The 72089-nt window shown below is 46.5% G+C and overlaps 1 protein-coding gene across 1 annotated transcript; it reads left to right on the forward strand.

The window, feature by feature from the left end:
- The first annotated feature begins 25922 nt into the window (after window positions 1-25922).
- ALOX5AP (arachidonate 5-lipoxygenase activating protein) lies at window positions 25923-56805 on the forward strand. Its single transcript, XM_082859382.1, has 5 exons — window positions 25923-26367; window positions 33318-33417; window positions 47593-47663; window positions 51246-51327; window positions 56453-56805. Exons 1-5 carry the CDS (start codon window positions 26298-26300, stop codon window positions 56613-56615), a joined length of 486 nt encoding a protein of 161 aa, XP_082715508.1. The 5' UTR covers window positions 25923-26297; the 3' UTR covers window positions 56616-56805.
- The last annotated feature ends 15284 nt before the right edge of the window (window positions 56806-72089 follow it).

Below are 72089 nucleotides of genomic sequence, written 5' to 3' on the forward strand. Positions count from 1 at the left end.
TTATTTTTTACTTTGTTATTATTCTCTTTTTTCTTCTGCCACCCCATGCGGCTTGCGGGATCCTGGTTCCTGAGTCGGGGATGGGGGTGAAGCTCCTGCAGTGGAGCTCAGAGTCCAAACCACTGGACTAGCAGAAAACCTCAGATCCCAGGGAATATTCATCAGAGTGAGGTCTCATGGAGGTCCTCATCTCAGCACCAAGACCCAGCTCTTCCCAGAAGAAGAAGAGAAAAAGAAAGGGTCTGAGAAAATATTTGAAGAGGTTATAGTCGAAAACTTCCCTAACATGGGAAAGGAAATAGTCATCCAAGTCCAGGAAGCACAGAGAGTCCCATACAGGATAAACCCTAGCAAAATCACACCAAGACACATATTAATCAAACTAACAAAAATTAACTCCTAAGAAAAAATATTAAAAGCAGCAAGGGAAAAACAAAAAATAACATGCAAAGGAATCCCCTTAAGGTTATCAGCTGATTATTCAGCAGAAATTCTGCAGGCCAGAAGGGAGTGGCAGGCTATACTTAAAGTGATGAAAGAGAAAAACCTACAACCAAGATTACTCTACCCAGCAAGGATCTCATTCAGATTCGAAGAAGTCAAAAGCTTTTCAGACAAGCAAAAGTTAAGAGAATTCAGCACCACCAAACCAGCTTTACAACAAATGCTAAAGAAACTTCTCCAGGAGGGAAACACATGAGAAGAAAAAGACCCACAAAAACATCCAAAACAATTAAGAAAATGGTAATAGGAACATACATATCAATAATAACCTTGAATGTAAATGGATTAAATGCCCCAACCAAAAGACACAGACTGGCTGAATGGATGCAAAAACAAGACCCATATATATGCTGTCTACAAGAGACCCACTTCAGACCTAGGGACACATACAGACTGAAAGTGAAGGGATGGAAAAAGATATTCCATGCAAATGGAAATCATAAGAAAACTGGAGTAGCAATACTCATATCAGATAAAAGAGATTTTAAAATAAAGACTGTTACAAGGGATAAGGAGGGACACCACATAATGATCAAAGGATTAATCCAAGAGGAAGATATAACAATTATAAATGTTTATGCACCCAACATAGGAGCACCTCAATGCATAAGGCAAATGCTAACAACCATAAAGGAGAAATTGACAGTAACATAATAGTAATAGGGAACTTTAACACCCCACTTTCACCAATGGACAGATCATCCAAACAGAAAATAAATAAGGAAACACAAGCTTTAAATGACACAATAGACCAAATAGATCTAATTAATATTTATAGAACATTCCACCCAAAAGTGGCAGAATACACTTTCTTCTCAAGTGCACACAGAACATTCTCCAGGAGAGATCACATCTTGGGTCACAAATCAAGCCTCGGAAACTTTAAGAAAATTGAAATCGTATCAAGCATCTTTTCTGACCACAACGCTATGAGATTGGAAATTGCTTACAGGAAAAAAACTGTAAAAAACACAAATACATGGAGGCTAAACAGTGTGCTACTAAATAACAAAGAGATCACTGAAGAAATCAAAGAAGAAATAAAAAAATACATGGAAACAAATGACAATGAAAACATGATGACCCAACACCTATGGGACGCAGCAAAAGCCTTTCTAAGAGAGAAGTTTATAGAAATTCAGTGTCACCTCAAGAAACAAGAAACATCTCAAACAATCTAACCCTACACTTAAAACAACTAGAGAAAGAAGAACAAAGAAAACCCAAAGTCAATAGAAGGAAAGAAATAAAGATCAGAGCAGAAATAAATGAAATAGAAATGAAGAAAACAATCGCAAAAATCAATAAAACTAAAAGTTGGTTCTTTGAGAAGATAAACAAAATTGATAAACCTTTAGCCAGACTCATCAAGAAAACAAGGGAGAGGATGCAAATCAATAAAATTAGAAATGAAAAAGGAGAAATCACAACTGAAACTGCAGAAACACAAAGGATTATAAGACTACTACAAACAACTATATGCCAATAAAATGGACAACCATCAAGAAATGGACAAATTCTCAGAAAGGTACAATTTTCCAGGACTGAACCAGGAAGAATTAGAAAATATAAACAGACCTATCACAAGTAATGAAATTGAAACCGTAATTAAAAATCTTCCAAGAAACAAAAGTCCAGGACCAGATGGCTTCACAGGCGAATTCTATCAAACATTTAGAGAAGAGCTAACACCGATCCTTCTCAAACTCTTCCAAAAAATTGCAGAGGAAGAAACACTCCCAAATTCATTCTACAAAGCCACCATCAGCCTGATACCAAAACCAGAAGAAGATATCACAAAAAAAGAAAATTATAGACCAGTATCACTGATGAACATTGACGCAAAAATCCTCAACAGAATACTAGCAAACAGAATCCAACAACACATTAAAAGGATCATACACCATGATCAAGTGGGATTTATCCCAGGGATGCAAGGATTCTTCAATATATGCAAATCAATCAATGTGATACACCATATTAACAAATTAAAGAATAAAAACCATATGATCATCTCAATAGATGCAGAAAAAGCTTTTGGCAAAATTCAACACCCATTTATGATAAAAACTCTCCAGAAAATGGGCATAGAGGGAACCTACCTCAACATAATAAAGGCCATATATGACAAACCCACAGCAAGCATCATACTCAATGGTGAAAAACTGAAAGCATTTCCACTAAGATCAGGAACGAGACAGGGATGTTCACACTCACCACTCTTATTCTACATAGTTTTGGAAGTCCTAGCCATGGCAGTCAGAGAAGAAAAAGAAATAAAAGGAATACAAATTGGAAAAGAAGAAGTAAAACTGTCACTATTTGCCGATGACATGGTACTATACATAGAATGTCCTAAAGATGCCACCAGAAAACTGCTAGAACTAATCAATTAATTTGGTAAGGTTTCAGGATACAAAATTAATGCACAGAAATCTCTGTCATTCCTATAATCAACACTGAAAAATCAAAAAGAGAAATTAAGGAAACACTCCCATTTACCATTACAACAAAAAGAATAAAATACCTAGGAATAAGCCTATCTAAGGAGACAAAAGACCTGTATGCAGAAAACTATAAAACACTGATGAAAGAAATCAAAGATGACATAAACAGATGGAGAAATATACCATGTTCTTGGATTGGAAGAATTAATATTGTGAAAATGACTGTACTACCCAAAGCAATCTACAGATTCAATGCAATCCCTATCAAACTACCAGTGGCATTCTTCACAGAATTAGAACAAAAAATTTTACAATTTGTATGGAAACACAAAAGACCCCGAATAGCCAAAGCAATTTTGAGAAAGGAAAATGGAGTTGGAGGAATCAGGCTCCTCAACTTCAAACTATACTGCAAAGCTACAGTAATCAAGACAGTATGGTACTGGCACAAAAACAAATATTGATCAATGATACTGCATTGAATGCCCAGTGATAAACTCGTGCACATATGGGCACCTAATTTATGACAAAGGAGGCAAGAACATACAATGGAGAAAAAACAGCCTCTTCAATGAGTGGCGCTGGGAAAACTGGACAGCTACACATAAAGAATGAAATTAGAACACTCCCTAACACCATACACAAAAATAAACTCCAAATGGATTAAAGATTTAAATGTAAGACCAAGCACTATAAAACTCTTAGAGGAAAACACAGGAAAAACACTCTTTGACATAAACCACTGCAAGATCTTTTTTGACCCACCTCCTAGAGTAACAGAAATAAAACCAAAAATAAACAAATGGGTCTTAATTAAACTTCAAAGCTTTTGCACAGCAAAGGAAACCATAAACAAAACAAAAAGACAACCCTCAGAATGGGAGAAAATATTTGCAAATGAAGCAACAGACAAAGGATTAATCTCCAAAATATACATACAGCTCATGGGGCTCAATATCAAACAGACAAACAAACCAGTTAAAAAATGGGCAGATGACCTAAACAGACATTTCACCAAGGAAGACATACAGATGGCCAAGAGGCACATGAAAAGATGCTCAACGTCACTAATTATCAGAGAAATGCAAATCAAAACTACAATGAGGTATCACCTCACGCAGGTCAGAATGGCCATTATCAAAAAATCTAGAAACACTAAGCGCTGGAAAGGGTGTGGTGAAAAGGGAACCCACCAGCACTGTTGGTGGGAATGTAAATTGATGCAACCACTATGGAGAACAGTATGGAGGTTCCTTAAAAAACTAAAAATAGAACCACCATATGATCCAGCAATCCCACTACTGGGCATATACCCTGAGAAAACCATAATTCAAAGAGAGACATGTACCACAATGTTCATTGCAGCATTATTTACCATAGCCAGGACATGGAACCAACCTAAATGCCCATTGACAGATGAATGGATAAAGAAGATGTGGCACATATATACAGTGGAATATTACTCAGCCATAAAAAGAAACGAAGCTGAGTTATTTGTAGTGAGGTGGATGGACCTAGAGCCTGTCATACAGAGTGAAGTAAGTCAGAAAGAGAAAAAGAAATACCGTGTGCTAACGCATATATATGGAATCTAAAAAAAGAAATTGGTACTGATGAACCTAGTTGCAGGGCAGGAATAAAGATGTAGACATAGAGAATGGACTTGAGGACATGGGGTGGGAGGGGGAAGCTGGGGCGAAGTGAGAATAGCATGGACATATATACACTACCGAATGTAAAATAGCTAGCTAGTGGGAAGCAGCCGCATAGCACAGGGAGATCAGCTCGATGCTTTGTCACCACCTAGAGGGGTGGGATAGGGAGGGTGGGAGGGAGACGCAAGAGGGAGGAGATATGGGGACATATGTATGCACGTGGTTGATTCACTTTGTTGTACAACGGGAACTAACAAATACAGTACTGTGAAGCAATTATACTCCAATAAAGATCTATTTTAAAAAATGAGCATTCATGAAGTTTGCTTTAGCAGTCGTAGGTCCCAGGGTTCCAGGACAGCAGTGAAGGAAAATATTCCACCTTATTACTAGACCCATGTGCCAAACAATGGGACTAGCCAGGTGTTCTCATTCATGGATCAAAAACTACGGTAATGATAAGAATAGTCCTGATTCCTGGGAATTAATAGCTGAGCCGGTCTTCATTTTTTCCCTTCTTTTTGGAAGACTGGCAGGTGCTAGATTCCTTGGAGTCCCTAGTGTTGAATCGCTGGTGTACCTGTCCCCTCCAGGCCGGCCACCGTGGTCCAGAGAGGGGACAGCCAGCACTGGGCAGTCCAAGGTGAGGACTGGCCCATTTCCTTTCTGAGGGAAGCACACTGCCGAGACTTTTCACCTAGAGAATTTCAATGCATCCTTGTTCCTATTTCCTTTCTTGGCTCTCAATTCCCTGCATAGAAAGAGGGAGAGATTGGCAAGGATGTTTTGTTCTGGGGATCAGGGGATGGTGTCCAGATCTTGCTGGACAAAAAAGACACAGCTTTTAAATCTCTGGTGTAGTTTGTGGTGGTTCCTGCGCTCTCAGCAGCTCCTGTAGCAGAAGCGAGGGTCCTGCCCCTCACACGTTTGCAGAGGACCATCTCCTGAATCACTCTCAGAATTTGCTGCTGCTGCCGGGCTACCAGCTGCGTTGTAGTCATCTGTGTGCTCATTTGTCTCCTCCGCTGGATTACAAAGGTCTTAAAAGGAGAAACTCTCTTGTTCATCTTTGAATCCCCGCAGTAGGTGCGTGAACGAGTGAATGAATGAATGCATGAATAGGCACTATCACAAGAAAGCTGAGAAGAAAGTGGAAGGATTGGTCCATAAAATCTTTATAAAATCTTATTTTAAAATACTTTCAGTAATATTCTAATGCACTGAGTTGACAGAATAGAGATTTTTAAATGTGGCGGCATTTTGTCCAGTCATTTGTGAGAAGTTATCAATGTTTTGCTGGGCTGAAAACTCGGTGGAAGCAAGAACCATGTCTGTTCCCAGCAGCTAGCACGTAGTAGACCCATAGTAGGATATTAAATGAAATAGTCTCTTCCCAGTCTGGCAGGGAGAAAGACACATTCAATTCAATTTATTTTTTTATAAAATGTATTTACTTACTTTTTATTTTTGGCTGCGTTGGGTCTTCGTTGCTGCGCGCGGGCTTTCTCTAGTTGCGGCGAGCGGGGGCTACTCTTCGTTGTGGTGCGTGGGCTTCTCATTGCGGTGGCTTCTCTTGTTGCGGAGCACGGGCTCTAGGCGCGCGGGCTTCAGTAGTTGTGGCACGCGTGCTCAGTAGTTGTGGCGCTCGGGCTTAGTTGCTCCGCAGCATGTGGGATCTTCCCGGACCAGGGCTCGAACCCATGCCCCTGCACTGGCAGGCAGATTCTTAACCACTGCGCCACCAGGGAAGTCCTCAATTTAATCAATTTTTTTATAGAGCATCTTCTTCAAGTATTTTGCCAAGGACTGGGTGAAAATGTGAATGTCAGGGATTTTCTCCTTAGGAGTTTTCAGTCTTTTGGAGGTAGATACATTTGCACCCAACTATAATACAAGGCAGAGAGTGATAAGTGCTGCAACGGAAGTAAAAGTGCTAAGTGAACCAGGAGTTTATTAAAGCTTACGGGATCTGAGATGCCTTCATGGAAGGGTGAGCTCTGGCAGAAATGGGAAGATTTGGACAGCTAGGGGTGGGAGGAGGGTCATTTTGAGTGGCTACCACGCAGGGTGCACAGGATGGGAGGGTGAGGGTCACGATGGAAAATCACGGTAGCCAGCCTCCAAGCTGGTGCCCAGTGATCCTTGCCTTGGGGCATTCATGCTCTTTCACAGTCCTTCCAACACTGTAAGAAGGTTGCTCTGTGCAACCAACTAAATATAGTGGAAGTGATGGTTTGTGGCTTCTAAGACTAGGTCATAGAAAATGTTTCCACTTCCCTTACTGGATTTTGGATTGCCTGCTCTGGGGAAGCCAGCCATCCTGTCATGGGACACTCACGCAGCGTAGGGAGAGACCCACGTTGGGGAGGAACTCAGGTCTCCTGCCAACAGCCAGCACCCACTTCCTGTCCCCATGAGCGAGCCCCCTTGGAAGTGGATCTCGCAGTCCGAGATCCAGCTTTCAGACGACTTCAGCCCCTGCTGACAGCTTGACTGAAACCTCCTGAGAGACCCAAGCCAGCGCTGCCCAGCTAGGACATGCCTGGATTTCTGACTCACAGAGAGGGAGAGATAGTAAATGTTTTCTTTGGTGCTTTAAGCCACTCATTTGGGGGGTACCTTTTTATGCAGCAAAAGATACAGAAATGAAGGCTAGGGGAATCGTTCGGGAAAAGCCTTGAGTTTCAAGGCTTTGCCATGGTGTTGTGTGCAGTGGGAGCAATGTTTTTTGTTTGTTTGTTTGTTTTGCTTTGTTTTTTAAAAAAACACACAAAGGGGACTTCCCTGGTGGTCCGGTGGTTAAGACTCCGCGCTTCTCATGCAGGGGGCCCAGGTTTGATCCCTGGTTGGGGAGCTGAGATCCCACATACCACAACTAAGCCCATGCGCTGCAGCTACTGGGCCCACGGACTCTAAAGCTTGCGTGCCACAACGAAGACCCAGCACAGCCAAAATAATAAATAAAAAAAAAAATTTAAAAATAATGAAAAGAAAACAAACACAAAGAATGATGATTCTGATGATTGATGTGCACAGTGTCGGCTGTCAAAAGGAGTGACCGGAGGTGGGAAGGTAATTTCAGAGGCCACTGCTGTAGTCCAGACAAGTCGTAATGACAGTCTGAACGCAGACACTGTTAGGGGGATGGAAAGAGACACCTCAGGGGCAGGTCCACGAGACCCTCGACATGGGGAGGAGTGTGAAGGAGCAGAGGAGGGTGACTCCTTGGTTGGGAGCCTGGGGACGCGGGAGGGCCAGGATCTCATTTACCCCAAGAGGAAACAGGAGTGAGCACCTGTGTGGAAGCCTGGCGGGTAGGAGAGAAGCAGTGTAGACGTCCAGCAGCGGGGACTGGCTACCGGGCTCGTTCACAGACCAGACTGGTTGAGAAACTTCCCCCGGAAGGATGGGGCTTTCCACGTCAGAACGTCTCTTCCTCGAGGCCAAGTGTTCCCCGGTGACAGTGCCGTGGAGATTTTTAGCGTGTGACCTTTCCCAGCCTGAAGAGCAGCATCGCCTTCCTGGAACTTGTTCTCCAGCAGACAGTCAGTGACCCTCAGAGGAGGGAGCTGCCGGGGCTTGACCGGCCAGAGTCTGTGGCAGCGCCAGTGTGTGTGGGAAAGAGGAGGCCAGACCCCGAGTTTTACAGAAAGCCTCCGTCTCCCTCCCTTGTAGGGTACCAAGTTCAATGCAAATCAGAGGCTGAAAAATAAAAAGGCCTGTCCATAAACCCCAAATGGAAGGGAGCTTCTCAGGGAATTGCCTCACAGGACAGTGACGTCAAGCCTGGAGGTAATACTTGGCAAGATAATGTTAGCAAACCACCAGGACATAAACATTGCCTTTAAAGATTCTAGAACAGGCCTGAACCAAAGCACTGTGGGATTCGTAACATGCTTTCTTGCAACAAATAGAGTCTGATTTGGAGCAAAGCAAGAAAGCACCGAGGGAAACTTGAGAAGCAGTGAAGAGTGTCTCAGACGGGGTCTGCAGTCCCCGGCCACAGCCGGGGGTGGGAGGATACACCCGGAGTTGTGAGAGTCCTCTGCAAGGGACCGTGTGTTAAAACCGTGTGTTTTTATGTTTGTGGTCATCTGAACAGATGGAGATAAGCCTATTCTGTGCTCTCCAGTGACCCCCTCAGTTAGGAGTATTACTTCGCCACCTCAGGACCCATATCCATAAATGGGTTTATAATCATTTTGATGCCAAGTGGCATTTTTAAAAGTAGTTGCAGATTAATGGAAAAGACGAGATGGATTTCATACGAAACAAAGTATTTGCGTCAAGTGAAGGACAAGAGACATCTCAGTGCCTGGCATGAGTGAAGACATGGCAGCAGGTCACACCAAGAAGCCAAGGAAGTTGCCTGACAGGCAGGGCCACCTCTGTGGTTTGGCGGAATTAGGGTTCAGCAAAACAATAACATCTGTCGCTCTGAACTGACGTGGTTCCCTGGAATTTTAGGGTTTGGAAGCTTTTTGCATTTAATTTGCAGCTGGTCAGGTGGCAGAAAATGCAGGTGAAATGTGCTCGGAGGACAGTCCCCTCAGGGCCCTGAGCTCCACGTGCCCAGTTCTCCCTGGCTTTCTGGGAGAATCCCTGAGAAATACCGCAATCACTGTTCCTGCTGAGCTGCAGTCTGATGAGCACAATTTCTTTTACTTTCTAAAGCAAAGTTTTTCTAGGAGATGTGTGGCTCCACCCAAAGAAGAAAGAGCCACTATTGTGGGGAATATAATCAACAAAATCACCGCCAGCACCATCATCATCGTCAACGCATTTATCAATGCTTGGCATCTGCCCTCGGAACTGCAGTGGGTATTACTGATAGCACGTGGTGTCGTTCAGTGGGAACTGCATGGATGCTTTGGGATCAGAACACAAGGTCTGATTGCTAATGCTGTGAAAGCCCCACATACGTCCACCCCAGATGGTGAGGGGCAGATGCACAGCTGTGGAATTTTGTTCCTGGAGCCCCAGCTGGGCCGGGCATGGGGTAAAGGGGCCAGAGGACGAGACTATATGTGTTGGGTGGTAATAAATGGGCAAAGGCAGTGGCCTTCCATAAGAAGGTCCTATACTGCTGTGAAAACTGCTTCGAGGTGAAACCATACCCCTGCAGTATGTAGCGGCTGGAAACTAGGATGGGGACACCAACACAACGAGACCTCAAATGGAGTCAAGGCACCAGGTATAACCCCTCCTCTCCCCTTAGCAGACCCAACTCATCCATTACTTTGGGCCTCTTAGAACTTCAAAGATTTAGGTACGTTTTTCCACACACTCAGTTTCCTGGCTGTGAGTTTCCAAAGCTCGTCCCATGATGCCTGGAATACCGGAAAGCCTACCTCCCCTTGTCCCTTGAGTGTCCCCTCAGGAAGAGGCGCATGTGATCTATTTCCACCCTGTACACAGAGCTCCGTCTTTTCAGTAGTCTTGCCACCCACCCGCACAAGAAAATCCAACTAAACTATGGGATCAATGCAATTAACTTGACTGTGCTTGTGAAGGTTTAAGGACTCATGAAAGGAGGTCACACTGTATACCACACTGCCTCTGTCCTCTCTTCATTTCACCTTTATTATCTTTATTTTTGCTCTGGTTCTTCCTTCCTGAATCAACGACGGATTACATTTGGTAGCGTTAATAAAAACCTGACCACAGCGCTTAACCAAATAGGGTAATTTGTTTTTCGGAGGTGTTGTTTGCATGATGTAAATTCCACACGTTTTAAGTGCACAGTTCAATGAGTTTTCACAAGTGTAAGGTAGCTATCTAAAACCACCTCCTCAGAATAGAAAACATTTGTATCACCCGAGAAAATGACCTCATGTCCCTTCCTTGTCAATCTGGGTCCCCTGTCCCCAGGCAAAAACAGTTTGGATTTTTGTCACCATAACTAAGTTTTGCCTGTCTCTAGCACCTCATATGAATAGAGTAATACCGAATGCATTCTTCTGTGCTGGCTTCATTTGTTCAAAGTAACATTCATGAGATTCATCCCTGTTGTTGAATGTATCAGTTTTTCCTTTTTATTGCCAAGTAGTATTCTGTTGAATAAATACACTACTATTTGTTTATCCATTCACTTGGTAAATATCTGGACTTTTTTTTTTTCAATTTTTGCTTATTACAAATAAGGTGGTTAAAAATATTCTTGTACAAGTCTTTTATTTATATCTTTTTATTTTTCTGGGGTGAATAACCAGAGGTAAAGTTGTTGGGTAATAAAGGCATGCGTATTTAAGTTATCAGAAACTGTCCAGCAGTTTTTCAAAGTGGCCGCACTAATTTACACTAATTTACACTCCCAATAACAATGTTCAAGAATTCCAGTTGCTCCATGTACGCCCTGACATTCAGTGTTGCCAGTTAAAAACATTTTAACCCTTCTAGTGGATGTGAAATTTCACTGGGGTTGTAATTACATTTCTCTGATGACTAATGACGTTGAGCATCTTTTCAAGTGCTTGTCGGCCATTTCTAGCTTCTTCCATGACATGTTCATTAAAGTCGTTTGCTCAGTCTTTAAAAATATTGAGTTATCATTTTCTTTATTTTTTTAATTTTTAAAATTTACAGCAGTGTATATACTCTGGATACAAGCCCTTTGTCAGATAAATGTATTGTGAATATTTTCTCCCAGTTTGTGGTTTGCCTTTTCATATTCTTCATGTCTTTTGCTGAGTGGAAACGTGAAATTTTGATGAAGTTCAGTAAATCAGGTTTTAATTTTACGGTCAGTGTGGATCTATTTCTGGGCTCTTTATTTTGTTCTGTTGATCTATTTGTCTGCTCTTAAGCCAGTTTCCACTTTCTTGATTCAGATAAGGTTATTATCTTGTTCCCAGAGATAGATGGACCAGGGTGAAGCTGTGCCGGGGAGTTGTGTGTTCAGAGCAGCCTCTCTCCAGCTTCCGGCTCCATCATCTTCAGCAAGTGGATTTTTGTTTTCCAGTAGCAAGATGACTACTTCTTTGGCATCACATGCTAGCTCCTAGTGGGAAGAAGGGGACAGACAGGCTAAAGGCCAGCTGAGTTTGTCCTTTTTTTATCAGAAGAAGAAGAAGACAAAAAATCCAAACCATCATAAAGACCTTCTTGAGGTCCCATCTATAATTCTGTTTGCATCTCATTGGTCAGAACTGACCACATGGCCACCTCCTAGTGGCAGTGGAGACTGGGAAGATGAATGCTTTCACGCTCTGCACTGGTTGCATTTGTGAACCAGGGACCGCAGCAAAGAGGGAGGGATTATACCTACTAGTTTGGGCACATCAGAGCCCCCCTTGGAGCTGGAGGTGGGTCGATCTCCCGTACACAGTGAGGCTGCTACAGTGTGGGGAAGAGTTAGACAGCCTCCATCACCCTTCCTGTTCCCACATGTATTCTGGGGATAAAACTGAGGAGTGAGGACAAAGAGAAACTTCCAGAATATATATTTTATTGTGTTTCATGTCTTCAGTTAATTGTGCATCAGCTTCTCAACCTGGCAAGGGATACACAGGAGGGCATAAGACTCATGAGGAGAGTTTTTCAAATGACACGACCTCCTATCCACAAGGCCACCCTCATCTGCAACAGAAACAGCAATCCCTTATTCAGATCATTAATTAAATTAGGAAAATTTGAATCTTTGAATATACCTGCCTCTTTAACACCTTCAATCAATCGACATCTTAGAAACTCAAAGCCAAGCAAAGGTTTGGGTCCAGAGACATCGATAAGCACACCATACTTCTGTTCAGAACCTGCTGTGTTCACTCAGTGACAGAGTGAAGGGCTCTTGCAGGATGACTGTCTCTCCACGTCTCACAGCAGGCATTGCTCACGTTTCCAGTGTGAATACTGTACCTTTTCTTATCTGTAGTACTTGGAAATCCATCCACACCTCCTGCTGTTGAGTCATTGGTTTAGTCTTTAGTTATCCCATCCTGGTTCCTAGAAGAGATTGGGTTGAGTGGCAGTAACCAGGCAAGAGCAAAGTAAGCCTCGACCAAAACAAGTTTCCATTTGGTGGGAGGAACTGAGGCCCGAGCACCTCCTGTCACGGAAGACTGCGGATTGGGAAGAATCAGTTTGAGCTGTACTACCACGCTGAGGGCTCTGTTGGTTTCCTGGAGCTGCCATAACGAAGTACCATAGACTGGGAGGCTTTACACAATAGAAGTTTGTTCTCTCACCATTCTGGAGGCCACAGAAGTCAGAAATCAAGGTGTCGGCAGAGCTGCGCTCTCTCTGAAGGTTCCAGGGGGGCGTCTGTTCATGGTTTTCTCTGAGCTTCTGGTGTTGCCAGGAATCCTTGGCGTTCCTTGGCCTGTACACGTATCGCTCCAATGTCTGCCTCTGTTGCCACACGGCACTCTCCCTCCTGTGTCTCTTTTCCTCTTCCTTTAAGGACACCAGTCTTACTGAGTAAGGGCTTACACTACTCCAGGATGAGCTCATCTCAACTTAATTATGTCCGTAATGATCCTATTCGCAATAAGATTACATCCTGAGATTTCAGGGCTTAGGACTGGGACCCATCTTTTGAGGGGGATACAATCTGCCTGGGAACAGCTGCTAACACATGTCCCAGAGTTTGTAAGGAGAACCAGGACCAAGATGCCTGAATTACTATTTTGTAAGGTCCAGGAACAAAGCCACGTTAACTGGAAGAACATGTTTTCTTCATGTCAAACTAGACTGGATTACTTCCTAGGTAATAATAGAGGCCGTTAGCAGCATCGCTCATTGCTGGGGAGTTCAGACTGGAATCAAACACCCCCATCTCATCACTCCCGTACTAGAGACCAGCTTCAGTTGGAGAGGAAGAAGCGGACCCACAAAGACACAGAGTGAAGGCAGAGAGTGTCCTGAGGAAGTGAGGGTCCCTCTCCTGGGTGTGCCCAAGGCTGACTTCCTTGCAGCCACGCGTGGGCATGTGAGCCCACAAGCTTCCTTTTTGCTTTTCATTTTCACCAACCCTGCATCCCAACGGTTGGACAGAGGAGAAGCTCCGTGTGTATCTGATCAAAACCTGAGGTGCTAGATTTTCCAAGACACACAGAGGGACACCTTCTGGGGATGGGAGTGGAGAATGTGGGTGCTAGTGGTGGTGGGACGGCTAACTACCGAAAGAGGGGAAGGGGCTAGGACACCAGGCTGCAGGGGTGCAGTAGGAGACCAATTACGGAGAGTGACACAGAGGTAGGGAAACAGGAAGTGTCCACGCGGAATACTGTCCTTCTGCAGACCTGAGTCTCTGAGGCCTGGTACGAGGAAGTGAGTGAGACCACACTGCAACTTCTGGTCTCCCACATTCATTGCTCCTAACCCCACAAGTAGAAAACTGTACCTCCCCCCGTCCTTTTCTGGGGTGTGTTTGGTCTGGGGAAGCTGGTGAGGCAAGAGGCACCTAGAAAAGGGACAGAAATCACTTCCCGTCACAAGGGAACGTGGAGGTGTCACAGCTCTGGCAGAGGCGAAGCTCGGGGGATAGCTCTGCAGTTCCCAGATCCCCCATCCCACCTCTCCTCCACCCTCCTCCACTCCATTTCGCTTCCTGCCCCCCAGTGAAAAGGGGGAGTCCTGACACATCTGGACAATCCTCCGAGAGCTATGTAGCACTCGCTTCACTGTGAACCCGGCACTGTACAACTCCAGGAAGTCAACAGAGATAACAATGATAGCATTTAACCACAGCTCTCATGGTGTCCACGGGAGCATCTGAAAACCTGAATCTGGGAAATTTTTAGGCACCTTGGGAAGTGCTGGGAAAATCGGCTGTCTTTGAGGTGCTGGCACAAGGGGGTGTGTATTGGGGGCACCTTCTACACGTCCCCTACAAATCTGCCTGGGTCCTCTGACCTCATGCAGGGCTTTTAAGAGCTGACACGCGCAGAAACAGTGTTGGCAACCAGAGTGGTCCCAGAATCTCCATCCAACTCAACCTACTTCCAAACCAGGTTTCTTCTCAAGTTTTGTTCCGTAAATCTGAATCATGGGGCCACCCTCCTAGCAACCTGAGAGTCTGAGGGGTTCTTACCTGCCTTGCGTTAATTAGCTGTGATCTCCCTGAGCGGTACCTCTGCGCCCTGGCTCGTTATAAGTGGATGCTGAATAAGCGTTAGGGTAAGTGGTGGATTTACTAACCTGAGGACAAAAGACCTGAGCTGAGTGTTCAGATTCACAAAGAGCTTAGGACATCGCTCCGTCCCTTTGGAGGGAGAAGCCAGGCGGTCCTTTCTGCTCTCCTGAGGAAGACACTTGGATACAGTCACTGTATTCCCTCCTCATGAGTGGCCTCTCCAGGACCAAGGGCGAAGGGGGTGGAGGAAGTGGGGGGGGAGACTCGAGGAGTAAGTGTGGGTACCACCATGTATGGACACTGGTGGGATCGCTCAGCATGAGTGGTCCATTTCCCTAGGCCTCATTCATTCTTTCCTGCCCTCCCCGCATTCCCAGGCTCCTCCTGAGAGAGGCAGGGTGCTGGCAAGGGGCCTGGCGGGAGGACTGCCAGCTGCCCTGGGTCGGAGGAGCTCGTGGGACCCAGCACTTCGTGGGCAGCCTGCGGACGGCTCTCACGATGCTTTGGGCGGGAGGATGGTAGACTTGGGGAGCATTGGTAGGAGGTTCTGTTGGGGGTTTTTGTGGCCTCTGAGAAGCCAGCTTGCCACTGGGCCCTGGGCCCTGGGCAGAATGTCTCCACTTAGCTTACAGGCTGTGGTTCCTGTTGGGAAATTCATCTTACTCTGTGAGCAGTGCCCCTCCCAGCATCATCATTACTCACTGTGGTACTGTGCTGGGTTCCCCTTTTGGGACTTGCATCAAGGTTGTGAGAGACTGTGCCTTGGCTGGGGAGAGGGCACCGTGTGGTCAGATCACTTCTCGATTGGCTGTGGCTCACAGGCTGGAGCAGGGCTGCCCTCACCCCTGGCTTTGCCACCTTGCTCCTTCCCCAGGTTGATGTGCGCCATGGACGGGTTGCCTGAGCCTCCAGGGCCTCCAGAAAAAGTAACTAAGTTTCACTGGCTTTGGAGTCGAGGGGTCTGGCTTTGAGTACCATGTTTTTATTTGCTTTGTGACTTTAGTCAAGTGACTGGGGTTCTCTGAGCTTCAATTTCCTCATCTGTAAAAAGGGCGATAACAATAGGGTTTTGTCCATGTTAAACGAGGCATTGGATGAAAAGCACTTGGTACAGTGTCTGGTGCATGTGTTGCAATTTGCTATATGTTAGCTTTTTTTTTTGCGGTACGCGGGCCTCTCACTGTTGTGGCCTCTCCCGTTGCGGAGCACAGGCTCCAGACGCGCAGGCTCAGTGGCCATAGCTCACGGGCCCAGCCGCTCTGCGGCATGTGGGATCCTCCCAGACCGGGGCACGAACCTGTGTCCCCTGCATCTGCAGGCAGACTCTCAACCACTGCGCCACCAGGGAAGCCCTATATGTTAGCTTTTATTCTAAGAAACATTGTAAGACCACATAGTTGTGCCCCAGGGCACGGGCCAGAGTGAAGGTGGTGAGGGCCTTCTCGAGCACTGGGGGCAGAGAATATCTCCATGCCTAGCCTTACTTTCTCCTGAGCCTAGAGGCCTCCCTGTCAGTACATGCAGAGGAAAAGGCGGCAGTAACCTCCAAGGCCTGTAGGTGGGCCAGGGAGGCTGGGACGTGACTTATGGGGTGGGAAGTGGTCCAGGCGCCCTGCTGCCCTGCCCCAGTGGCTCCTCCTGGCTTGAGCCCCCGTGGAAGCCATCCTCATGGTGGGAGGGGCCCATCCAGCAGGATGTGTTTCGAGGCCAGAACAGTTTGGAAAGCTCCCTGTCGAGTTTCCTTCTGTAACACAGCATCCCTTTCTGCTCTTGGGCTTCTTTTCAGGAGCTAACGTTCAGGGAAGTGGCCCCTGACTTCTAAGATGATCCCTTCCTGGCTACCAAATGCAACATTCAAAGTGATGAGAAAAATATATGGTCGTAGTCAAATAGGAATGTCAGCATTTAAGGGCCTGATCTCTGTGATGCTGAGCTGGGGGCAACATCTGTCAGCTCGTGACATCAAGGCTACGCCCCCCCCATCAGAGCTGAGCTGCCTGCAGGGGTCCGAGTCACTGGGCCTGTGGTGTTGGAGTGATGAGAGCTACCAGCCCAGAGGAGGCGATCCCCAGGGGCCGGGGGAACCCCACTGGGAGACATGCTCCTTTGTCAGTTTCACAGGGTCTGGGCTAGTCTTTACATGCTTTGCAACCATAAGCAGACCTGTGGGGCCACACCAGCGGCTTGAGGTCGCATCACGAGGTGGGATCAGGTGGACCTGGCTTCCCAATGCAGCTTCCAGAACTCCCGTGAAATCCCTGAGCCTTGAGGTCATGACAGCCCCCTCCCCCTATATTCCTAGCTGCCCCCTGACCTCCCTACTGTCCCTCCCCCAGGTTCACTGAACATGTGGCCACGGCCTCACAGTCTTCCCCTCCCCCACACTCCTGCCCTCATCCTGAGTGACAGCCGCATCTTTCGGACACCTCAGCCTGGGCAGCTTCATTTTTGTGCTCCGGTTGCTTCTCAATTCTTTTCTTTTTTCTTCTCTTGCCATCAAGTTGCCCCTTCTTACTGTTGCCATGGTACCTGTTTCCTGCTGTCCCTTCCCCTATCAATGCAGAGCAGACTGTGGTGAAACCCCATGGGCTTGGAGTCACACTATCCCGGGTCTGAGGCCCGTCTCTGCTCTCGGTGGGCTGTACGATGGTGGGAAAGTGACCGAAAATTTCCTCAGTTCGCTCATCTGTGACATGGTCACAACCGAGAAGGGTGACAAAGTCTTTTTGTAAGAATTAAGGGTTATAATGGATATAAAGTGCTCAGGAAAGTATCTGGCACACATAGAAAACAACCAATAAATGTTAGTATTTATTGTTATTATTATGATTCCCTAGAGTCAAACAAGCCTAGGCTAGGATTTCAGCTTCACCACATGCTCATGTGACCTCTCTCAGCCTCAGTGTCCCCAGCTGTAAAATGGGACAACAGTGCCTCTTCAGAGGGTTGCTATCAAGATTAAATAATGTGCTGCGGTCGCTTGCACTTAGTTGCATTCAACAAATGTTCCTCAAGCCTCGCCCTCATTCCTCCTTATCTCTTCCTGTTTGTGTACACTTCAGAGAACAGGTCTTGTTACAATCCTGCATACAATGACCAGGCTTTTTAGGGCAGTTCAAAGAATCAGATGGCGTTTAGTGAATATTCTCTGTTAAACTTGCTTGAATTGCTTAGGGTTGTCTTTGCCGTGTCATAGTTCATGGTGCCGTTAACGGACAAGCTCCAGGTCGAGTGAGGAGTGACTGTTTGCGATGTTTTGTTGATAACACTGTGTCAGTTCTAACTGGTGAATGTGATTCAAACACAGAGAACAATAGGGCTGTGGTTCAAATGCTTTGTTTTTCTTCTTTTTAAAGATACGTTTTTTTTAAAGGGATTTAAAAAAGTATATTTATTTATTTATTTATTTATTTATGGCTGTGTTGGGTCTTCGTTGCTGCGCATAGACTTTCTCTAGTTGCGGCGAGCGGGAGCTGCTCTTCATTGTGGTGCGCGGGCTTCTCATTGCGGTGGCTTCTCTTGTTGTGGAGCACGGGCTCTAGTCATGTGGACTTCAGTAGTTGCAGCGCATGGGCTCAGTAGTTGCGTTGCATGGCTTAGTTGCTCTGTGTCATGTGGGATCTTCCCGGACCAGGGCTCGAACCCATGTTCCCTGCATCGGCAGGCGGATTCTTAACCATTGCGCCACCAGGGAAGTCCCATAGTTGCTTTAAAAATATGTTTGCATTTGGAAAATGTGATTGGCATTTTTTTCTAACTTTATAATATCACAGACTTTTTTTCTAACTTTATAATATGACAGAGAAAATCAGATGCTGTGGATTACTGAAAACTTAGCCACCTAAGAAGATCTCTAAGTGGTTCTCACCACCCTTCGTATACAGTGTAAATTATAATATCTCTCAGGATATGTGAGAACATCTGTTTTTCTTCTAATGCAGTAAACATATCTTTTAAATAGACAATACAACATTCAGGAATGATAAGCAAAATATAATCACAGTCGTGGGGAATGTGAGCATTTCATAGTAATAACATTGGAACCTCATGTTTAATGCAGTGTTAAAAGTTGACAATTAAGCATGTAAGAGTCAGGAAATTCAATTAAAATTATCACAGTAATAGGGATTTAGCCACATCCTATATTAGTTATGAAATCCATTTAACACCACAAATAGTAATGTTTTCAGCAAGTTTATTTGAAAGGAAAACAGGAACAAAAACACTTTAATGCTGTATATACTCTGTTAATGTGGTCAGGGTAATTTTGCCAGAGGAAGAATCTTAACTTTTGAATCTTCGAATGCCCAGTCATTTGGTTTGAGTTCTGTGTACTCGCTTGTTGCATAATTTCTGTCAATAAAGACAGAACAACAAACAAAGGAGTTCTTCTCCCTTCTGCCTACTGATCCCTAAGAGAATGGGGTGTCTGCACCCTGAGGGAATCCTCCAGCGAACACAACCGCCATTCTCATTTCTCTCCCCACTTCTCTGTGGGCACAGATGCTCTTCGGTTGTAGGAGTTGAACTTCAGTGTGGATGCTTCACCTCTAATCTCGAGCTGGGAACCCCCTGTGGCCGTGTATCTGGGGGGAGATGAAGCTTGTAATTCAGTTCTCCAGTCATCACACGGGGTTCATGGACTCTTTGTTGAGTCTACCCCATACGCCTTCCTTCTGATAGCCGGGCACACCTCCCTCTACTCCTGTCAGGAGACCATAGGAAATGGGCATTCATGTTTAATACACGTACCTCTGCCATCAAGTTTAAATTTGCTGTATCTCAATAGTACGGCCAAGTGGATCATTTGGGAGCTATGATGCTTATCAAAATTCACTCAAGAAGAGCCAAAGTCAACCAAGCACTGGGGCCTTCAGCTACGTGCCCAAATGACCCCTGATGAGGTACCATAAGAATGATGATAGTGAAAGGGTCTCGAGAGGAACTTCTCAGGGAATTGCGCCCACACTCATCCAGACCCAGAATGTTGTCAGAAATCTGAGAATCACACTTGTCTTCTCTTCCTTATCCCCCATCCCTCACTAAACCTCATAGTTACTATTTAATAGCGCTCATATCCACCATCTTGTGCCCGAAGCCATTTTTCTCCATAGATCTCTGGAACGGACCCCCAGCTGCTCTCCCGTCTCCATGCTGGCTCCTCCAACTTGCTCTCCGTACTGTAGCCAGCGTGATCTTCCAAAATGCAAATACAGCTGGGAGACAATCCTCTTAATATCCTCGAGTGGCTTCTCTTTGCCTCTGGGATCATTTCAAAACTTCTTATTTTATTTTATGTCATTTTTGGCCACCCCGCGCAGCTTGTGGGCTTCTAGTTCCCTGACGAGGGATTGAACCCAGGCCCTTGGCAGCAGGAGCGTGGAGTCCTAACCACTGGACCACCAGAGAGTTCCCTTGACACTTGCTGATGGCACTGGCAGGGCCCTTTGTGACGGGGCTCCCCAGGCCCCTCTCACACCACCTCTTCAGTCTGGTTTCCAGCTAAACGAAAAACATTTCAGCTCATCAAGCGCATCGTGATCTTCCCTTTGCATACAAATGCAGCCTGCTGTGAAAGCTGCTCTGTCACGTGAGCGTAAAGACTCTGCTGATACAGTGCGATTCAGTGGCGGTTGAAGTACTGTTGGGAGGTCACTGGTGGTGGTAGGTAGGAAGATGCGGTTTGGAGCCTTTGGCAGGCCTCTCCAGGTGAATCCTAGCATAGCTCCTTAGGATGTTGGAGCCAAGCTATGTTATCCTCCGAAGATAACTATTCTCCTTTTAAGAAACACCTGGCTTGCTCTTGGTACTAAATGCTGACTCTTCACCATGGGCCATCATAGTAGCTTGTGAACTGAGCTGTCCATAGTGAACTGAGTGTCATCTGACCCAAGCCAGAAAGTTGGGCTCCCAGAGCCACATTCCATCATCAAATGCAAGGGGTATGCGTATAAGAGACTGGGCTGGAGCAGTGCCTGAGGCCACAAGTAAACTGCGTGAGCAAGGAGGTTTCAGAGGCAACGTGGCCCTGCCAACAACTTGGTTTTGGACTTCTGCTCTCCACGACTGTGAGACAATAAACTTCTGTGGTTTTAAGGCACCCAGTTGCGGTACTTTGTTACATCTGCCCTAGAAGCAAATACACACGTGCACACAGACTATTTAACCACACAATTGTGTTAGGTCATACCCCTATAACACACACACACACACACACACACACACACACACACACACACACACACATATATATATAGAGAGAGAGTCTCTAGTGGTTCTGCTTCTCTGGTTGAACCCCTGCTGATATAGGACATATGTTTTTACTTCTTTTGGAAAAATACCTAAGAATTGCTAGGTAATAGTAAGTGTGTATCTAGCTTTTTAAGAAGCTGCCAAGCTTTTTCCAATGTGTTTTGATTTATATTTTGCCATTTTTACATTTAGCATTTTACACTCTCACCAGTTACAGATTAGAATTTCACCTGCTCCACATCCTTGCTAAGCATTCTAAGAGCTTTATAGTAGGATCTCATTGTGGTTTTAATTTGCGTTTCCCTGATGGCTAATGATGTTGAGCATCTCTTCATGCACTTCTGGGCTATTTATCTATCTTCTTTTTTTGAAATATCTGTTCAAGTCATTTACCCATTTTTAAAATGAGTTGTTTATATTCTTATCGTTGGCTGAAAATAAGTTCCTTATATATTCTGGTTTTAAGTCCTTCATCAGATTTATATATTACACATATTTTCTCCCTGTCTGTGGCTTGCATTTTTATTTTCTTAATGGTCTTCTGAAGTGCAGAAGTTTTCAATTTTGATGAAGTCGAATTTATTGATGTTTTTCCCTTACATAGCTCACACTTTCTGTGTCTTATCTAAAAAATCTTTGCCTTCCTCATAGTCACAAAGACTTTCTCCTATATTTTCTTCTAGAAGCTTTATAATTTTAGTTTTTATGTTTAGGTTAAAGACTCATTTCTAGTTATATTTTGTGTGATTTGGGGGCAGGGTCAAGATTCATTTCCCCCCCATATGAATATCCAGTTGTTCTAGTGCCCTTTATTGAAGAGACTTTCCTTTCCTCATTGAATCACTTTGTCAAAAATCAGCTGAGCATATATGAGCATCGCAAGTTTTAATACTATTAGAACTGAACTTTCCCAAGTCAGGTCATACCATTTCTGATCTCCTTTCCTTGGTGAGTCTATAAGGCAGATGACGCTGATAGTTGGGCGAAGGAATCTATGTCTAACCTCTGTTTTTGTACATAGAACACAACATGATGTCTTCTGCACTCGTGGGTTACTTGCTTAACTTTCCTCTTAAACTCATAACAGTACACTGTGTTGCATGTTTGTGACAAGAGAGAAAGCAGCTTTCCGGATATACTATCTTCGTTTCTTGCAGCCCACGGATTTCTGCTTCTATTTGTTTCCTTGCACTGGTATTATCAGCCTGTAACTTGAGCTTCTAGAGAACTGAGGTCATATCTGTACATGTCATTTTGACTTGTGAGGCATCTAGCTCAGTGCCCCGGGCATGCGTGGACTTTTATCGGTAGCATTGAGGTTGTAGCGTACTCACTACCCCTCAATTTCCTCATCTGTATAAGGCACGAGGACTCATCTCTATCTAACTCAATTCGGTTCGGAACTGCGGGCTGTTCATATAAAGAAAGGCCATCTGATTGTGGTCGGGGAAGAAGACAGGACACTTTAACCAGGCTGATTGGTTCTCTTGGAGACTACCGATGTATGACATCTGGAACAAACTGTGGCCTGATCTTTGCTCCTATCACTTCTCATTCAGATCAATACTGGTCTGAATATTCTTTTTTTTGCCACGCCGTGCAGTTTGCGGAATCTTAGCTCCCCAACCAGGGATCGAACCCCTGCCCACTGCAGTGGAAGAGCAGAGTCCTAACCACTGGACCGCCAGGGAAATTCCAGGTCTGAATATTCTTTAGATTAACTGAAATTAAAAGGAACTGCTCTGTAGCCACCTCCAGTGTGTGCCTACAGACCTGGCCTATATCTGCATGCCCCTCTAGAGTTGACCCGCAGCCTGGGGGCATTCTGCGCCCTCTCCCTCACTCCCAACGTTTATGTGCGGGGAAATCCTCCTTGGCCAGAAAGTGAAGGCGAGAGACGTCATGAAATGGCAACACGCCACCCACCCGTGGTGAGATGAAGGATGCATGAATGTTGTTGCCTGAAGTGGGCCCGTGTTACCATGGTGATGGAGGCGCGCTGACGCTAAGTGGATGAGCCGCAGCTCCCATGGATTTTAATAGCAGCTGGTCAGTGCCACCGCCTTCCGTGAATTGCTGCCCCCAAGTCGCTGCTTGGCCCCGGCTGTCCTGATCTCTGTTGACAAATGGTTGTCTTTACAGCCAAGCTACTAACTGCACTCTAATTAATGAACGTGCTAATTATTCTTCCCTACTCCCAGCGCATTTGTCCAACTAACCTGTCACACGTGGATAAGTGCAGTGTCTGTGTCAGCACCGAGGACGCTGGGAGCAGGGGTCCGGGAGGAGAGGGTGTTGGGCCTACAGCCGGGACCTGTGGGCTCTTTCTCGTTCAACTACCTTTACTAATGGTCAGGTGTCCGGAAATATGTTAATTTCTTTCTTTTCTTAAAAAAAAAAATCTCTTTAGGGGCTGAGCAGCCATTGGTCATTTCAGTAGCCCCTGAGGGGATTGCCAGATTTGGATGCAGAAGGAGGGGCCCCAAGCTCTGAAAACTATTCCAGAAGCAGCATTCGGGGTGGTTAACACCCCAGACTTTGAAGCTAGACAGGCCTGGTTTTGAATCCTAGGTCTGCCCCTTGCTTCCTGTGGTTTAACCGCTCTGCAGCGCAGTCTCCTCTTTTGGGCAATGGGAGGGATTTTCTGTCCCCAGAGCGGTGTGTTGAACAGCACATGCACAAGCCAGGTCCCCAGGACACAGCTGCTCAGGGCTTTGGGTCCAGAATGGGTCTGGTCTGTTGTTGGCCGGACCAGGGCCGGCTCCAGGCCAGGAGACCGTTCTGTTAGGAATTCGGCATCCGGCGCGGGCCGCTGCGCCCCTCGCGCTCCCTGGCGCTCCTCCCCCGTGCCCCTGGCGTCCCTCTCTTTCTGTTCTGTCTCAGCAGCTCTCTGTTGACATGAATGGCATTTCCAGAGGCTTCACCTCTGATAAGTGCTCCTCTGTAGCCGCAGCCAGAATCTTAATGTGCACGCTGTAATTTAATGGCCAGCTCGGCTGACTGTTAAAACGCTCTCCTCCTGGGTGAAGTGGACTCGCTCCACCGGTACGCGCGCCCCGCCCGGGCGGCGTGTCTCCGGGAGCTCAGACGTGTAGGTCCCACCACGCGAAGAGTGACCCTCTTCCCAGGCGCCTTCTCAGCTTTCTATAAAGTGGAGCTGGCTGGGCATTCCGCTCCGCGACCCCGCGCCCCATCCTGTTTGCGGGCCTCCTGAGGCTCGGGGAACAAGCCGGAGAGGCTGCTCCTTCCTGCTTTCCTGCGTTCCTGACACCTGGCAAGATCGCCACAGACGCCCTGGGCTGACTGCGTAGGATTCTGTTGATGCTGTTTTCTGTGTGCCTGCGCAAACTCAGACGCCACAGACATTAACACTGGAGCAGAAGGAGGTCAGGATGAGCCTTAAAGACATCAGGCTGTAAGATACAGAGAATTCTTTAAAGCTGGGCGTTTACAATCTGGGATTATAAGTGGTGAACAGTCACAACACGGCAGCAGACGCATCGGGCACTCCTCACCCCACCCCTACCCTGCCCCAGTCTTTCTTTATGGAACAGTGTCCCTCAACCACGTGACAACTGTGGAAAGCACCAGGTCCTTTCATTTTCCTGCTGTCTGGTGGTCCTAGGAGTAGATATCTGACCAGCCTGGGGCCAATGGGATTGTCCTAATAGTTCACTGAGAAGAGTCAGCCCTTTACAGGTGACAGAGCTGTAAGACGTAAAACTCCAGAGTTGGAGGTGGAGGTATTTTCCACTGTGTGGAGAAAACTGGTCTGCAGAGAGAACATGGCTGCTGAGTTGTGAGAAAGTGGAGAGAGAAAGAGAGAGATTGAGACAGAGAACTCCGTTTGAGAGGCCCAACCTCATCTCTGCTCTTTTCAGTGTTTGGTTGTTCAGTTCCTTGGATTCTTTGAGTCAATAAATTTCCCTTTTTTGCCCAAGCTAGCTTGAGCTAAGTTTCTATTGTTTGCAACTAGAGTACTTTTCAAGGAGCCTGGCCTTCACTTCTGATGCACTGTCACTAAGACAGCAGGGGTCTTAGAAGGGCTAACACTTTATGGGGACCAGACCCCTTGTCTACTGGGACCTAAGCGTTCCCTGACTACAAATGAGATCTCGTTGAGGTGAACACACAAATCTTGCCAGCGCCCAGCCCCTAAGCAATCCTGTAAAGATTCCACACGTTGTGAAGTGCCCCAGGCACTCAGCGAGAGTTCTCAAGAGCATCATGACCAGCCAGGGCTGCCCTTGCTACTGGCCTCTGTGCATCCAAGCTCCAAGCGCTTCGGTCCTCCATGGACCCCCATGGACCTCTTTCACTCAAGCTGGCCTCAGCTGCCTTAGGTATGAGGACTGTGTGATCTCTTCCCCACGCTGGCCTCTCCCACAGCAAGATGCAAATCCTGCTGCCACTAACTAGAGTGGCCCATGTTCTCTTTCTTTCTACTTTCTTTCTTTTTGTTGTTGTTGTTTCTGGCTGTGTGGCATGCGGGGATCTTAGTTCCCCGACCAGGGATCGAACCCGTGCCCCCTGCATTGGGATCGTGGAATCTTAACCACGGGACTGCCAGGGAAGTCCCCCAATGTTTTCTTTCGAAGTGAGGTTTTGATAAAAGCTCTTCTCCATCACTGCCAAATAGATGTTGAGGCTGGGATGAAGTTTGTAGAACCTTGCATTTTCTCTGTAACTTCCGAGGGCAGAAAACTGTCCTATAAGATGCCAGGCCACCACCCACCTCACTCAGCAGGTTCCCTCTTACACCTTCTCTCTACTCTTATTATTATGCTGAGAAGATTCCAGGGAAGTAGCTCAGTAATTACCTCAGAGAAGCCAGTGGTTAACAGTCCTTCCTGTGTGGAAGTTTTCCTAGGTGACCGTCTTTCTGCTCCTTATCTAAGTTCTTTGGTTTAGTTTTAATTCTCTTGTTGCTTGTTTCCTGTGGAAACAGAGGCATCAGCCGTCCACCTCATCATCATTCATTCATTCATCCGGGGCTTATTACTTGGTTGCTACTCTGCACCCCGCCACGTGTCAAGTAGTTATTTTTTTCAGAGGAAGTCAAGGAAAGAAAGAAAGACAGTACTCTGGACACAGACCTTTTAGGTGCTCAATAAATAAAAAACATGCTTCACTTTTTCTTCCCTTCCTGCCTGTCTCCTGAGCCCTGCTTCTTCTGGCAGGACACGCTGAGCCAGGGTACTTTGGTGGCTATTTAAAAAAAAAAGAAGAAGAAGAAGAAGCGCTGGGACCTTTGGAAATTCTAATGATGAAAGGCAGAGTCCAGCCCTCACTTCCCCTTCCTGCACAGTGCGGGCCTGGGGTGCCACAGAGCTGATCAGTCCTTGCTGGGAGCCTGAAACGAACATGGATTACGAAACCCTGGGCAATATTGTCCTGCTGGCCATCGTCACCCTCATCAGTGTAGTCCAGAACGGTAAGGGAATCCCCTCCCTCAGGGTAGAGTTTGTTTGTAGTTGTTTGAAAGTCAGGCTTACACAGTTGTGTGTGTGTGTGTGTGTGTGTGTGTGTACACTTTTGTCTTTATGTGTATTTGTGTCTTTGTTTGAATGTAGAGGGGTTTGTGCCTTTCTGCATGAATTTAGGTTTTTCCTTCTCCCAATCGTTCTTTCGCTTTAATGGGGATGATTAATCACGTCTGTAGAGCCAGGGCAGCAAACTGTGTAAAAAACCGTCACTGGAGTGTCTGCAATCAGCATTTTAACTATGAATTACTGTGGCCAGAGACCAGTTGGAGGGCAGGAAGGCTGGAAAGGGACAATCAGATATATGTTTACCCAGATGCTGGGTTCTACTAATTGCAGCTGGGCGCTCTTCACCTGTCACCTGTAGGCTAAAAAAAAGGAAATTTGTGTGGTGTGAGGGGGATTTCACCTTAACATTATTTTACCTCGGTATTGCTTTCTTTTTTTTCTTTTGAAGAAACATGTCCTTTGCAATACTTTCTTTTTCTCTAGCAATGCGTAAATTTTGAAGCATTTTTTGGTAGGCATTACGTACATAAAGGGAGAGACGGACCGGGGAGGATTTTCTTGTTTGGGGTTTGCATTTCCATTAACTCTGCTATCACTTAAACCAAGCAAGAGACCTAGAACTGAAAATGCCAGGACTGGGTAGAACTTTCTCTTTAAAGTTCTGAGCTAGGACTGCCTCAGGCTCTCTCTATCAGTACGGACAGTGTCTTTGGGCTTTGCAGTTTACGAAGATAGAGAAAAAAGGAGAGGAATGGCGAAGGGCGGCGCTGTAACTTAATGGTAATTACTGAATGTTCACACCCTGGCACACTTTGGAAACTCGGGTGTTCAATCAATTGGGCATATTCGGATATTTTCCCCCAACTCGAGTGTGGACAGAGGCTGGTGATGGGGAAGGCTGCCCGTGGTCTCCCCGCACCAGAGAGTGGCCAACTCTGCATACTCCGAGATGTTTCCTCCGTGGAACAACACGTTTTGTTTATCATTTTTGAATTTTATTTTATTTATTTTTTATACAGAAGCTTCTTGTTAGTTATCTATTTTATCCATATCAGTGTATATATGTCGATCCCAATCTCCCAGTTCATCCCACCGCCACCAGCCCTCCCGCCACTTTCCCCCCTTGGTGTCCGGAACAGCACTTGGCAGTTTTCTGTCCCAAACATTTTCATTCTAAATCTCACACAAGAGAGGCCGGTTGAGGCTGCCACAGTCTCAGGCCATTGCTGTTTCATGTTGGGGCTCCCTTCGTCTTGTCAGTCACCGAGGGATTCATTCATTCGACCTGCATACACCCACAGGGACCCTGCTCTGTCCAGGAAGGGTCCCGCGTCCATGAGGATGTAGCAGTGAACAAGAAAGCTAGGTTCCTGCCTCCCAGGAAAGGAAAGGCTGGCAGGAAAAGATGGGCAGGCGGTAAGCAGGAAGCCTGCAGTGATGCTTCCGGTGCCCGTGGAGGCAGTTGTATGGGTGCAGGCGGGCGCTGCTTGTTCAGCTCTCCCCCTCCGGCCCTCCCCCGGATACCTGTCAATCTCGGTGACAGTGGACGGGAGCCAGGGTCCCCTCGGCCGCCTGTGCAGATGGGGCTGAGCAGAGGTTCGAGTGCACCCTGAGCTGCTCCCTGTTGGTCCAGGCTGAGTCGGGGGAAGCTGGAGGGTCTCCTCCCGTGAGAACAGACTCTTTTCATCTCTCCTGAGATGCCCCAGGACCTGGCCCTGGTCTGTCCAGGGGGTCCCGGGCTTTTCCATAGAAGCACAGCAAACCCGGAGCAGACTTGAGGTGGACGGTGAGATTTCTAATTATTTTTGGCAGGTGAGATTAAGTCTTCTTCTTTGGTGCAAAGTGGGAGGAGAGATTACAGATGGCCACATGTCTGAGTTTGAACCGCAGTCTTTCGGCCAGCCATTTCAGATAGATAACGACAGGCACAGTGTTCTCCCTGACACGGTCCCGTGAACTGAAGAGGCTTCCTGGTGGGGGAGAGACAAGTGTGGACGAGCTACTGCTTTGGGCTGGAGACTTTTCATCCTGGGCACACAGATGATTGGAGCGCATGTATAGCGGTGTGGACAGCATGGCCCCAGCATCACAGCCTCTGTCCCTCCCCATCCAATCCCCCCAATTCCCTTTCACAGCGTTGTCCCACCCGTGCTCGGGGGAGAAGACATGCTGCTGCCCTTTTGAAGCCACAGAAGGAGCCCTCCCCTCCCTCTCAGAGGCTTAGGATCAGCCCTGCTCCCCTCTGAGGCAGAGACCAGGGCTCCCATGTGATGCTGAGATCACCCTGTGAGGACTTTTTGTTTCTAACTGTTAAATGTGCCCGTGCAGGGAAACAAGAACAATGCAAATGACTTGGAAGGTAACACCTCTACCTGTTTTAACCGTTGAGTTTTTAGGCAAACAAAAAGGTCCAAATGTAGGTCCAGAACTTCTCTTTGCAATTCTAATTAACCTCGATGTTGCAGCCACGGGTCTACCTTATTGAGTGCGGAAAATATGCAGAAACTCTGTCCCACCCCAGTTACATTGGATGCCCTTTCTGTTAGCTTTAGGAACTATTCACATGTTGCTGCCAGGCATGGCACACTCTGTCTTTGTCCCAAGACAAGGAGGTCAGTCCCCGTGTCTGTGACAGTGTTGGAGAGCTCTGCGCTCTCGGTACACTGTGTAAGCCCGATTCCCCAGGGGAAGGGCCAGAGCCCACCCGCCTGGTGGAACCTCCTCCTCTGCCTCCCAGACGCTCGTTAGTCATCAGGATCTTTGAGCTCGTGGCCCTCTTCCAGCTTGATCCAGCAGAACCCACGTTTGGAAATGCAGACCAAGTTTAGAGTACCTCGTTCCAAGAGACCTGGACCAGAACTGCCAAAGCCTGGTTTCGCAGGGAGTGTAGAGAGATGGATTTCCTATGCGTAGCACCCAGAGGGCCTCCAACTTCTTGGCCAAGGTGCCAGCAGCTTGGCCATGAAGCAAACCTGGGAAACACAGATTTAGAGAGAGTGATTTCCATAGGAAGCCAAACTAATTAGACTGGGAGGAGAGGGTGAGCTGCGGGAGGGACCTGGGCCTCGTGCGCGGAGGCCTGAATGGTGACAGCAGAAATCTTCTTTACAGCATCCTCAAGAGCCCCTACTGAACACTCCCCTGACGGAGGGCTCACAACGCACTGGCCTTGCCCTTCCCATTGTTAAGTGTATTGAGAATCTGCTTTGTGTCAAGTATGGTGCTGGGCATAATATTATCTCATTTAATCCTTGCACCCTATGAAGTATATAGTATTATATTTCTTTGTTTTTTATTTTTAATTTTTTAAAAACATCTTTATTGGAGTATAATTGCTTTACAATGGTGTGTTAGTTTCTGCTGTATAACAAAGTGAATCAGCTATACATAAACATATATCCCCATATCTCCTCCCTCTTGCGTCTCCCTCCCACCCTCCCTATCCCACCCCTCTAGGTGGTCACAAAGCACCGAGCTGATCTCCCTGTGCTATGCGGCTGTTTCCCACTAGCTATCTATTTTACATTTGGTAGTGTGTATATGTCCATGCCACTCTCTCACTTCATCCCAGCTTACCCTTCCCACTCCCCGTGTCCTCAAGTCCATTCTCTACGTCTGTGTCTTTATTCCTGTTCTGCCCCTAGGTTCTTCAGAAGCATTTTTTTTTAGATTCCATATATATGTGTTGGCATACGGTATTTGTTTTTCTCTTTCTGACCTACTTCACTCTGTATGACAGACTCTAGGTCCATCCACCTCACTACAAATAACTCAGTTTCGTTTCTTTTTATGGCTGAGTAATATCCATTGTATATATGTGCCACGTCTTCTTTATCCATTCACCTGTCAGTGGACACCTAGGTTGCTTCCATGTCCTGGCTTAATTCACAGGTAAGCAAAGTGGAGCTTGGAGAGGTTAGACCATTGGTTGGAGGTTCCAGAGCCAGTAATGGTGAAACTGGGACTCAAACCTGCTCCAAAGGGTAAACCTTTACACAGTGTATTTTGTCTTGAATTCATTCATTCAAACGCTCACTACTCAGGAAGTTCTCTCTTATATGGAACTGAAATCTGCTGCCTTATAATTTCTATCCACTGGTGTGTCTGTTCTTTGGAAAAGCTTAGACTGTGCCTGCTGCTGCTGTGTTTACAAAGTCACCTGTAACATCCCTTCTTCAATGTATCATTCCTCATATGACTTGGTTTCCAGAGTCCCTTGTCATTGGGTTCCCCCTCCTACCCCACTCCCCAACTTGCCATGTTCTTTCTAAGGTGCAGGTGGGTGTTTTCCATGGAGGGAAACCGTTCCCGAGATTCAGACAGCAGTTCTGTTAGAATAATGGATGTGTGGATTGTTCTTTCGTATCACGCTGCTGGCTCGTACTAACTTAATGAAACTCTCAAGAGCTTTTTATGTGATCCTGAGAAAGTTATTTACCTTCTCTGACCACCAGTTTCCTCAACAGAGATGGAGTTACTAATATCTTCTATGTGTGATGGCTGAAGGTATTGCCTGGGATAATTAACATAGGTAGAGTAGCCAGCAGAGCCCAGCATGTGGGACTGCTGCAGCCTTCTCTCTCCGTGTCTCTCTCTGTCTCTCTGGTTTGGCCTGATGTTAGCAGCCAGCCAAGAGAAGTGTGTGAGTGGTCTTTGCATGCACAGTTTCTGTAACGTGGTCAAGGAAAATAGGAGTTGGAGTGTCAGTGTTTGGAGGAGTGGACAGAGGTGGCCCAACTCTTTCAAGTTTAGCTTAGAAGGAGGGGGAGGTAGACCCTAAAGGCAGGCTTGTTTCTCTTTTGTTTGGAGGGTAGGAAAGATCTGAGTGTGTTTCAATGGTAAGGATTAGGAGGAAAACAGAGATTGAAGGTTCAGGAAATGGGGCAAACACTGATGAACAAAGACCCGAAGAGGGTGGCAGAAGCAGTGTCAGGGTTGCAGGTGGAGGGCTAAGGCTTGGAAAAGAGGAAGGGGTTTGTTCTCAGGCAAGGAGAGGAAGAAGAGAGGCAGACTCGGAGAGGGATGGCCACGCTGTGCCGTTGGTTGCAGAAATAACCTCAGACTTTCTTAAACTGTCTCTGTTTACATGTTCAGGGGCAAGGGGTGTCACCTTGGGTTCTGGAAAGACAATGATCAGAATTTTCCACTGTATTCTATGGTAAGAAGGGACGTCCAGAGTGGACAGTTGGATACTTAAACCCTGTGTAGTTGATGGAATCCCTGAAGTGAGCTTCTATGTGACAGTAGGAGGATAAACACGCCCTCGAATGCCCAGCTGGAGTTGAATCCCAACCTCCCTGCTCCCCAGTGGAGTGACTCTGAGAAAGTTATTTAACCTCCCTGAGCCGTAGGGCCCTTGTCTACAAAGTGGGGACAGTACCACCCACTTCACAGAGCTGGTGCCAGGCCCAATAAAGGAGCATATGTCCAGTGCCTAACAGAGGGCCTTCAGACAAGCCAGCCCTGCAGCTCTGCTCAAAACGGGCACAGTTCTAGGAGAGGAATGTACTCTTGACAGAAAGGAAAACGTGAAGACTTTTATTCATGTACACAATGGATAAGGCATCCTTTTCATGTCTTTTTGAGGAGCCTAAGAGGAAGTTGATGGAAAGAAACCCTGTGAGTGGGTCCCTGACAATCACACTTTTCCCTTTCTCACTCTTGAAATAGGAGGAAAGGAATAAAATAGAAGGGGTGAGAGAGAGAGAGAGAGGGAGGGAGAGACCTTTATCCCGCCATCCCCACCATCCAGCCTACAGATTCTGTCCCCTCAGCATCTCTTAATCCCACAAGCATCACCCTAACCAGCTCCCTTCTGTCTTTCCCCTGTCCTGGGTCTCACCGCTTTAAACACTCACCATGCTAAAGACAGAGTGGCTTTCTGGCAATGCCACTCCTCAACTTACATCTGTCAGTAACTCCTTGTTGCTCTCAAGATGGAAATAAATTCCGAAGCTCTTAACGTGGCTGTCGTCAAGGTCACGGTCACGCTGCTAAGTCCGGCAGGCACTTCTCAGCCACCGTCTTCTTCAGCCTTGGTTCACTTACTGCTTTCTCCCTGGGGCTCCCTCCGGCCACCCCGTCTGCACCCGCAGCGGCCCCTGTCGTGCTGTGCCTTCTCTTTTGTCCACAGCTTGGCACACTGTGTCGTTTTAATTTTTGCATTTTGTTTACTGTGTGTGGTCTGTCTTCTCTTCTTGTATCCTCGCCAGAACGTAAGCTCCTCAGGCCAAGGCTCTTTGTGTGTTTTGTTCTCAGACGCAAGCTGAGTGTCTGGCACATGGCAAGTGATAACAGAGAAATGTCATTGAAAGAACAATTCACCACCTACCTCTTCCGTCTCATTTGTAATTGTACCAGGTTCTACTTCCCCACCACCAATAAGCTGGATGTACTGAACCCCAGAGGTTCTTGCCTCTGGACCTTCGCACATGCCATTACACTAGAGTGGAGTGGTCTCCTCTGCTTGCCACCCTTGTTCTTCAGATCTTATCTTAAATATCACCTCCTCTAGGAATCCTTCTGTGTCCCAAACACTGAATTAAGTTGCCCCCTTGGACCCTCGATGGCTCTGTATTCTCACTCAGTCTGATCTTAGCACGAGTCACTCTGTAGTGTAATTTCTTTACTTGGTTGTCTATTTCTTCCGACTGTCGGATCCTTGAAAGTGAGGGTCATGTCTTACTCACCATTGAGTCACCAACACCAGATGCAGTGATTAATGGAGGGGAGCTGCTGAATGAATGTTTGCTCAGTTACATTTGATGGAGGACATTTAGGGCTCTTTAGACGTCAAGTTAAGGAACCGTCTAACATTCTAGTAAAATAATGGGATACGAGGCTCGTGGATGTTCCCCGTTATAAACCAAATCCAAACCTTTCCCTCTGGCAGGGTTCTTTGCCCACAAGTTGGAGCACGAAAGCAAGACCCATAATGGGTGGAGCTTCCAGAGGACGGGGACACTTGCCTTTGAACGGGTCTACACTGCCAAGTGAGTCCAAACCCTGACACTGCTAACTGACAGAGAGGGGGAATGGGCACAGGGCTGCATGTCTGTCCGGGCTAACCTTCCAAAGGCCGGGGAGGCGAGGTTCCCAGGGAAGCTTGAACTTCACCTGGGAGACTTTGGGGGCACTTTTCATCATCTTAGCAAGTGCTGGTGTGTAAAGAGAGGAAGCGGGGCTGTGACATGGCGGGATGGAGCTCCGCCTGTTTGGGGACCTCTCAGCCAGTCATTCAGTCGTGGAGTTGACCGATTTTCTGGGCCGTTAGTCCAGAGGGGCTGCCGGGAAAACGAGCCATCGCTCACCAGCCAGCTTCGGAAGCAGCAGGTAGGACCAGCTGGCAGCTGCCTGCAGCCCCTCTGGTCCCCTCGATGGGGTCTGGAGGGGACTCTAGTGCGTTTCCTGAGCCAGGTCTCCTGGTGCAACCAGAACGGAAAGAATGGGGGAATTATGCAATGGCTTCCCCACCTCTGCTGCTTTCCTTCCGAATGAAAAGGCTGTTTGAAAACACCTGAAGAACTCGGTGAAGGAGGCGGGTGCGATGCGGGATGCAAATCCAACATTCATTTCCCTCTGTGCTGAGCGCATTCAGACAGAGGGTTCAGCCAGCCGCCTGTCACCTGCTTCTCTGAGCCTGTGATTGGCCTGTGAGAAAGGGAGGCTGCAGCTCTGAGCTGGCCTTCAGTCTCGGCTTGGAGGTGACTTGGATGTCTCCAGAGATCCTTCCAAAGTGGGAGTCATGGCCACACAAGCAACGGCAGGAATAGCACAAGCAAATGCAGCCCCTCGAGGCCCCTCTGTCTCCCGTCGGCCCCAGCCCCTCAGACCCAGCACTCCTGCGCAGTCTGATTCCGAGGAAATCCCTTCCTGAACTACTTACAGGGAGATTTCCATCTTAAGATTCGGCCCTTCGGTGTGTTCATTCTCAGAATCCATCGAAGAAGCGTAAGGATGGGATTTAAGCCATATTAGACGTTCACATTTACAGGACGTGGAGGAGAGTGTGTGCGGTGCCGTCAGCCCCTCTGTGCTGTTTGCAGGGGAGATGGGAGAGGTCCCCTCAGACACACCCACGTGCAAGAGTGCAAGAGGGGCAAGGACAGTGTCCTCCGTCAGGGGTAACGCCAGAACCTCCCCCTACGTGGAATCCAAAAGAACGTGAATACCATTCTACCTGTTCGGAAAGAGAAGCTTCTTCCCGCCCGGATCACTACATTCTCACCGGCTGCCCCGTGTTCTTAGGGGCACAGCTGGGCTCGTCTGGAGAAGTGGCGCAGGGCTGCATGCAGCGGAATTTCTCGGTACCGGGTGAGAAGCTAAGTTTCCATCCTGCCGAAAATGAAGAAGAACAGGGGCAGGCCAGGCCGCCTGGTGCCTGCCATTTCCCCCAGGAGTGAACTAGCTCTGCGTCTCAGAAGACACCTCGCTGGCGCCTGGCCTTCGCTGCCAGCCTCCAGATGGCGTCCCTGACGTCCGAAGGCGCTAGAGGAGAGTGGTGGGTGACTGGTGCCTCCTGGGGGTCCCCACTGCATGGGTGCTGCCGCCCAGCTCCCAAACCCACGTGACTTTCCCACCCCCGAGAGAGGGCCAGAAGAGGGAGGGGAGGGGAGAGAGCTGTGGAGAGGTCGGAGCTTTGGCGGGGGCGGGGAGCGGAGGGGAATTTTCTGTAATTAAAAGGTTGCCCAGACAATCCTGTGGTTCTGTTACAAGGACTGCTTCCTCCCTGACCCAGCTGGCAGCGCCCTGTGTGTGCCTGAGGTGGGTTGTGGAAGGTGCTGAAGATCAACACAGAGGCTGCCGCCTGCTGGCGACGCCAGGAGCCCCCAGTCTGTGTGCCTCAGCCAGGAAGCTACCAGGAAGGGCCTTACCTGTTAGCCCGGTAGAAAGTCATCCCCAGTGATAGCTTCTCCAGGGGCCTCCAAAAGCACCAAAGAGGGGTACAAGAAGAGCCGTAGGGGTGTGAGAAGAAAAGAACATGTATCTTATGTTGCTATCTAAAAAATAGGAAATTGAACTTTACTGAGTTTTAATATACAGATTGAGAGTAGGATGTGTATATAATTTGTACATAAATACACCCGTCATAGGGTTGCAGGATCAAAACTCTTGGTTGATGGGGTGGGGGATCATAAATGTTTAGAGACTGCATAAAGGGAAAATAGCAGAAAGAATAAATGATGCTCGTGGATTGAAATGGCTCATGCATGTTTTTCAGCATAAAGTATGACTGTTGAGTGATACAGAGAGTTCAAGATTTGGGGGCTGTTGGTAAACAGACGTCCCAGCCAGGTGAGGCCTTCAGCTCAGACTCAGCCTCGGTTAATGGGCTGCTCTACCACCCATCTCCCTCGAGGGCAGAGCTGAGTCAGGGTTTGAGAGTTAAAAGGATCTCGACCTTGACTCTCTCTTCATGTGTCTAAAGCCTAGGTCAAAGCCCTGTTCCCAGTTGATGAGCGCAGCCAGAGCCGTCAAAGTTTGATTTTTGGAGAAAAGTCTCAGTTAACTGACCTAAGATTCTTCTCCATGAGTGTGGGTGAGCACAGGTTGTGGAGAGAAGATGGGTCTCTGCAGATGTGTCATTTTCCAAAATGTGACCCATAGATTACAAGTTCATGGGCTGTTAACAGGTGTTAAAGAACAAGTTCTGTACAGCAAGACTTTTGAGAAACTTTAAAGTACTAAGACACTGTGATTCTTGTTTCTACAAGAAGGGGAGGTCTTATTTAACTACAGACGCCCCTCCTTTTTTTTTTTCTAGAGCATATCAAAGGTTTAGTGTTTCACAAGATGCATTTTGGTAAATGACACCCTGAGGTCCCTTCTCCCCCCACACTTCTCAGAATCCACTCTGGACCCACTTCCAAGTAGCAGGGACTTGTGAATGGTTTGAAGGTGGTACATCTACGTTGTTCTATTCATTAGTATTGATACTATTACTGTTATTATTGATATTTACTTATTTACATATTTATTTAAAGTTCTATTGCAATATAGTTGATTTACAATGTTGTGTTAGTTTCAGGTGTAGAGCAAAGTGATTCAGTTTTATATATATATGTATATATACACACACACATATGTATTCTTATTTAGATTCTTTTCCATTATAGGTTATTGCAAGATATTGAGTATAGTTCCCTGTGCTATACAGTAGGTTCTTGTTGGTTATCTATTTTATATATAGTAGTGTGTATATTTTAATCCCAAATTCCTAATTTATCCCTCCCATATTTACTTATTTTAAATAAACCCAAATTAACTAGCAAAACATTAAGTGCTTCTATATCTCATTCCTAAAGGTGGAGAAAAATGAAAGGGAAAATTGCAATGAATCCTTTTCTCCATAAAAACACTGGCAGTGCGGTGCATCCAATTGAACACAGCACGGTGAATTGTTGAGAGATCTGCTGAGTAGCTCGTAGTTAGACCTCAAGAAATGACAGACAAAGTGGGTTTGTCAGTTTTGTCCTGCAGAAAAAATGGCACAAAAGAATATTTGGAATCACAATAATTTGTCAGTAGGAAAGACATTTCCATTGGGGGTTATAAGAAGGAAGAGGTTGGAGGAATAATAGCCACCATTTATTGAATGCTTACTATGAGCCTGGCGCTGCTTTCTCTCATTTTATTCTCACAACAGCCAAGGAGGTATCCATAAATACTCATGTCTCCATTCACCTTCAGTTGATGAGGAGACTGAAACTCAGTGAGGATAGGAAATGCACCCACAATCGCACAGTCAAAAAGTGGCAGCCGGGAGACCTTCAAGATGGTGGAAGCGTAAGACGTGGCCATCACCTTCCTCCCCACAAATACATCAGAAATACATCTACACGTGGACCAACTCCTACAGAACACCTACTGAACGCTGGCAGAAGACCTCAGACCTCCCAAAAGGCAAGAAACCCCCCACGTACCTGGGTAGGGCAAAAGAAAAAAGAAAAAACAGAGACAAAAGAATAGGGACGGGACCGCACCAGTGGGAGGGAGCTGTGAAGGAGGAAAGGTTTCCACACACTAGGAGCCCCTTTGCGGGCAGAGACTGCGGGTGGTGGAGGCGGGAAGCTTCGGAGCCGCGGAGGAGAGCACAGCAACAGGGGTGCGGGGGGCAAAGCGGAGAGATTCCCGCACAGAGGATCGGTGCCGACCGGCACTCACCAGCCCGAGAGGCTTGTCTGCTCACCCGCCGGGGCGGGCGGGGCTGGGAGCTGAGGCTCGGGCTTCGGTCGGAGCCCAGGGAGAGGACTGGGGTTGGCGGCGTGAACACAGCCTGCAGGGGGTTAGTGCACCACGGCTACCCGGGAGGGAGTCCGGGGAAAAGTCTGGACCTGCCTAAGAGGGAAGGGGCCACTGTTTTGGGGTGCGCGAGGAGAGGGGATTCAGAGCGCCGCTTAAAGGAGCTCCAGAGACGGGCACGAGCCACGGCTATCCGCACAGACCCCAGACGCGGGCGGGAGACGCTAAGGCTGCTGCTGCCGCCGCCAAGAAGCCTGTGTGCGAGCGCAGGTCACTATCCACACCCCTCTTCCGGGGAGCCTGTGCAGCCCGCCACTGCCAGGGTGCCGGGATCCAGGGACAACTTCCCCGGGAGAACACATGGCGCGCCTCAGGCTGGTGCAATGTCACGCTGGCCTCTACCGCCGCAGGCTCGCCCGGCATCCATACCCCTCCCTCCCTCCCCCCCGGCCTGAGTGAGCCAGAGCCCCCAAATCAGCTGCTCCTTTAAACCCGTCCTGTCTGAGCGAAGAACAGATGCCGTCAGGTGACCTACACGCAGGCGCGGGGCCAAATCCAAAGCTGAACCCCAGGAGCTGTGTGAACAAAGAAGAGAAAGGGAAATCTCTCCCAGCAGCCTCAGGAGCAGCGGATTAAATCTCCACAATCAACTTGATGTACCCTGCATCAGTGGAATACCTGAATAGACAACTAATCATCCCAAATTGAGGAGATGACTTTGGGAGCAACGATATATATATATTTTTTTCCTTTTTCTCTTTTTGTAAATGTGTGTGTGTATGCTTCTTTGTGTGGTTTTATCTGTGTAGCTTTGCTTTTACCATATGTCCTAGGGTTCTGTCTGTCCGTTTTTTATGGGTTTTTTTGGTATAGATTTAGCACTTTCTATCATTGGTGGATTTTTTCTTTTTGGTTTGATTGCTGTCTTCTTTCTTTGTTTTTCATTTTTTATTACTTTATAATTTAAAATTTTTTTAAGTAATAATTTCTTATTTTTTATTTTAATAACTTTATTTTATTTATATTTTTCTTTCTTTCTTTCTTCCTTTTCTTCTGAGCTGTGTGGCTGACAGGGTCTTGGTGCTCTGGCCGAGTGTCAGGCCTGTGCCTCTGAGGTGGGAGAGCCGAGTTCAGGACATTGGTCTATCAGAGACCTCCCAGCTCCATGTAATATCAAACGGTGAAAGCTCTCCCAGAGATCAACATCTCAAGGCTAAGACCCAGCTCCACTTAATGACCAGCAAGCTACAGGGCTGGACACCCTATGCCAAACAACTAGCAACACAGAAACACAACCCCACCCATTAGCAGAGAGGCTGCCTAAAATCATAATAAGGTCACAGGCACCCCAAAACACACCACCAGATGCAGCCCTGCCCACCAGAAAGACAAGATCCAGCCTCATCCACCAGAACACAGTCACCAGTCCCCTCCACCAGGAAGTCTACACAACCCACTGAACCAACCTTAGCCACTGGGGACAGACACCAAAAACAACAGGAACTACAAACCTGCAGACTGTGAAGAGAAGACCCTAAACACAGTAAGTTAAGCAAAATGAGAAGACAGAGAAACACACAGATGAAGGAGCAAGGAAAAAACCCACCAGACCAAACAAATGAAGAGGAAATAGGCAGTCTACCTGAAAAAGAATTCAGAGTAATGATAGTAAAGATGATCCAAAATCTTGGAAATAGAATGGAGAAAATATAAGAAACGTTTAACAAGGACCAAGAAGAACTAAAGAGCAAACAAACAATGATGAACAACACAATAAATGAAATTTGAAATTCTCTAGAAGGAATCAATAGCAGAATAACTGAGGCAGAAGAACAGATAAGTGAGCTGGAAGATAAAATCGTGGAAATAACTATCACAGAGCAGAATAAAGAAAAAAGAATGAAAAGAATTGAGGACAGTCTCAGAGACCTCTGGGACAACATTAAACACACCAACATTCGAATTATAGGGCTCCCAGAAGAAGAATAGAAAAAGAAAGGGACTGAGAAAATATTTGAAGAGATTATAGCTGAAAACTTCCCTAATATGGGAAAGGAAATAGTCAAGTCCAGGAAGCGCAGAGAGTCTCATACAGGATAAATCCAAGGAGAAACACACCAAGACACATATTAGTCAACCCATCAAAAATTAAATAAAAGAAAAAATATTAAAAGCAGCAAGGAAAAAACAACAAATAACATACAAGGGAATCCCTATAAGGTTAACAGCTGATCTTTCAGCAGAAACTCTGCAAGTGAGAAGGGAGTGGCAGGACATATTTAAAGTGATGAAAGGGAAAAACCTACATCCAAGATTACTCTACCCAGCAAGGATCTCATTCAGATTCGACGGAGAAATTAAAACTTTACAGACAAGCAAAAGCTAAGAGAATTCAGCACCACCAAACCAGCTTTACAACAAATGCTAAAGGAACTTCTCTATGCAGGAAACACAAGAGAAGGAAAAGATGTACAATAACAAACCCAAAACAATTAAGAAAATGGTAATAGGATCATACATATCGATAATTACCTTAAATGTAAATGGATTAAATGCTCCAACTAAAAGACATAGACTGGCTGAATGGATACAAAAACAAGACCTGTACATATGCTGTCTACCAGAGATCCACTTCAGACCTAGAGACACATACAGACTGAAAGTGAGGGGATGGAAAAAGATATTCCATGCACATGGAAATCAAAAGAAAGCTGGAGTAGCAATTCTCATATCAGACAAAATAGACTTTAAAATAAAGACTATTACAAGAGACAAAGAAAGACACTACATAATGAACAAGGGATCAATCCAAGAAGATGATATAACAATTCTAAATATTTATGCAGCCAACATAGGAGCACCTCAATACATAAGGCAAATGCTAACAGCCATAAAAGGGGAAATCGACAGTAACACAATCATAGTAGGGGAATTTAATACCCCACTTTCACCAATGGACAGATCATCCAAAATGAAAATAAACAAGGAAACATAAGCTTTAAATGACACATTAAACCAGATGGACTTAATTGATATTTATAGGACATTCCATGCAAATACAACAGAATACACTTTCTTCTCAAGTGCTCAAGGGACATTCTCCAGGATAGATCATATCTTGGGTCACAAATCAAGTCTTGGTAAATTTAAGAAAATTGAAATTGTATCAAGTATCTTTTCTGACCACATGCTATGAGACTAGATTTCAATTACAGGAAAACAATCTGTAAAAAATGCAAACACATGGAGGCTAAACAATACACTACTTAATAACCAAGGGATCACTGAAGAAATCAAAAGAGGAAATCAAAAAATACCTAGAAACAAATGACAATGAAAACACAGCGACCCAAAACCTATGGGATGCAGCAAAAGCAGTTCTAAGAGGGAAGTTTATAGCAATCCTACCTCAAGAAACAAGAAACGTCTCAAATAAACAGCCTAACCTTATGCCTAAAGCAATTAGAGAAAGAACAAAAAACCTCCGAAGTTAGCAGAAGGAAAGAAATCATAAAAGATCAGATCAGAAATAAATGAAAAAGAAATGAAGGAAACAGTGGCAAAGATCAATAAAACTAAAAGCTGTTTCTTTGAGAAGATAAAAAAAAATTGATAAACCATTAGCCAGACTCATCAAGAAAAAAAAGAAGACTCAAATCAATCGAATTAGAAATGAAAAAGACAAAGTAACAACTGACACTGCAGAAACACAAAGGATAATGAGAGATTACTACAAGCAACTATATGCCAATAAAATGGACAACCTGGAAGAAATGGACAGATTCTTAGAAAAGCACAACCTTCTGAGACTGAACCAGGAAGAAGTAGAAAATATAAACAGACCAATCACAAGCACTGAAATTGGGACTGTGATTAAAATTCTTCCAACAAACAAAAGCCCAGGACCAGATGCCTTCACAGATGAATTCTATCAAACATTTAGAGAAGAGCTAACACCTATCCTTCTCAAACTCTTCCAAAATATAGCAGAGGGAGGAACACTCCCAAATTCATTCTACGAGGCCACCATCACCCCCTGATACAACCAGACAAAGATGTCACAAAGAAAGAAGACTACAGGCCAGTATCACTGGTGAACATAGATGCAAAAATCCTCAACAAAGTACTAGCATACAGAATCCAACAGCACATTAAAAGGATCATACACCATGATCAAGTGGGGTTTATCCCAGGAATGCAAGGATTCTTCAATATACGCAAATCAATGTGATAAACTATATTAGCAAATTGACAGAGAAAAACCATATGATCATCTCAATAGATGCAGAAAAAGGTTTTTACAAAATTCAACACCCATTTATGATAAAACCCAGAAAGCAGGCATAGAGGGAACTTATCTCAACATAATAAAGGCCATATATGACAAACCCACAGCCAACATCATTCTCAGTGGTGAAAAACTGAAACCATTTCCACTAAGATCAGGAACAAGACAAGGTTGCCAACTCTCAGCACTATTATTCAACATAGTTTTGGAAGTTTTAGCCACAGCAATGAGAGAAGAAAAAGAAATAAAAGGAATCCAAATCAGCAAAGAAGTAAACTGTCACTGTTTGCAGATGACTTGATACTATACATAGAGAATCCTAAAGATGCTACCAGAAAACTACTAGATCAATGAATCAATGAATCAAATCAAATCAATGAATCAAATCAAATCAATGAATTTGGTAAAGTAGCAGGATACAAAATTAATGCACAGAAATGTCTTGCATTCCTAAACACTAATGATGAAAAATCTGAACAAGAAATTAAGGAAATGCTCCCATTTACCATTGCAACAAAAAGAATAAAATACCTAGGAATAAACCTATCTAAGGAGACAAAAGACCTGTATGCAGAAAACTATAAGATACTGATGAAAGAAATTAAAGACAATACAGACAGATGGAGAGATATACATGTTCTTGTATTGGAAGAATCAACATTGTGAAAATGACTATACTACCCAAAGCAGTCTACAGATTCTATGCAATCCCTATCAAACTACCAATGGCATTTTTCACAGAACTAGAACAAAAAATTTCACAATTTGTATGGAAACACAAAAGACCATGAATAGCCAAAGCAATCTTGAGAAAGAAAAATGGAGCTGGTAGAATCAGGCTCCCAGACTTCAGACTATACTACAAAGCTACAGTAATTAAGATAGTATGGTACTGGCACACAAACAGAAATATAGATCAATGGAACAGGATAGAAAGCCCAGAGATAAACCCACGCACATATGGTAACCTTATTTTTGATAAAGGAGGCAAGAATATACAATGGAGAAAAGACAGCCTCTTCAATAAGTGGTGCTGAGAAAACTGGACAGCTACATGTAAAAGAATGAAATTAGAACACTCTCTAACACCATACACAAAAATAAACTCAAAATGGATTAAAGACCTAAATGTAAGGCCAGACACTATAAAACTCTTAAGGGGAAAACATAAGCAGAACACTCTGATGTAAATCACAGCAAGATCCTTTTTGACCCAGCTCCTAGAGAAGTGGAAATGAAAACTAAAATAAACAAATGGGACCTAATGAAACTTAAAAGCTTTTGCACAGCAAAGGAAACCATAAACAAGATGAAAAGACAGCCCTCAGAATGGGAGAAAATATTTGCCTATATTTTGAAGCAACCGACAAAGGATTAATCTCCAAAATTTACAAGCAGCCCATGCAGCTGAATATCAAAAAAACAAACAGCCCAATCCAGAAATGAGCAGGAGACCTAAATAGACATTTCTCCAAAGAAGATATACAGATTGCCAACAAACACATGAAAGAATGCTCAGCATCACTAATCATTAGAGAAATGCAGATCAAAACTACAGTGAGGTATCACCTCACACCAGTCAGAATGGCCATCATCAAAAAATCTACAAACAATAAATGCTGGAGAGGGTGTGGAGAAAAGGGAACCCTCTTGCACTGTTGGTGGGAATGTAAATTGATACAGCCACTATGGAGAACAGTATGGAGCTTCCTTAAAGTACTAAAAATAGAACTACCATACGACACAGGCATCCCACTACTGGGCATATACCCTGAGAACACGATAATTCAAAAAGAGACATGCACCACAATGTTCATTGCAGCTTTATTTACGATAGCCAGGACGTGGAAGCAACCTAAGTGTCCATCAACAGATGAATGGATAAAGAAGATGTGGCACATATAACAGTGGAATATTACTCAGCCATAAACAAAACGAAATTGAGTTATTTTTTAGTGAGGTGGATGGACCTAGAGTCTGTCATACAGAGTGAAGTAAGTCAGAAAGAGAAAAACAAATACTGTATGCTAACACATATACATGGAATCTAAAAAAAGAAAAATGGTTATGAAGAACCTAGGGGCAGGACAGGAATAAAGATGCAGACATAGAGAATGGACTTGAGGACATGGGGAGTGGGAAGGGTAAGCTGGGACGAAGTGAGAGAGTGGCATGGGCATATATACACTACCAAATGTAAAATTGATAGCTAGTGGGAAGCTGCTGCATAGGACAGGGAGATCAGCTCGGTGCTTTGTGACCACCTAGAGGGGTGGGATAGGGAGGGTGGGAGGGAGATGCAAGAGGGAGGGGATATGGGGATATATGTATATGTATAGCTGATTCACTTTGTTATAAAGCAGAAACTAACACAACATTGTAAAGCAATTATACTCTAATAAAGATGTTAAAAAAAGAAGATTAAAGGTGGTAAAGACAATATAAAATTAAACATTTTAATACTGAAAAAAAAAAAGTGGCAGCCCCGAGTGGGACCCAGGCTTTGTGACTTTAGGGACCACACGAGTAACCTCTAAGGTCTCTAAAGGCAGCTGTATCACTGACCAAAGGACAAAAGCTGCTTGAGTTCAGTGCTGCAGCAGCCCTCTGGCGAGGAGGGGTGTGTGTGTACGCAGCTGTGGATGGAAGATGTGTCAGAGGTCCTGCATGGGGAGAGCGACAGGCTTGAGCCAGAGTGGGGGTTAGGTTTCTGGGCGTATTCTGGAAATCCAGAGAAGAGCCCGTTTTCTTAGAGTTGGGAGAATTTCGTTCAATTCCAGGCAGACTGTGTTGTACCAGGGCCCATGGTGACTTGATGTAAGAGGCAGGAATGATTGAATGGCTGATCTAATGCCACGTCACTAGACACTTCTATGAGCACATCCCTTGGACAATGAAGAATTTTTTAAAATTTTGCATCACCCAGACAAAATCACAACTTCAAAACAAAACAAAAGCATGAGAATGAGAGGAAGCAGGGGAGAGCTTTGATATTAATAGATTTTCAAACTGTTGGAGCGTCAGGTATTAGATCCCAGACAGGGAACATTATTCAACTAAATAAAAGGGAATGTTCTCTCTAGTTTTCTGGAACTGGGAGATGGATCTTCTCTCAGTCCCGAGGCTGCAGTTTTGTGTCTCTAATGAGGTGTAAGAATAGATGTGACGCATTTGCTTAGCGGCTGCTACAGTTATCACTTTGGGGCTTGTTTACTCACTAAGTGCTTCACTGCAAATGGCAGATTTGTAAGGGACTCCCGCCCTTTGGAGTTCTTACTGTGTCCATAGATCAATGGAAATCCTGGGTATCCAGAGCCCCCAGCAGTGTCATCAGGGCTCTTCTGGCTCTCTATCTGTGTCTATCCAGGACAGGGTACATTGGTTTCTTACCTTTTCCGTTTGTTGTCTTCTCCGGTAAAGGATTTTTTGACCATCAGAAAGATCTGAAGGCCCCCATGACCCAACCTCTGGGTTCTCTGCAGGGGACAGACCAAAGGCTGGTCATTCCAGGGTTCTCAGTGGTACCAGCTGAATCGTGAGATCCTGTTGGTTTGAACGAGGCTTCAAGGCTGATTTTTAGGAGGAACTTTATGAGAACCAGATCTGGAAGGATCCAGATGAAGAATCCAAGGAAGGAACTTGGATAAAAGTCCAAATGTAATTTGAAAATTGCATCTTTGCTTTTACCTATACAGTTCGAATTACCTTAGACCAGTGGTTGTCAAACTTGAGTACGTATCAGAATCACCTGGGGGGCTGTTAAAACTCTTGCTGGGCCCGCCCTCAGCGTTTTTAATTCCTTAGGTCCAAGGAAGGCATTAACATTTGCATTTTCAACAAGTTCCATGGTGATTCTGATGTGGCCCCTGGTCCAGGGGCCACACCTTGAGAACCAGTACATTAGACCGTCGACTCTTAGAGCTTAAGTGGATCTCAGAGTTACTCTGTATTAGTCTCTTAGTTTAACTGGTAAGGAAACTAAGTCCAGAGGGATTGCTTTGCCAGTGACAAACAGCTGGTTAATGTCAGGTGGGGGACGAAATCCTAGTCACCAAGTCCTCCCTGCTCTATTGCATTGCTCTCCTCTTTTGAGTCTTCTTGTGTTGTGTTTCCATGGATGTGCATGTTGATTGTTCTGATCTCGGCTGTAAACTCGAGAACACTTGCTGTTTGCTTTAGTGCAGGTACCCCTCTTTTTATTGTGCTTCACAGACACTGTGAGGTTTTTTGTTTTTGTTTTTTTTACAAATTGAAGGTTTGCAGCAGCCCTGCATTGTCGGATGATGGTTAGCATTTTTTAGCAATAACATATTTTTAAATTAAGGTATGTACCTTGTTTTTTAGACATAATGCTATTGCACATACAGTGGACTACAGTATAGCATAAACATCACTTTTTTGTGTACTGGGAAACAAAAACATTCCTGTGAGTTGCTTTATCTGGTATTTGCTTCATCGTGGTGGTGTGGAACTGAAGCCACGCTATTTCTGAGGTGTGCCTGTAGAGTCGAAGAGGTAACACACCTGGTTTTAGAGTCGTACTGACCAGGCTGTGAATCCTGGCTTTGCTACTCTGTAGCTGGGTGACCCTGGGCAAGTTATTCAACTTCTCCAAGATTCAGTTTCTCATCTGAAACATGAGACTAATTGTGGTAGTATATATGGTAGACTGAAACATGAGACTAATTGTGGTAGTATATATGGTAGTATATGTGGTAGTATATATCGTAGTATATGTGGTAGAATAAAGACCTCCAAAGGTGTTCACATCCTAATCTCGGGAACATGTGAGTGGGTTATGTTACGTGGCAAGGAGGAATCAAGGTTGCTAACCAGCTGAATTTAAGTTCAATTTAAGAGATGATTCTGGATTGTCTGGGTGGGACCCAATGTAATCACAAGGATCCTTCACATGTGGAAGAAGGAGGCAGAAGAGTTGGTGTCGCAAAGAAGACATGATCAGACATTGCTGGTTTCGAGGTTGGAAGGGTCCACAAGCCAAGGAATGCAGGCGATCTCTAGAAGCTGGGAAAAGCAAGGAGACAGAAGCGATGCATCTCCAGAAGGAATGCAGCCATGTGGACACCTTCATTTTGGCCCAATGAGACCGATCCCAGACTTCTGACCTCCAGATGATCCATTTGTCTTGTTTTAAGCCACTGAGCTTGTGGCTAGTTGTCCCAGCAGCCCCAGGAAACGCATGCAGTCACCATGTGTGCTCACAGGATTGCTTGAGTTTAAAGGAGACCAAGGGTGTAAGACACCAGCACGGGCGTGAGGACTGAGCCCTGCACAAGGCCATTGCTCCGGCAACCTGCTGTCCGCAGCGCTCACTTTTCGATTCCAAGAAGCGCTTTGGCGTAACCGGGAACAGGAATCCTGCCAAGGCGAATCCGTCAAGAAAGTGGGTCTCCGAGCGGCTCCACCGAGGAAGAGAGTGGATGGTTTCCGAACCCGTGTCCGCTTTACACACACCGCTGTCTGTTTCTGACGTCTTATCAGGTAAAGGTCAGTGGAATTATGAATGGGGTTTGTGCTGTGCGCGACAGTGATGATGAATTCGGGGTTTTGGGTCATTTTCAGACTGCGCTGCAGTAACGTGTCTTCTGACGTTTCCCCTTGTGTGTTTATCCTACAGCCAGAACTGTGTGGATGCGTACCCCACCTTCCTCGTCATGCTCTGGAGCGCCGGGCTTCTCTGCAGCCAAGGTAACCCAGGCTTCTCCTTGCGTGTTCTCTTTCTGAAACGTGATGCATCACCAGGAGCTTCGAGGGCAGGCTTTTTGCTGAAAAGGCTTTACCTGCCCTCCAGCTCCAATCCATGAAGCCCTGGAGAGGCGAGACCCTCCGGAGGCTGTGTTTCAGCGGGCGCGGCGCCCGCGCGGAGCCCTGCGGTAATGCATCGCTAATGCTGGCCCCCTGGTGGCTGGTGGAGAGTGCCTGCGCTGACAAGGGTGGTTTAAGGCTAAATGTGACTCAGAATCCTTAAGCTGTGTTAGCTCAGATGCAAGGGCATTCTAAATGAGAGCGCCCGAGGGGTCTATTCTGGGCCAGCTGTCACTTGGCTGTCCTGCCAATCGGCTTCTGCATGGTGGTCCTTCTTCGGTCCAGGTCTCCAGCCTCCCCGGTTCTTAGCAGCCCACGGTCTTGACTTCAGCACGTTGACACCCAGAGTTGATTTAAAATTAAATGGAAACCTGAGTGGTGGTTTTTTTTTTTTTTCTTTTTGGCCGTGCCACGTGGCATGTGGGCTCTAGTTCCCAGACCAGGGATCGAACCCGCGCCCCCTTCATTGGAAGCACAGAGTCTTCCACTGGACCGTCAGGGAAGTCCCTGTGTGGTATTTTTGGTCCCCTTTGGAGACTGGCCCTGTGTCTGGTGAAGGCTCGGCATGACCTGGCCGGCTTCCATGCTGTGGCCCAGCGGTGCATGACAAAAGGCCACTAGTGTCCTCTGATAAATGATTTCATCCTTATTGCCTTCACTCATTCTATAAAGTAGGTAAAGTAGATATTATTTCCCCCTGTTACCTTTGAGGACCCTTTGGTTCAGGGACATAAAGTGACTTTTTCAAGGTTGCTCAGCTGGTGAATAACAGAGCCAGGATGGGAGCCCAGGTCTTTCAGGCTAAATCCTGGAGTTTTCACAAGTATCCTCTTACTTTATTTATTTCCATAAAAATATACATTGAACACCTACTATGTGCCAAGCCCTGTCCCTGGATACACAGCGATAAATAAAACAGAGATGGTGGTGAAGCACGCAGCAGTTGGCGAGATGGACCATAGAAAATAAATGAATGGATAAATTTTTGCCAAGAGTGAGACATGCCATGAAGGAAAAGAATAAGGTGCAGTGAGAGAGAAGAGAGGTGAGGGATGGTAGCAGAAACCACTTCAGGAATATCATGTGTGCTGTAAGGCTGTCAGTAAGCTCACTCTTTATTTCCCACTTTCTGTCCTCAGTTAAATAAGAAACATGTCTGGCATCACTTGAAAAATCAAGTCAAACTACACTTAGAGTAGGAGAGATGCTTCCTTTTATGTCTTAGACGATACTTGATACAGGTGAATCTGGAGTTGTTCTGGTTAGTTAAATACAAAGGGAGTTGGAAGGGGTTTCAGGGTGCTGGAAATATGCATTTTCTGCCAAAACAAATGTTGGCATTGCTGGGAGACAGAAGTGTCAGTCACCCCTGTTCAATAATCATCACTTCCTATGAATATGGTAGATTGTAGAATTTTTTAGGTGAAAGGAGCCCCAGCCCAAACCCATCACTTTACAGAGCAGGAACCCAAACCCCAGGGGAACTTGCTCAAACCTGAGAGTTTTAGACCCTGGATTTGAATCCACGACACCTCTCCTGGTGTTCCAAGCAGCCCAGGTCCACACCAGAGGTGGGCGCCATTCCCTGCATATGGGCAAGGAGTTCAGCCACTTTGCACCCTGGTTTCTTTTAGGTTATATTCACCTTAGCTCCCAGGGAAAGAGAGATGGGTCGGTAAGTTAGAGCAGAGCCACCCGGAAGGGACCAACCAGGAAAGACTTTGTCCAAGGCAAATTGTGAATTGTGACAATTTTGTGGCCTTCAGAGAAGAGAGGATCGGAGACCAGAGTACCCGGTATGCCTCGGGCAGTACGTGACGCATAAAAAGTGCTCGGTTAATGCACTTAATTTGGTATTTGAATAACGCTGGGGGGTTTTCACAGAGCTTTTATACCCATACTTCTGTTTCACCTGCATATTAATTCCTGATAGGTAGGAAAGCTGTAATCAGCCCTTTGTCCAGATGCGGAATGAGTTAAGCATTAGCTCCAGATCGTAATAGTCCTGGTGGGGCTGGGTTTCCGAACTCTCAGCTCCAAGTGTTCAGGCCTCCATGGGGTTATTTGGCTGGAATGCAAAGGGCATTTCTTTCCCCAGAGATCTTTCCTGAACTGTAGCAATTGTTCAGAAAAGGTTGCACGTTGCAATTCCTGGAGGCCCACAGGTGAAGGGTGTACTTTGAAGAGAACCAGCTTCAGAGCAGGGCTCTGGGTTCAAGTCCAGCTCTCCTCCCAAACACACACACACACACACACACACACACATACACACACACTTACAAGCTGACAGTCTTACACAAGCCCCTTGGCCAATGGAGCCCATGTTTCCACATCTGGAAATAGAAAAGATGATATCAATCATGTGAAAAGGATTCAAATTAGATGAAGGGTTTGAAAAGACTTTGTAAACTACACCGTGATGCCAATACAGGGTAACATGACTATTAGTCTTATTATTTTTATGTGAACATAATTTTTTATTTCTCTGAGATAAATGCCCAAGTGTACAGTTGCTGTACCATATGGTAATTCCATGTTTAGTTTTGTAGGAAATTCTTGAAGGCTTTACCAGACTGTAACATTTCACATTCCCACCAGCAATATGTAGCCTCATCAGTGTTTGGTGTCATCGTTATTTTTTGTTAGCCATTCTGATAGGTGTGTAGTGATGTCTCATTATCGTTTTAATTTGTGCTTCCTTATAATGTCTAATGAGAGTAATCTTCATGTGCTTTTTTTTTTTTTGCCATTTGTACATCCCCTTTGCTGAAATACCTTTCATGTCTTTTGTTAAATTTCTAACTAGATTGTTTTGTTTTATTTTTTCTGTTGAGTTTTTTTTTTAACATCTTTATTGGAGTATAATTGCTTTACAATGGTGTGTTAGTTTCTGCTTTATAACAAAGTGAATCAGCTATACATATACATATATCCCCATGTCCCCTCCCTCTTGCCTCTCCCTCCCAGCCTCCCTATCCCACCCCTCTAGGTGGTCACAAAGCACCGAACTGATGTCCCGGTGCTATGTGGCTGCTTCCCACTAGCTATCTATTTTACATTTGGTAGTGTATATATGTCCATGCCACTCTCTCACTTCGTCCCAGCTTACCCTTCCCCCTCCCCATGTCCTCAAGTCCATTCTCTACATCTGTATCTTTATTCCTGTCCTGCCCCTAGGTTCTTCAGACCATTTTTTTTTTTGATTCCATATACACGTGTTAGCATGCGGTATTTGTTTTTCTGTTTCTGACTTACTTCGCAACATGACTATTATTAAAGATCTCAGGTTTCTTCCAGCTGCAGGCTCTTTGCTGAACTTCACATCGGCCCCGACTGGCAGAAGCCGAGGCCTCTGCTCAGTTTCATGACCAACATTGATTGCATAATGACTATTAATACTGGGTTAACTTAGCATGCTTTGGTGTCAGCGACGCTAACGCAAGGTGTTTTCCTTTCTCCACTTAGTTCCTGCGGCTTTTGCTGGACTGATGTACCTGGTTGTGAGGCAAAAATACTTTGTTGGCTACCTGGGGGAGAGAACGCAGAGGTAGGCCACTGGGACTGTTTAAGAACCGTGCAGGGAGTCGTACTTTTCCAGCTGGAAGAGTGGTCATTCACAACAGTATTCCGTCTACCATTTAAGGCCCTGTGGGACCACTCAGGGTGGGAGGGCGGAGGCCGACTAGGACCCCTCGTCCTTTTCTCCTTGAGCTTTGCTGGTTCTGAAATACAGCTGGGGCCCTCGACTAGTTTTCCCATTTAAAAATTCCCCCACACGGTGCTGGGCTCACAAAGGATGCTTTAACGCATTCTTTGCAACCCCACACCCTCTACTCCCACCCTGCAGAGTCTGGGGCCTGAATGACGGTCTCTGTCTGGCTTCCCAAAGCCTCCAGTGAGTGAAACATTTCATTGTTTGCCTAGAGAAACGAGAACTAAAGCTTGCACCTTGTGATGAGTTCCCTTGAGTAACAGATCATCCGGGGACCAGCGGAAAGAATGTTGAGAAAGTAAGATGCACTAGCAGGCATCAGACAGAACCAGTGGATAGAGTCACCACTGCGCTGCTTACAGATGTCGCCCAAAGCGGCAATTGTACTTTCCCTAGACCTGGGTTGGGAAGGCTGGATTTTAGTAAAATAAATGATAATACTTGAAGAAGAAATGTTTGAGTTACAATTTCCACCAGATCCTGAGCGATCAGAATTCCTGATGGGCTCTGAAGGCGGGGAAGATGCTCTGGGAGCTCCGCCCACACGCTGACCCCAGCCTCCGGCTCCATGTCTCTCCCTTGTCTGGCTTCACTTCTCTCTGTCTCTCACAATAGCGCCCCCTCTAGTGGATAAGGGACTCTCCGTTCAGAGAGCCTCCTTCAGCGGTGACAAAGGCAGTGCCATGCCAGAAGGTCACCAGGTGAAAGCACTGCTTCTGGGGAACCCGGGGGCCTGCGAAGCTGAGCGATTTCCGGTGGTTGGATGGTCAGCTGCGGCCGGAGAGGAATGGTGGTACCCCCAGCAAGTCTCCTCCAAGCTCACCTCCCCCTCATTCCTCTCTAGCGGCGTTTTTGTTCATCCTCTAAAACCACAACTCCATTACCTCGCACATCCTTATCAACGCTGTCCTCAGTGATATTCTTTATTCTTCTTTATCCTGGAAAACTGCTATTCTGCCTTTCCCCAGAGGTTTACCTGTTGTCCAGAGTCGAAGGGGGCAGAGTAACTATCAATGAAATGAGGGGCTCTGCTCTCTCGGCTGGCTCCCCCCGAAGCCCCGTCTTCCTCCCCCAAAGTCCCAGGAATTCAGCCCAGTCACTGGTCTCCTCTTTATCCGTCAACACTTGCCTGAGATCTTAAAGTTGCTTTAATTTTTAAATTTTTTTGGCCACGCCACGTGGCTTGCGGGATCTTAGTTCCCCGACCAGGGATTGAACCTGGGGCCACGGCAGTGAAAGCACGGAGCCCTAACCACTGGACCACCAGGGAATTCCCTTAAAGTTGCTTTAATTCCAAGACACTCTGTGGGACATAACAAAATATGTCCACTTACCCACAGGCTCTTTTCATTTCAAAGGTAGTCACTACTAGGGAATGAACAAGAATAAACAGCAGGACAATAGACTTAAAAATGGACACGTCTCTGGACCTCATTGAAATGAGGCCTGTGCTCTTCAATCCCTCCCATCAGGTGGTGGGAAGAAGATCCCATCGCCCCTTAGCCCACTGCCTGTGCCAGTGCTGGACCCTTCTCACCACCCCTGCACATGCATTACTAGTCATCATCGTGCTCCTTCCCGCCGAGACCTAGCACGGCCTCACAATACTTTCTCAACACAGTGTTCTGGGCAGTTGTCATCAGCAGAAACGATACACACTAGATGAAGTGTCTGATCCTAATTTAGACCAAAATATAGCCTGAGGGCCTCTGTGGTCATGTCAAGGGGATTTTTTTTTTTTTTTTTTTTTTTTTGCTGTGCCGTGGGGCATGCGGGATCTTAGTTTCCTGACCAGCAATCAAACCCATGCCCCCTGCATTGGGAGCGCAGAGTCTTAACCGCTGGGCTGCCAGGGAAGTCCCCAGGTCAAGGGGATTTTTAATTCTGCCTTCTAGAAACTACTTGCTAATCCCTCGTCTGCTGTAGACTCCTCTCCTTCCCCCGTCCTTCTGTCCCTGGGCTGTGTCACCCTTGGACTCTGCAGATGCCTTATGCCCTCCAGACCTGCTTTAGTTCTCGGCCTCACCAGCACATGGAGGTTACTGCTCCATGAGATCCATCCCCAGAACTTTCTCCCTTGGGCTCTAGATCATCTTTTGGCTCTGACCCCTGCAGAAGTTCCAGTGTCATTTTTGGTCCAGTGGGTGGGTAAGTCACTCCTCGCCTTCCGGCTTCAGGCTGCCGTGCAAGAATTTTACATCTGTCTCCTTTACTCCTCCTAGAAGTTATGGCTCTTATTCTCAGTCCTTCTCCTTACACGGTGACCCCTTTCTCCCTGTCCTGATGAGGTCATCAGTAGCATCCTTAACGACACTGCAGTGTAGGGTGAATTTTAGTTTCTTCCCCTTTCCTTCTGAGCTACTATCTGGGCCCAAACTCAATGGCAGTTGGCCTGATGTTACAAGACTACCTGCCTTTTACCACCTGCCTGGCATCTAGGCTGCTCTGTCTGCTTGTCCCTCAGAGCCCTGTTCCCTGTTGGAGCTCCCACTGAGTTCCTCTTCGCAATTTGAAGTTCTCAGCTCAGAGCTGGTTGGGCAAAGATTGGCTGCGACTCGAGGCCTGTGAATTCGGGTTACCCAAGCCCACCTTCTCATTGCCTATGCCCCCCTTGTTCACTCAGCATCATTCAGGACCTTTACTGACCACCTGCTCTGAGCAGGTACTGTGTCAGTCGTGAGGTGATAACAGTAAGCATGGCAGAGACCTGGGAATCTCCCAGAGTCAGGGGCACCGTGCAAGACCCCAAATATTGAGCTTACAGAAATGATAATGGACACAGTTTTCAAAAGCCCATCTCCAAGCTTGAGACTTAAAAATGCAGTGAATGAAGGGCTGGACAGGGCGGGGCCCCCCGTTCACACGTAGCCCTGCACGTGACAGCGTGCTGATTTCTTGTCTGGGAAGAGTTAAAGCACCATAGACCCATCTCCTTAGGGGAGATATGCCTCGAATCCTTAGAAACTTCCTACCCAAATCAAGAACACCACTGTTTCATCAGGAGGTACTCCCGTTTCATCCTTCGCCACAGATTTATCTTGAGCAGGTTCTGAAATAGCTTCACAAATCACTTTTCCTTGTTTCTGTAATGAGCATATGGTGGCCTCATTCGTGTGAGAAATCTGAGTCACTACAATAGTTGACTTTTAACAATTTAATTTCTCTGAAGCCTCTATTCTCTGGCTGAAAAATAGACTCGTTTACTTTCTTTTCAGTTCCTTATCCGCATTAGCAGGTAATTCTCTGTATTTGTCTTTGAGGACCGCCGTAACACAGTGCCACAGACTGGGGGGCTTAAACAACAGATACGCGTTTTCTCACAGTTCTGGAGGCTGGAAGTCCAAGACGAAGATGTCAGGGGCGTTGGTTTCCTCTGAGGCCTCTCTCCTTGGCTTGCAGACGGCCGTCTTCTCCCTTTGTCCTCAGTGGTCTTCCCTCTGTGCATGTCTGTGTCTTCACCTCTTTTTATAAGAACACCAGTTATGGTGAGTTAGGGTCCACCCCAGTGACCTCGTTTGACCTTAATTACCTCTCTTTAAAGACCCTCTTTCTAAATAGTCATTCTGCGGTATGACGTGATTGCGGGGGATACAATTCAGCTCGCTTTTCTTTTGGGACCAAACTTTTTTTTCCCCAACAAAGAGCTAGAATGTGTCCCTTCCTGAGCAGGACCGTGAACAGGAAACCAAAGACAGAGGAACACAGCCGGCTAAAAAGGAGCAGGGTGCTGGCAGCGGGCAGTGCCTCCCAGACTTTACTGGGCCCGGGAGTCACAGAGGGAGCTCGTCAGTGGCGCAGGTTCTGACCCAGTGGATCTGGGGAGGGACCTGGGATTCTGCATTTCCAACAGGTGTCTGTGCTGCTGGTGCACGGGACACTGTGGGCAGCGAGGACGTTCATGCTCAACCGTGGAATGATTTTCAAATTCTCGACACAGGAATATTAGGAGATACATTATAAACCTTTGGGTCCCTTTCAAAAAGATAAAATTTCTAACGTCGAGCCTGTGGATGCCACATTCTGCTCTCTGATTGTAGCAAACAAGGGCCAAGCAGCATTAAGGCGTCTGTTTAGCTGAGCTGGCTGATCTCGGGGAGCACTCCTGATTGCCACGGGGCCCCTCGCCGGGGTCTTTACTAACAGCCTTAGAGACTCACTTGGCTGGACTTTCCAAATGTGCCAGTGCTGCACAGATGGACCAGCCACAGCCGTCACAGGAGGATGCTGCAGGGGAGAGAGGAAGCCAGGGCAGCCCGTATGCACAGCTAGGTGGTCACATGTCGCTGGGGAGACGCCTCCTGACCCCAGCTGATGCTCTGTCTAAGCGGCTTAGGATTTTGAGCCTCTGAGAGAAGGCGAGGAAAAGTCTCCCTCCCCTGATTCACTTCAATTGTAAGGGCCTGCCTTCCAGTGCTGGGGGTTGGCTCTCATTAGTGCCAACATGAGTTATTCCCAGGCAGCCTCAGGAGACTAGATCGAGCCCTCGGATGCAAAGCACTGCTTAGATGCCACCAGGCTTCTTGGCTCATTTAAACCATCCTTCTCACATAGAGGCCCTGAAAGTCCTGCATGCTACACGCTGGCCAGCACAGCTCCTACAGGCGCTCCTGGAGAGTGTCTTAGGCAGCCCATGGGGTCCTAGTCCCCGGTCAGAACCCCGCTGACCAGCAGAAGCCACCACCCTCATGCCATCCAGGAGCTGGCGTTCCGATGGCACTGAGAAGCCGGAGAGCAGAGCCCTAATGGTGATGGGTGTGAGGCTCTCTTAGCTTGGTTTTGAAATAGATTCAATGACTAATAGTAGCTAAGACACTTCCATCCTTCATATAAAGCAAATGTAGCATTCTTGAGTAAAAGGAGCTGTAACTTAAACCCCATGTACCTCAACGTGGTAACATTTCTTGTTAAATTGGTATCATTTGTGCTGCCTCTACAGTTTTCTCTTTCCTTTTTTTTCCAGCACACGTGGCTACATATTTGGGAAACGCATCATCCTGTTCCTGTTCCTCATGTCCCTGGCTGGGATACTCAACTATTTCCTCATCCTCCTTTTCGGAAGTGACTTTGAAAACTACATGAAGACAATCGCCACCACCATCTCCCCCCTCCTTCTCATCCCCTAACTGAATTCCGGGTGGGTGTGCTCAGCTAATCAATCCCTAGAAGCCGTCATAACTCAACCCTTTAAACGATGCTGTAAATCTGCTGACCCTCTGGGCTTTGCAGCTTGAGTGAACCTCACTTTTCCTGGAAGAGAATATCTTCATGTCAGCTCCGCCCTGGAACATGACGGTGGCACCAGATTTGCTCTTCAGATCCCGTCTGTGTGTTTCTTACTTATCCTGCTTTCCGAAGATGTGTTGTGACCCGATTTATGTTTTCCTAAAATAAAATGCAGACACATATGCGAGGCTGGTGGTTGAATTTTACGTGGGTAAATTGCTACAGTTGAATAACTGCGTAGTTTTCCTTGACCTTAATGATGATGATAAAAAAATACGCTGTCTTCACACACACACACACACACACACACACACACACACACACACACACACCTGGAAGGTCACCAGTGGTCAAGTGTGATTATCTCTGGGTGAAGAGATTTGGAGTAAGTGTTACTCTCTTATTTATATTTTCATGTATTATTTGAAAATTTTTAAGTGGCAAAAAAATACCACGAAACAAAGAAAGAGACAGGACACAACTGAAGACTGCCTTTTCCAGGTTGGTCTGGTGTTGCCCCTGACCCCCAGCACAGCACCCTGTGCACGTCTCAACCGCAGCAAATCCATATCGCAATGTCAAGGTGTTTTTAGTATGCGCCGCCCATCCCCACTAAATCGTCAGCTCTTGAATGTCCCTATTTATTTTGCTTTTCCTGTACCAAGCTTAGAGGCTGGCACATAGCTGGCACCCAATGGCTCAGAGTATTTGGGAACTCAGAAAACGTCCTGTGCAGTGATGTATTGTAGGGGACAGTAGGCATGAGTCGTATGAGATCAAGATTTTTTTCCAACAGTTTTAATGAGATAAATAAATTGGGGATAAATGCAAAAACAAACAAACAGTCCTTCCTATGGACAAACAGACTTCCTTAAGAACCTTTTGTTTCCTTAAGAATCTTTTGTTGAATGTGTGCGCCCTACCCACACCCCATGAGAACTAGGTTGGTACCTTTCTGTGCTAGCATCGTGCCCAGCACTCTTTGTATCATTCGGTTTAAAATGTGCTGTAACTCAGTGTCAGAGCCTAGGATGATGCCAGACCCATCGAGGGGGTCCCCAACTATTAGCAGAACAAATGAATAAGTAAGTGCATGAGTTCATGGTCACTGGCTGGTAATACTTAATAAAGTATGTGTGTGGAGCCATTTCCCGTATCAGGTACAGATTCTTAGTGGTCCAACCACTGTCACACCTGCTGTCCCTTGACAGAAAAAGCACAATTTGGAAGACAGCAGGGTGTGCTCAGGAGTCTAGGACACCCAATGGAGAGAAGCCAGCTCATCGGGACTGAGCTCTCAGTTGAGGTGACCAGCAGTAGATGAGCCCCCTTTACCCCCAGCCGAGTTGCATCATGGTCACCATCACAGGGAGGATGGGGCTGGATGGGGGCCAACTCTCCCCCCGGCTCTCTCCTGTTGGGAGCAGAGTGGACGGGCACGTGGAGTCTGGCCTCAGTGATGTCTGCATCAATATGTTGCATGCATGATGCTCAAGGCAAGCAGGTCTCTCAATTCACGGGAACAGTCCTCATGGGGTCATGGTTTCCTAGCCTGTCTGAGGGTCCAGGCTGAAGACCCCACATCCAGCAGGAGCCAGTTGCCTCAGTGGAGTTGCTTCTGCTCTCAGCTCTCGGGGCGGGAGCAGGACTCAGTATCCTAGCCGGGCCTTTCTTTTCATCTTGGTGACAGGAAATGTCACGGCAAGCTGCAGGATGCAAGTGGCCCCTGTGCCTACCTCAGCCTCGGTTGGTTCAGAGGATGGTAGGGTGAGAAATCATCCCAGTTTGCCTGGGACCAAGGGCTTTCCTGGAAGGTGGGGCTTTTGTTTTTAAAACTGGGACAGTCCTGGGAAACCAAGGAGAGTCGGTCACCCTAAGGGTGGGCTAGGCCAGAATATGCCCAGTGGAGCCTGGGGGCACCTTATCCCAGAGGCCAAACTGGCCATGGGGCCTGCAGCAGGCAGGAGAGGAAGCAATGTGGTGGCCCATCAGAGGAGGCTCTGCAGGCCGTGGCCTGGGCAGGCCCGGCAGGGCGGAGGCACCAGGGGGATGAGACGTGGGTAGAGCAGCCTTCCTCCACATTGTGAAGAAGGGGCGCTCAGGCGCAGAGCTCCTGCGTGAGGGACCCCGCCCCTAATAGGAGGCAGCGGTGCACAGTGACCAAACTCTCTGCAGAGTTCCGGCCTCGGCTGGACCCCTGCTCTGTCACGTCCTCAGTTCTGTGCCGTCTTCCCAAGCCTCAGCTTTTGCATGTGCTAAACTGGGCTAATAACAGTGCCAGCTTTACGGGGTGTTGTGAGGAATAATGAGATAAAGCAACTGAATAAGTTTACCATATAATAAGTGCTGAAGATTATTATTGCTATATTTATTATATTCATTATTGCTACATTCGTTTTCTGTTGCTGCAGAATGAAATCCCACACACTTCGAGTTTAAAGTCAAGTGCATTGACTATCACAGGCGTCGCGCTGCCGGCTCTAACGCAGTGCGCTCCTCCCAGAGTGCTCCGGGGCTCCCTTCATCCTTTCATTCAGTGTCTGTGGTCATCTCTTCCCAGAGCCCCCAAGACCGCCGCACTGCGCCTGCATAGAAGCCCATCCTTCCTCCGCCTCACCCCCTGTCCTCCTGCCTTCCCGCTTTTCTTGTCCGTACCCATCACCACCAGAAATCAGACCACTTATTTACCCCTTCCCTGGTTTATTCTTTGCCTCCTACACTGGAATGTAAGCTTCCAAAGGGCAGGGACACTGCCTCTATTGTTTATTGCTCTACCCCAGAGCAATAAATACCCAAGAGCAACACCCCTATTGTTTTTTGGTTTTGTTTCTGTTTTTTCTTCGCTGTACGCGGGCCTCTCGCTGTTGTGGCCTCTCCCATTGCGGTGCTCCAGACGCGCAGGCTCAGCAGCCATGGCTCACGGGCCCAGCCGCTCCGCGGCATGTGGGATCTTCCCGGACCGGGGCACGAACCCGCATGCCCTGCATCGGCAGGCGGACTCTCAACCACTGCGCCACCAGGGAAGTGCCCCCCCCCCCCATTGTTTATTGCCGAGAACAGTGCTGGAGCATGATCAGTGCTCAAGAGACGCTTGTGAGCCAATAACAGAATAGACTGGGTGGTGAGGTTGTATCTCCTGGTTTATATGATGTGTGGTGGGGAGACAGGCCTGGGACCTGGACCCTTTGCTGCGGTGCTGCAGTGCTTGCACGTGGACACACCTCTCCTCGAGCTACAAAATAGAGAGAAACTGTATGGGACTAAAAAGAACTGTGTGCATGCGCAGTTGGGGCAAATTCTGGACCCAGAAGATACAGAGACCGAAAAAAAAAAAACAAACTCAACCGCCACTTTTGAAGAGCCCGGAGCAAAAGCAGGGTATTGAGCCTACCCCCTGCACACAACACCACCTAAGGGGTGGGCAAATTCCCTAAGCCACCCTTCCGGCCCGACCCCTGGACACACCTCACTCTCACCCCCTGTAAGAAACGAGCCTGCCCCGCCTCGGGAACGAACAAGCAAGGGAACCTGCTGTTTCTTCTCCCTCCCCGCTGCTGCAGCAGGGGCCCCGGTAGAGCCTTGCCTGAATTTCTTGTCTGGCCTCTAGTCAATTTCTATCGACTGGGGAAGGCGAGGAGCCTGGGTCGGGAACAGTGAGGGCTGTGGTGGTGATATCTGAAGGACTATAAGTTGGGACAGGGAGCCTAACGGATGTTCTCAAGTTTTACTAAGCAAAGCTCCAGCTACAGAGCTGTTAAAAGATGCAAATCCCTCAGTGCCACCCCCAGAGATATGATTTGGTAGGTCATGAACAGGGCCCAGGAATTCATCTTCTTATTCAGATTCTCAGGGTTTTCCTGATGTGAGTGGTTGCAGACTACCTTTTCAGGAACCCTTTGCTCTAGAGCTGCGCCACCCAATACGATAGCCACACGTGGCTGTGGAGCCCTTGAACTTGGCTTGTCGGAATGGAGATGGGCTGTAAATGGAAAACGCACACCGGATTTTGAAGACGTAATATAAAAAATGTAAAATATCCCATTAAGGATGTTTTTATATTGATTACACATCCAAATGATAATCTTGTGGATACGTTGTGTTAAACAAAATGCATTCATTCATTAATTAGAATTAATTGCACCTGTTTCTTTCTACGTTCCTTAATGTGATGACTAGAAAATTTTAAATTCCATATGCAGCTTGCGTTGTATCGATATTTCTATTGGACAGCACCGGTCCAGAAGTTCTGTGGGAGCCAGCAAGTTCTCCTAGCTGAAAAAAACGCTGGACCTCAGGCCAAGCACATGTCTTTGGGTAACGATTCCTTGCAGACGATATTGAAAAATTACCACAAGAAGCGAACAGGTCCTGTCTAAATCTAGAAAAGAGTTCTTTGAAGCTTGTTACCCATATGATCATGAGAGTGTTTCATTAAGTATTTCTGATCACAGATGTGGCCCATTATTAAAATATCATTTTTCTGGTCACCCTAGAGGCGAGGGTTATCTGAATATGGAGAGAGAAACAGCTTGTGGAGCTGTTGTATAAATGAAATTACTAGAAAACACTGCACTCAATTGCATATTGGCTCAGGGGTTTATTCTTATTAAAATGTTTAGATAGCAGTTTCTGTTCATTTCTGCAGAACTGCTCTCCAAATTAAAAATTCCGCTTGGCACACAAATCGACCAGAGTCCCAGGAGAAGTTTATCCTCCTTTCTTCTTGTTACCCTGGCCTATGCACTTAGATGCTGTGCCGATAGGTAGTACAGATTGTCACCAGCCTACGTATTAACATTTCCTGCAGCTCCGCAAATGGGCACACTCCTGCTTGCCTGAAAGATGTCAGCATAGGCTTCAAGGAAATCAGAAGTTCTATCTATAGAAAAGCAACAACTCTGTCTCTCTTTGGATAATTTTTGAAAACAATTTTTAATGGAAATTGGCCTTAATGGTTGAGGAAGTTTGCTGCAAAAATGGACATGCTATTAATAGAGTGGAAACCACTGCATAAACATAACGAAACATAAGCCTTCTCAGAATCCAACGACTAAACATCTGCTCACCCAGTCCACGAGAGAGCAAAAGAATGAACATTTGGTGCGTGATTACTTGCTGCCGTGCGTATAGGTTCGGTTTTCACCGTCAATGCTATGGCAACCTGACCGTGGCCACAGCACTGTCTGGAAAGGTCAATTCTCACCTGGAGCCAGGAGGCCACGCCCACTGGGCACACTGCCTCCCTCCCTCACCCCAATTATGTTTACACTTGTGGATGCCCGGCCAGTGACAGATGAAAAGAGTGCTGGCCGGCGTGACTGACGCCATGCGGCTGGATGAGGCTTGTTATTTCCAGCCTCTGAAAAAGGCTGGGGGAGGGGCCGGAGGGAAAGGGGTGTGTGTGTGTGTGTGTGTGTGTGTGTGTGTGTGTGTGTGTGTGTGTATAGTTCGTGCCCACTGAGTGGAAGAAAACCTCAATAGCATTCTGTGATTCAGCTGACACATCCTTCCATTGCCCTTTCAATCACCTGGGTTAATGGGGACCACAGAAAGCAGAGCTAATGACTGAAGCTCATCTCAGTTTAACCTTCTGTTTCAAAGCCCTTCCTTCCATGAGTTCCCTGCCTTCATTCTTCCGTTCAGTGGGGCTGTTACTGAAACATGAAATGGGAGAGGCCGGGCAGAGAAAGGAAGTGGGTCTCCAGGAAGCTGAGAGTTGCTTGTGTACTTTTCTGAAATGTTCCACTTTACTTTAGTGAGGGATTCTCCACTGGTGTGTTATCATGAAACAAACAAGTCAAATAAATCTCTGAGCACAGGGCCTGTCTTTGATAAAATGCTCAAAACAAACAAACAAATAAATAAGCCATTCTTTGTTGCTCTTATCACTCTTTATATTGTTCTGTTGGAAGCATTTTAAAGCATAGCATCTGAAAAGCTCCTACCGCTGAGAGATAACTCAGTGTTCAGTTCACTCAGACCCGAAATAGGAGAGAAGGAGAAAGAAAGGCCATTGAAGGGATGGGAAAGAAAGAGGAGAAAAGACAAGGAAGAAAGAAATCAATGTAAAATGGAAACGTTAAAGAGACACTTTAAAGCACACGAGGAATACAGAAGGTGTTGCTGAGGGCTGTTTGCGCTCAGAGCTCCGTGCCACACCCAGGGGAAAAACACTGGTGTAACAGAGGGTCTTTGTCTCCAAGTGCCTACCTTTTATTTGGGGGAACAGAATTGTTTATGAAAAGATGGTCCCCGGTTCAAGCTACAGTGAGTAGGATCTCAGAGGAGGCGGTGACTGCTGCCCGAAATAGTCAGGGTAGGGAGGAGGGAGGCCAGGAGAACAGACGGTGGGCTTGTGACGGTGGGGAAAACGGTGCTTTGTGGTAAGCCAGAGGATTCGCAAACCATCGGCTTACCTGGGCACATCTTCTTGGACCCTGGAGATTGGACTCATCCAATGTTACAGAGTGGCTATCATCTAAGATGTTTATATATTAATACAAACACAGATGGATGTATTATGTGCTAGGAATGCAAAATTCATATGAGTTTTTTAGATAAAACACAGGACTTGAAAGCAACATCTCCCTCTCTGTACTTGACCCACCCTCCTCTGTAGTTTAGGGAGGCTTTGGTGGAGATGTTTGAGAGACACTGGTCTGTGAACACAGGGGTCAGCAGAGATAATGAGGAAACCACTGTGACTGGAGTGAAGGATTTCCTGAAAGGAAGGTCCGTGGGTTTAGGTCGTGGAGACTCCAGTTGCCAGCCAGCCTGTGGGACCTGGATGCTCTCAGTAGAGAGTTGTTGAAAGTGGGGTTTTTTTTGTTTGTTGAGAGAATGATGATTTGTGCAGAGTTCTAATAGAGTAATCTGGCTGCTCTGTAGAAGACAGTTTGAAGAAAGAACTAGCCAGATGCGGGAGGGGAAACAAGTTGGATATAACCAGTAGGTGAAGATGTCAATGGTCTAAATGCAAGATGGTGGCTGAGAGGCTAGAAGACGTAACGTTAAGAATAAACAACAAACGGGAAGCATGGCTGGTGGCATGAGAGCAGGGAGAGAAGAGGGAGAAGAAAGGACTCCTGGTTTTGAGCTTGGATAAGAGAAGACGCACAGTTCAGTTAGGTCCCCATCATTCCCCTGCCACGGTCCAGGCCTGGGTCCAGGTGCCGGGCATCAAGAGTGACTAAGAGACAAGATCCCCGCCCACAAGGAATGTTCATCCCAAGGGGGACCTTAAAGACTCCAAGAGGTAAAAGGATCACCTGAGCAAAGTAGATCACAAGAGCCCAAGAGTGGGCACTTTCGACGCACAGTTCTGCGTAAAACTGTCACGTAAGATAAACATCTAAAGACATTGGGAAGCCCCTTACGATTAGGAGAGATGAGAATCCCTAAACACTTGATCATAACCACGATGATGCCTTTATTACCGTCTCGCTGTGTGCCCGGTGGTACTGTGCATGTGCTCTGTATGTCTTATTTAATCCTTTAATGGCCCACAGGCAAGGACATCTGCCCAAGGTCAAAGGGCTAGGAGGTAACACATTTGGGAGTCAAATTCAGGTCTATCTTATCTTAAAGCTATTGTGGGGACTTCCCTGGTGATCCAGTGGTTAAGACTCCGTGCTTTCACTGCTGGGGGCCCAGGTTCCATCCCTGGTCAGGGAACTAAGATCCTGCAGGCTGTGCGGTGGGGTCACAGGAGAAAAAAAAAAAAAAAAAAAAAAAAGCTACCGTGAACTGACTTAATCCAAATGGGCTGAGCACCACTCTTGGGTAATTTGGGTTTATGACGTCACTGAGACATTGAAAGTGTTCATTATCATGTTATTAGGAAAGCAATTCTCAGACCAAATTTGGACACAAATACAGAACTTTTATTAAACAAGGGTTCCGTTAGAAAGCAGGCCCAGGACAATTCGTACAACTGTGAGCTTGGTGGATTCTAGCTCTTGACTAAAAATTTCCCCTGAAGCACAAGCAACAATATTCCAGAGGCAGGGCCCTAGAACTGGCATCAGGCAACCAGAAATTTTAACCAATGGCAGCTCACAGGACTGTCTTTGGCCTCAGCGCCATCCCTACGCACAGGACCCCAGCGGCACTGGCTCCCACAGCATGCATCGGGGAGCATTTTTACAGTATTTTACCCAGGCTTCCAAACTTGAATACCTTTCATTCTACCATTGAGAGTCTATTTCTGATACTCATCATGTAGACTAACAAGTCTCTCATTCTGCCGATAAAAACTCATTTCTGACATGCATTATCTTAATACGCAAAGCCTCAGGTGGTGCTTGAAATTTGAAGAGCCGACATCTTTCTGATACGTTGCCAGCTGACCACTCTCGGAGGCTGAATTTTCTGTTACAGCAACTCAATGCCCCAAGAGTTAAGGCTTCAAATAATACAAACTCATGTTTCCATTCTCGATGTCAAGCTATTTTCAAGTAAACTATGGACATTAAAGTAAACTAATGCTCTTAACTGTTACTCCATAAAACCTGCCATATAGATTTTAAAAAATTGATACAGGGACTTCCCTGGTGGCCCAGTGGTTAAGAAGCCACCTGCCAATGTAGGGGACACGGGTTCGATCTCTGGTCCGGGAAGATCCCGCATGCCGTGGAACAACAAAGCCCATGAGTCACAACTACCGAAGCCCGCACTCACCTAGAGCCCGTGCTCCGCAACAAGAGAAGCCACGGCAATGAGAAGCCCGCGCACCGCAAAGAAAAGTAGCCCCCGCTCGCCGCAACTAGAGAAAGCCCGCGCGCAGCAATGAAGACCCAACGCAGCCAAAAATAAATAATAAATAAATAAAAATATATATTGATACAGATAAAGTACCTATATTATTCTTTTTGACCAGGGAATCTTAAACTCACGGCCCAGGCATGAAAATAACAGCTAACGATGACCAGCTTTCATTATGGGCGAGGTATTGTGCTGAGAGCTTCAGATACATCTGCTCATTTAATCATCAAAGTCGACTGATGATCGAGGTATTGTTATCACATGCCCACTTACGAAGGAGGAGAGTGAGCCTGAGAGAGAGCAAGTAAGTAACCTGTATCACAGAGCTCAGATGCGGTTTTGGGGTCTGGACCTCTGGGGTGGGGATGCTTGAAAACCCTGAAATTATCCTCAAAACATGCATGTGTGGGTCTCCATGTTGTTCATGTTGTTTCTGAGGATGGGGGGTGGGAAGGGACTTGCTAAGGGTCCTCGAAGGCTTTCCGCCTGGGGGTCTGAATCAGCTCAGCCGGAATCCGGACGCCTCATCTGACAGCAGCCCATTGAAAGTCATCTTCTTAACGGAGACACAAAGCAAATACTTCATGTCCTCTTCCGCGGACAGACATCTTGAACTGGGTCTTTTAATCTAAAAACCTAGCATCATTGTACTAATTTATGGAAAACATGTCAGGTAAGAAAAATCACATTCATAAGAAATCAATTGACCCTTTGTATTTCCCAATTTAGGACTGGGCTCAAAGAACAGGATGGCTTCACACCGGTGAAAAAGAAAAATCCAGGTCTTTTGCTTACTGTTTGTTTGTTAAAGAAATGTGACTTGAGGGAATTTTCCTGATAATGGCCATGCAAGCCTTCCAGACGTTACAGGTGATTTCTAACTCTGTGGTCCTTGGCTGTTTGAAAAAATAATCTACTACTCCCATATTTATTTATACCAAAGCAAAATGATCATATTTACCTTGGCTTTGGTGAGGTGTTGACAGAACGGATAATTGAAACATCTTACTGTCGGTAAAGCAAACTGACTTGAAAAAGAAGATGAGGAGAGATAGAGGAAGTAGACATTTTTTTGGAAATATTTTGTCCTTCCATCTTCCTTCTGAGGTATCTTGAGTCTTCACGGGAGAGTACTTCAGGAATTCGTACAAAAAAGAAAATAGACGGTTTCTTTGATCCCTTCTCAAGCCAAACACATTTATCTTAAGAATTGCCTGAGATTTTTATAGAAAGAGGTGTATACATTTTGCAAAAACTTGAACCATGTTCCACTTACACATGCCCAGCAATCCACCACTTTACTGCCTTTCTTACACTCTAGAAATGAGGCTAAAACAAGTAAATGCCTGACTGTCCTTTGAGGCTCATCTGCCCCTTATACAAAGAGTTCCTGTGAGCACTGAAGCTTTGCTCCTTATAATACGAGGATTTGGTTACATTAATGCAGAAATTCATGAATTTCCCATTATAATGCTGGGGTATGCAGAATTGAGAACCTATTTCGGGTTAGAATATCAGACCTGAGAGAGAAATTGGTGTGGAAATTGATTTTTCCAAAGCCTCCACATTGCAAATGCAAAACCTCTTTTATCGGGTTACTTCTGGGGAAATCACAGCTGGGAGCTAATGAATGGGAAGAGACACCAAGATATCTTAGTTTCGTGTTGGCCCTAATTCCCCTTCCACCACCAATCCTAGGGGTTGCTAGCTCTGAGCCTGAGCTCCTAGGAGAAGTCTCCTCCTACTGTCCGTCCATGGCCAGTGGGCATTGGGGTCATTTTTCAGAGGTTGTCATGGTCATGCTGATTTACTCACATCCTCTGGCCTGATCCCAACTTCCTTGGGACTCCCACTCCCAATACATATGTGAACCACAGTAGAAGGGAGACATTTCAGGCTGGAGGCCGGTAAGAAGACCTTTTAATAATGAATAGCTTCCTCCTTCTTCAAACACCTAGAGCATCTCCACTCTCCACTATATGTCTCCTCTAAATCTCCACGACTAGATTGTAAATTCCATGAGACGAAAACCTTTGTCTTGCCTTTCTCTTGTGTATTTTCAACCAGAAGCTGAGGGCTGTGAATATAGCGGACACCTGGTGAATACTGATAGATTAATTCCTTCTTTTATGTGGCAGAAGCTTTCGTTGATGTTGTCTTTTCTTTAGTAGATGGAAAGCTTCCTGAGGACAGGGAGTATATGTATTAAACACTTTTGCATCTTGTGCAACATCTAATTTAATTACTGATCAGAGTAAATGGAGAGACTGAAATAGATAAGGCAGCCATGAGTTTTGTGATGCTTTTCACTGGAACAATTTATAGCGTTGGAAGATGGAGAGGAGGTGGTATTCAGTTTTTCTTCCTGGCATGGAAGCACTTCCCTGGCACGGCTGATGGCTCTCATCTCTTGGAACACTTTCTTCATTTGGCTTTCTTCTCACCTCATTCCGCTTCTCCCCATCCTCTGCAGGGTTAGAGGTTAGAGCTCTCAGGCAGCAGAGCTCAGCTTGCAGGGATGATCTCCTGGATGTACTCTTACACCTACACTGAATTCTTCAGTGCTCTTCTCTACATTTGCCAATTTCTAAAATTTTTTTCCTACAAAAAAAGACCTCTTTTTTTTTTTTTTTTTTTTTTTTTTTTTTGCAGTACGCGGGCCTCTCACTGCTGTGGCCTCTCCCATTGCGGAGCACAGGCCCCGGACGCGCAGGCTCAGCGGCCATGGCTCACGGGCCCAGCCGCTCCGCGGCATGTGGGATCTTCCCGGACCAGGGCCGAACCCGTGTCCCCTGCATTCGCAGGCGGACTCTCAACCACTGCGCCACCAGGGAAGCCCAAGACCTCTTTTTTTTTAACCTCCAGATTAAATCTCCAATTTCCCTCATCTCCACTTAATATGTCCACAACAAAACCCCCGATTTGCCCAACCCCCAAATCACTTTCTCCCACCTTCCCTCCGGTCCTCAGCTCAGTAAACAGCAACTCTGTACTCACTGCTCAGGACGAAGCCTTGGGGTCAACTTCGGCTCCTCTTTCATTCTACCCAATCCTTAGAAAATCCTATTGGTTTTACCTTCAAAAGATACAAAAACCCGACCATTTTCACCCCTCTGCCGCCTCCACCCTGTTCTAAGCTTCCACTGTCATTGCACTGTAAACTCAGGAAGGCACAGACCTGGTCTGTGTTGTTCGTCGCTGTATCTTCAGTTCCTGGAACGTTGCCCGGCACGCAGTAGGTGCTCAGTTGCTCTTTAATGAGTATACCTCCTGCCTAGATGATGGCAGTAATCCGCTAGCTCGGGATTTCTCAACCCTGGCACGACTGACCTTTGGGGCTGGATCATTCTCTGTCGGGGGGGGGTTTGTGTGCAGGGCAGGGTGCTTGGCAGCATACCCGCTGACACTCACCAATGCCAGGAGCACACTCACTGACTCCCCAGGTTGTGTCCAGGCACTGTCGGGTGTCCGCTAGGAAGCAGAACCACGGCCACGGCCCGTCCCCCCCTTTCGTGCTCATGCCACTCAGTGTCTGAGCGGCCAGAGTGACTCTCCAAACCTGTAAGTCAACCATGGCTTCCTGTTGACTCAGAGCAAAATCCTAATACCTTGCAGCACCCATAAGTCCTCTCCCTTCCCTGACCCCGTCCCTGCCCACTGCTCGCCCGTCTCAGGCCCACTGTTGCTGGTCCTCTGGACACACCAGGCACGTTCTGCCTCAGGACCTCGCCTCTCGCCGTCCCGCTGCCTGGAACACCCTGCTCCACGGTCCTCATGTGGAACCTATACAGCAGCATCCTCTTCTATCCTCAGTATCCCACCCCTTACCTTGCTCTGTGCCTTTGCAGTACTTACCGCCTCTTGATAGACAGATGTGCCCAGAATGGCACGGCACCTGGTGGTGATTGGGTGTTGGGTGAACGGCCAGGGGATGGGTGGGTAGACACGGGCAACAGTGGTTCTATCGTGGGTCCTCCTTCACCCTCTGTCTTTGGCTCCCTCCTAAGTCTTGCCAAATCACACGCTGGTTCTGTATCCTCCTAACACTGAAATAGGACCAGAACTCAACAAATGGTATAAAAGAAACCAACATATTCAACCAAAAGCCTCACAGGGAATACCTTCCAGAAATCCGGCCACTTTATGTCCCAGGATTTGGGCTTTATTTAGGGTTAGCAGCACAGCTTAGTGACTGTGCTTGGAGTTGGGGTTGGATTGCCTGGGTCCATCCAGGCACCCTCTGACCCACGTGGTCACAGGCAAGGACGTTTCCTACCTGTGCCCCAGGCCCTTACCTGTGACATGGGATAATAACACGATGGAATTCCCAGGGCTGTTGTGAGGATTAAGAGAGTTAATTATACATGTGAAGTGCTTAGGGAGGTAGCGAGCCCTGGATGAATATTTGCTAATGTCATTAGTCTGTGTGTGTTTTGCCTTCACGAGGATTTGGTGCCTGGTGAAAAGATGAGCCTTTGGAAGTTTCTGCAAGTCATTCGTTCAGTTGGTCCACAGGTATTGATGGCCTGCTCTGTGCTGTGCTGCTCTAGGTGCTGGGAATATGGCTTGAAGAGGAGAAACAGGGTCCCTGGCTTTCTGGAGTTTACATTCTACTTGGAGGATACAGCCAATAAGCAAATAAACAAAAACTGATCAGATAGTAGTAAGTGCTATGATAAGAATCAAACAGCGCGATGAGACGGGGCGGTGGGGGGCGGTGGCGGTGGCGGGGAAGGGGTTGCCTTAGGTTTCATGATCTGGGCAATTTGCCCGGAGAGGCAGCTTTTAGGCTGTTACCTGAGTGACAACAAGGCAGCAGTCAGGCCAACACCCGGGGGAAGGATTTTTCAAGCACAGTTACCAGCTCATCGGGAGCCCTAAGCGGGCATGGAACTAGGGGCACTGGAGACCACAGTGAAGGGTTTGTCTATTTTGTTCAAGGCTGGGGACTCATCAGAAGGTTTAAAGCAGGGGAATGGTGTTTTCCAAAGCCCTCTGTGGCTGCTGGGTGGGGAACGGACTGCAGAGAGGCACGCATGAAAATCAGGACTCCCGCGGGGGACGATGACAAGTAAAGCACGTGACCAGTGGGATGATGATGGTGGAGATTCTCTCACGATGTGATGCTCAGATGCAGCTGTCCGTCCTGTCGTGGACGAGAAGCATCAGCACCCGGCGAGGATGTGGTCCAGGCACACGACCCATCCTCCCGACCCTGGAAAGTGGTTGGCTTAGCCCTTCGGGCCTCTTGCCTTTTTTCTCCCCAAGGAGATTTTAATGTAAAATTGTAACGTGATCAGTATGGGGGAAGAGGGTGAGGCTAGACTCCCTTTACTTCTAGAACTTTCTCCCATGGCTCCCAGGAATATTAAGAAAATAAACTAAAATAATGAATCTAAAGGGAGAAAAACAGCATCTTCGCAAACGCTGACCAAGAATTCTGCGCTGACAATGGATTTATTTATGAAACAGCAAGTTGTTCATAGGGAAAATACCTACATGTGGAAAATGTTTGTTTTAAGAATTTTGAAAAAAACACACAGAGACTTCTTCCAAAGGTTAAAAGCAGAAAGGCCCCTTGTTCTCCCCATTCTATAAATTCTATTCTGAATGAGGCTGTATGTTTCACATTTAATAAACTGTCACCGGGTTGGAAGAATTTCTTCTCTGGATCTAATAGACTGAAGGCCAAAGGGTTTTTTGGTTTGGTTTGGTTTTGGGTTTTTTGAATTTTTTGTTTTTTTTTTCTGTTCTAAGTTACACCACTATTTACAAACCTGCCATTTTCTGTACTTAGAATACTTTCCAAAATGCAGAGAAGAGGCCCAGTGAAGTTGTTAGAGGTCTTCTACCTCCTGGCTATTCAGAAGAAGCAAACAACTGCTGATCCCTGAAACAGTGGTCTTTGATCCGCCTATGTCAGATGTTCCCCCGTTTGTCCATACAAGATCACTGATTGGGCAGCCTGGATTAGGGTTGCCAAATCAAATACAGAATACCCATTTCCATTTGAATTTCAGATTTTAAAAAGTGAATAGCATTTTAGTATAAGAATGTCCCAAGCATCACAAGGACAAATAAGAGTTGTTTATTTGAAATTCAAATTTAAGTGGGCACACTGTCTGTGGTTTTATTTGATGAAGTGGTATCCCAAGCCCTGGCTGGGGCTGGGTGGGAAGCATTTCCACCAGCAGGAGCTGCTCGCTCACGCCACACATCTGCTGCCTCCTTGGGCCTGTCCATCTCTGGTCACCTGTTCTTCTTTACCCAGCTGGACTTGCCAACACACCCTAAGAGGGTGCTGTCACTGCAGTGACCAGCTCTCTCTCTTTACCTTCTTTCTTGTGTCTCAGTTAGACTCCCATGTCTATATTTAGGACATTCCCTCCTTCCCCTGCCCTGCAGTAGAAGCCATTATCCATCCATCCATCCATCTATCCATCCATTCAATAAGTATTTATAGAACACCTTTTAAGTACCAGATACCATGCAGCAAAGCCATAATCTCTCTGGCAACACGTTATGTGAACAATTATTGCTCTGTCTTGGAGTCAACTTCTTGGAAACCCTCCAGAGCAGAGGAAGAAGCCATCGTGACGAACATACCAGCA

The sequence above is a fragment of the Leucopleurus acutus genome (assembly GCF_964270905.1).
Source record: "Leucopleurus acutus genome assembly, chromosome: 18".
Lineage (NCBI taxonomy): Eukaryota > Metazoa > Chordata > Mammalia > Artiodactyla > Delphinidae > Leucopleurus > Leucopleurus acutus.

Bases quoted from the DNA above. Each gene is read 5' to 3' on its own strand.
- ALOX5AP (XM_082859382.1), top strand. From the start codon at position 26,298: ATGGATTACGAAACCCTGGGCAATATTGTCCTGCTGGCCATCGTCACC. The intron at 26,368-33,317 runs GTAAGGGAATCC...TCCCTCTGGCAG, and splicing joins CATCAGTGTAGTCCAGAACG to GGTTCTTTGCCCACAAGTTG. The intron at 33,418-47,592 runs GTGAGTCCAAAC...TTTATCCTACAG, and splicing joins GAACGGGTCTACACTGCCAA to CCAGAACTGTGTGGATGCGT.